The sequence below is a fragment of the Miscanthus floridulus genome, chromosome 5 (assembly GCF_019320115.1).
Source record: "Miscanthus floridulus cultivar M001 chromosome 5, ASM1932011v1, whole genome shotgun sequence".
NCBI lineage: Eukaryota > Viridiplantae > Streptophyta > Magnoliopsida > Poales > Poaceae > Miscanthus > Miscanthus floridulus.
In genome coordinates this window covers 55,178,064-55,250,152 of record NC_089584.1, presented here as the reverse complement: position 1 = coordinate 55,250,152, position 72,089 = coordinate 55,178,064, and the positions used below count along the sequence as shown (strand labels likewise).

The window sequence follows — 72,089 nt, the reverse complement described above, 5'->3', positions numbered from 1 at the left end:
AATCCATTAGTTTTCCCTATCCAGTTGTTGCTTCATCTTCATTCTCCCCACTCATTGCTTCATCTTCATTTTGACCCATCGCCTGTACTTACCCTACCTCAAACACCATGCATTGTCATCATGGACAACACCCCATGAAGTTAGATGGATTCGGTCACCCCCTATTTGCATTTGGTTCCAATTGGTTTTGGGTTCGGTATTAGTTTTGCTCATATTAGGAATTTCTTCATTGCAATAGATGTCTTACTTCAGAAGAAGTCATTTCAATGTGAGGAACCTTGCATTTTGGTGGCTAGGGGTGGCATCCAGGACCCTAGATGATGTTATTTGCTACTTGGGGATGGGGCATTCACCTGGACCGACTATTGATTGTTGAAGTCATTGTTCGTCACCTTCTCAGATCACAAAATTTGGCAAGAATCGTTCAAGACCCTATTTGTGGAGAGATTTTTGTGCTCTATAGGATTGGACAGGAAGTAGACATACTTTATAGATACAATGTGTCTATGGCTGAAGATGCTGTCATCTTCGCTATGGCTCAATACCTCTAGCTTTTGGGACCGTTTTAACCAATTGAGTACCTTAGCAACTACCTACCCATCCAACATTAAGTCTTAGAATTTGTGAAACTTTTATGTTAATGAAGTTTATATGTATTGATGAAACCTCTGGATTAGTATGTATGAGTAATGCATAATTCGTTGAACTGTTACTTTAGTTGAACTATTAATTCAATCAATTGGTCTTGATTGTGGCCCACTGTGTACACCTCTATGTAAGCACAGAGGATCCAAAACATGCCTTCTTCTATAGGCGGATAGTACCTTGAACTGCCGATCACACAACATTTCATCTTAGCGGGAATGTGAGGGTTTTCAAGGACATTTTGGTGCCTTGGTGGGAGGCAAAAGCATAGACAAAAGACCTAGGGCCGACCTCTTCACTCAGAGTCTACAAAACTTTGAACCCTTGACTGCTCCATGGCTGCATCTAGCTCCAACTCCTCCGTAGTGGTCGGTACCATCCTAGGGCGCCATCATAAGGAGAACACCAGTTTCTAGTGGAGGAGGCTACAATGGGAGGGGGCCATCCATCCCGTGCCATGTCAAGAACCACCCCTACGCATATCAACCACCACTTTTGTGTCACTAGTGACATGAAGATGCCTCGGTGGATTTCATAGAGTGATGGAAACCCAGGTCGTCGGTACCACATATGTTGTAGGGCAAATAATGCAACTCTATTTCTTTCTTGTTCATTCTATTTTCGCAATGCAAATGCTGAAATCCCACTATACTTATGGTAATCTAGTTTTTTCAGTTGTCAGTCTTAGATTGTGGGTTCTATGAGTGGTACTGATCTCCCATATGGAAGATATCTTAGGACTTTGATTTTGGATTTATGTAACAAGATTTGGGAGGTGAAGGCGGAGGCCAATGTTAGAACAAATGAATAACATCTGTAGGAGGAGAAACGGATTATGCCACAGATTGAAGAAATGGCCAGGGTTCCAACGAAGATGATGGAAGATTTCATACCTTTGAGAAAGAAATGTGCTTCCTTTTCTTCTTTCACCTATTTTGTACTTACCTTAGTTCTTGGCATGTTCATTGGTAAGTTGCTTAGTTCACCACAGTTGATTCAAGTATCAATTTATGTATCAGACTAAAATTTGTCTCTTTTGTACAACTATTGTTGAACTAAATGCAATGGTGATTAACCAGGTGTTCAATTTATTGAACTATAAATGATAGTAGATCCAAGTATCAATTGATGTGTTGGAGGCATCCTACTTCCCTAGGACACTGGGCCCGAGTATAGGGGCAACCAATTTATTGAACTATATATACACTCTCCTACAGTCCTACCACACCTTCCTCCCATCCATTCCCTACTCTACTCCCTTACTCTGCTTCACCCTGCTAGCTTCCGATGAAGGGTAGCCTCTCATAGTGCTCACTGCTCCTTCACCTCCAACCTTGCTACTGCACAAATCTTTAGCGCACCATCCCTGCTTCTCTACTCCATCTGGATCTAAGGTAACTGCACTAGGATCTGCTCCTTCACTGGATTATATATTCCTTTGTATTGCTCTTCGCGCTCTCTACTCCTTCACTGCCAACCTAGCTATAGTAATTTTCTTAGATCTACATATGAAAATGCATCTTCTTGTTTTGGAGTTTGTGGCCTTTTATCTCCGTGGAGTGTAGGCTTATGAGCCTTATTGTCCTCGGTATTGGTTCACTAAATTAGTGCTTTGTGAACAATGTCGATGAGCTAAATGAAAGTGTACCAATGGATGTGGATAGGGTTGTAGTGGTCAAGGCATAGGATGACATGGAGATTGACAATGATCCCATGGGGGTCGACAATGATTAACAAGATCTTATGGAGATTCACAATGATCCCATGGAGGTTGACTATGATCTGCATGGAGAATGACTTAATTATGCAACCAATAATGTGCATATGAAGGCCTTTTAACTTTTGCATAGTGTCGGCCTAATTAGTATCTGCATTTTAGCTTTTGGCATGCTTGTTAGCTTGGTAGTGTCGACCTACTTATTTGGTATGAATGTATGGAACTCAACTTGGATTCCTTTCAATTTGAGAGTACTGCCATTAGTGCTTTCCTTATGTTTTCTAAGTGCGCAGTTTGGCTTTCTTTCAATGTAAATCTATGTGTCTTATTATTCACCATCGAACTCAAGTTGGCTTCCTTTCAATCTAAGTACTAGAAGTGTGCTTTTCTTAGTTTTATAAGTGTGCAGTTTCGCTTTGTTTCAAACCCAAACATTAAAATTGTGTCTCACTATTCATCACCATATCATACGGAGGACTCTGGGTGGTACTAGGAACCAGCCGCCAGTGATGGTATTGTGCATTCACCATTGCTTAGTTGCAAAATTTTCAATCCCACGTTTGAACCCTCCCGCTCGGAACTGATGAAAGTTTGATTCTCGTGTGTCATAAAAGTTACACAGAGAACAAGTAAACCCTCGTTGCTGCTATTCATCATCGCCTGCTCATGCTCATCACCACTGCTTAGCTCTTGCTCCATGCCAGGTGCACATTGCTGGCTTGCCCGCATAGATCCATCGGTGACTGAGCTACTGCTATCACCGGTGTTGCCCCTCATGCTTACCGCCGCTAGATTCAAAGGCAAGTGTAATAAGGCCTTACTTGCATCGCTGTCCCTTCTCCTCAAAACTCAGTATCCTTATAAATGTTTATTGATGCAATTCTATGGCAGGGCAGCCTCATCTCTTTGGCTAGTGGTGTCCTTCTAGATGAAGGAGGACCCCCAACATGAGGAATGCAGTGGACAGCCTCTTAGATGATATGCTTGCCAACATCTTCTGCTACCTCTCCGCCTAGTTCTTGTGCTACTGCAAGTGTGTCTATCGCTCCTAGAAGCACGTCATCTCTGACTCCTATCACCGTAAGAAGCTTTGATAGACTGTCATCGGCTTCTTCTATGGGAGCTGGTGGACTGGGCCACCCCTAGGGGCGTAGTCCATGTGGTCTACCATGGGTATCCGGGGTCATACCCCCATAGCTAGTCCCTGAGCACCTTGTATCCGTTGTGCAACGCCGTCTTGAGCATGTCCGAGCAGGTGCGAACAAAGCTGAGCAGTCAAACTCATGGTCCGACCATCGTGATGAGTTACCGAGTAGTTGTGAATCAGTTGCCGAGTAGTGTGAACCATCGCCGAGCAGGGTGAACCATCGCCGAGCAGCGTGAACCGTCGCCGAGCAGGTGAACCATCGCCGAGCAGCATATCCCAAATAAGGCTTACCATAAGGATGTAAGGAGCTCAAGTTCAAAATAAAAAATTTCCTTGCAGTGGACCAAGTGTGCCCACTTAGAGTCCTGACCACGAGAAAGAGAGATAGTCCTCTTTAGCTTTAGGAGACACGGAAGTCGTCTAGATTAAAGCAAACACACTCATCACGAGGTGAAGTGTGCCCACTTAGTCCCTAAGTCTGACAGTTGGTGACATAGTCACGTGGTGCTAGGGTCCAAAGTAGAAGAATAGCACAAGACCGGCCGAGCATGTAGCCAGTCCCTGGGTGTAGCCCTAAAATGAGAAAAGCACATTCACTGCAAGGTGAAGTGTGCCCACTTAGTCCCCTAGCCTAACAGAAGGTGACATGGTCACGTGGTGCCCGGGTCAGAAACAGTCAACAGAGGAAAGTCCCCAGTGCGGTGAGGAACCAAGTCATATTGACGACGCAGTCCCCAAGCCACAAGTGGAAATCTTGGAGAAAACAAATCACGGAGAAAAAACTAGAGTAACAGTTGTACAGTAGTAATTAATGAGCCATAACAGATGGTGGAGAAGTCGGCGAATATTCGGTGAGCTATAACAAATTGCAGCGATAAGTGGGCGATACGGGCTGTAGTTGTGCAAAAGCCTAGGTAATGGCCCACCACACGACTGTAGAGAATTAGGAGAGGCGCCAATCATGGAGCGGTTTCCCAAAAACCCTCGAATGTGAAAGGTGGGGGAGTGCTTTATAACTGCACCACCACACCCCTATGCTCCCACCTTTGCCACTTTGCCATTTCCTCTTCCTCCTTAGCCCTCGCACTTCTAGATTCACATGCGCTTCCGCCACCAATCCCAAACCAGATATGAGAGATGGCACTGAAGAAGCGAGCTAGAAACCCGAAGAAGGCCAGCCACGACAATGAGTGGGTGCCGTCAAACATGGGGGAGGCGGAGATCAACAGGATGGTGGAGGCAGGGCATTCTCTCTGATCGTGTCACCACCGGATGGCGGCTAGCCAGCGGTGAGCCCTTCCTGATGTCGCATACTAATGAAGTAGTAGTTTTTGAAGATTATTTCTAGCGAGGGTTAGGATTTCCCGTTCATCCTTTCTTGAGGGACCTATTGGAGTTCTAGAGAGTGAGTCTGTGCAATCTCCACCCAAACACTATCTTGCACATCTCGATTTTTATCCACTTCTATGAGGCATTTCTCGGAGTTCTTCCCCACTTCAACCTCTTATGTCATCTATTCTGGCTGAAGAAGAAGGGTGGCGGTGGATCCAAGGTGGTCAGTGGAGTCTATCTTCAGCTCTATGACAAAATGGTGGGTGAGTACATCACTGTACTGCTAAACACCTCGCTGAAGGGGTGGAACGCCATATGGTTCTACATGAAGCAGAGCCATACCACCATCTGCTATGACGTCGACCATGTTCTGGAGAACCAGAGGGGCTAGTCAGAGAGGCCGAGCAGTGTTGACATGGAGTAGGTGAGGGACCTCCTTGGCCTAATAAAAGGCATGAGGATGAACAGCAGATTGGTGGCGGCGAGCTTCATAGTGCACCGCGTCTAGCCCTATAAGGAGAGGGGCCATGCAGGCTTTCACTTCAAGGGGGATACCAATGGCACCCAGGAGAGGATGGAAAGGCTGACAAAGGATGATGTGCTAGAGAGGGCCATAGGGCTATTCGCTCCAAATGCCTCGTTCAGTGTGTCAGGGCAGACGAGAGCCTTTAACTGCATGAATCCACCTCCTCAGGTAAACATCTTAATTGTTTGTTCCTGATGCTTTTCATCCTTTACATTTGTCGAGTAGTGAACTGATTCACTTATGGAAAGATCCATTCATAGGAACATGCGGTGTACTTCTCGGGCGTGCCTGAGGAGTGATTGGCCAAAGGCGATGGACGCCCCTAGCCAAGGACTCAGTCTTGAGGAGGGTGCTATCAGTGCACCTCGTTGGAGTCGAGAGGTGCAGACGCTAGGTTGGATAGAGTCTCCCCCCTGGTGTCGAGAAAGTCCAAGGGAAGAGGGTAGTGGTAGATGAGTCGGCCTAGAAGAAAAGAAAGACGATGGGTGCTGCTCCCTACAAGCCAGGCGGTATCTCAATTAGCGATGACAAGACCACTCGGACGCAAAGTGCAATGATGTTTGAGTGGTCAGGATGACGACTGGGGCTCTAGTGGCTCCTCCTCTAAGCACTGAAGCGCCTCCGCACAACACACGCATGGAGGTACAACCGAAGGGAGCGGAGGAAGTCCCCGAGCATCAGGCGAAGGGAGTCCCTGAGCAGCAACATGCGAAAGAGAGGCCGACGACGGAGTCCATGAGTAGTTATTACTTTTCGGTTATCTCTCAGATCTAACCAGCTTGTAACCCTACTTCCCGAACTATATAAGGTGGGTAGGGACCCCCTCCAAACTCATGAAATATCATACAATAGCTAATACAAACCAACATACCGCATGAGTAGGGTATTACATCATACTGAACGGCCTAAACCTATCTAACTCATGTGTCTCTTTTGCCTTCTTGTTCTTGATCTCATGCACTTCTACCGATCAATCTACCTTCGTCGAATACCCCTCGAAGGATTGCCGATGATATTCTATCGACAGTTGGTGCACTAGGTAGGGGCCTGTGTGTTGTTTCCTTGTCAAACAAGATGGCTTTTTCTATAGGCACTTCGTCCCTCCTACAGCCCTACTAGATCTTCATGGTCGGATCCATCTCCTGGATCATCAATGCTAATGGAGTCGGAGAGCTCCTCGAGCCGGTGTAGGTCAATTCTGTGTTGATCATCCCCGCACCTATGACTGTAGATCCGATCTCGGAACCACCCCCGAGGTCACCTTCATCAGCAACTCGTCGCCCGCTTCCTCACTACCAGGGGACATAGATCAATGACAACGATCTGATCGAGTCCATCGATCGGGTCGGTCTGAAGCACGGCGATTGCCTCTCCATTGCCAAATCAGCTCTGGACACTTTGGTTCAGTGCCGACCACCCTCCAATCCAAATCTATCGAAGGCTGCTTAGAAAACTCTAGGAGTTGCGGCTTTGCCCTTTGGGCTCACCATCATCGCCGCCACCTACCATGATGCCCTGGGGGGCAAATTCACCGACCAGGTGGGAGACATCCTTCCTCTCGCCGACCAAGTCACCGACTAGCCTCCGCTGGCTGTCAACATGCTCCACGTCAGCCGATGCTCTGGAGCGTCCCACCAGACCATCCCGAAGGGGAATCAAGACTCCTAGTCCCAAGGCTCTATGGAGACCCTCGCCAAAACCTGCATCGAGCAACTTCCTCTCTCTCCTTTCTAGGGTGGTACGATCTTCAACGTCAGCATTGATAGCCCATCTTGGAACCGAGGAGGAACACGTCGCTCATGAGAACCGGAACGACAACCACATGTAGCGCCGAGAAAACAAAGCAGCCATTGCGAGGGCCGAGGCTGCTCGAAATAATCGGCTCGACTCACAAGGAAGGACACTCCCGCTCCACCATGACCTCGACGAAGAGTTTCTCTACGTTGACGGCCATGATGCCTTCAAGACTCCAAGTGCCAATCTAGCAGTGGCCGCTAATGAGCTCGCCCGCCTCCCGTAGATGCCGAAGCTCACCAAGGTCACCACCATGCTTAAAGTGGCACACTGTCAGGTTAATGAGATTCGTGAGGATCAGAGACCTTCATGCTCTATGAGCATGATTCGCCGATTAGTTGTGCTGAGATCAAATTGCCACCCCAGTCAAAGTTGTTTCACCGACCAGTCGCTGTCTCTATAGGGGGAACCGAGGGCCACCGCGCCAAGCACCATCACCAACACGACCAAGAGGTCAAACAAGATGCTCGAGTACACCTCAGCAATCTCCGGGATGCATGATGGCATATCAAGTAACACTACTTTGGTCGCCATGAAGGCAAAATACACCATCGCCAAGAGTACGAGTAGGAGTACGGAGACCCGGACTTAGCTCTCAAGCCAATCGACACTGACAACGCTGCAGCTGACGCTGACCACAACCCTGAAGGACCCCAGCGTTCATGAGGGCGCTCTGAACACTTCAGTGGCCTTGTGGTTTCAAAATCACTAGGGTCAACCCCTACGAGGGAAGAATGAATCCAACATAGTGGCTACAGCTTATGCCACTACTGTCCATGCCGCTGGAGGAAAAACCAGCGTCATGGCAAACTATCTCCCCATCATGCTCACGCTAGCCACCATGAGCTGGTTTACCAGCCTTGCACTAGACTCCATCGGATCCTAGGAAGAGCTAAAAAAGTCTTCATTGACAATTATATGGCTACATGTACTCAGCCGGGTACCAAGCATGATCTCAACCGTATCAATTAGAAGCTGTCCGAGCTCCTCCACAGTTACATCCGATGCTTTTCCAAGATGAGGAATTCTATTCCCAACATCAGGGAAGCTAAAGTTATTACCGCCTTCATCCGAGGACTCCACCATCATGAGCTTTGCTCCAAGTTCAATCATAAGCCGCCCATAGGCATTGGCAAGATGATCACTACTGCCAACCAGTACATTTAGGAAGCCAAGGTGCGCTTCAACGAGGATGCGGGCACTCATCGCCCACCTCACCACTACGACAACCGCCCCAACGACCAACGCCACAATGACTGCCGCTTTGACAACCGTAGTTACCATCGTGACAGCGGTCGTGATCGAACAAAAGGACCCAAGTTTGGCCAAAATCGCCACCGCTGGCCAGACCACATCATCATCGTCATCAGTTCAACCTCGCGCCAAGCGCAACTATGATGAGTAGTACCAAAAGATCCTCGATAGCCCATGCCCTCTTCATAAGAATGCCAAGCATAAGATGAAGAACTTCCTCGGTTTGGCTAAGGAGTTCTAGGACAAAAAGCTGGATGACGATGCCAACGATGGGGCCGGAGGTCGCCGACCACCTGGGGGCAATGACAATGCCTTCAAGGACCATGACAAGGTGGTTGCCACCATCTTTGGGGGCCTCACCTCCACCGAGAGCAGAAGAGAGCGGAAGCTCGCCGCACGGTAGGTGCTCAACATCACTACGGAGGACGCTGTCACCAACCCCAGCTATCACCCATGGTCCAAAGTCCCCATCACCTTCAGCAGGGCTGACTAGTGGGTAGACATTCCCTACATAGGGTGTTTCCCCCTCATCCTCAACTCAACCATCTAGAAGGTGCTCTTCAGAAAAGTGCTCATCGATGGTGGGAGCGCTCTGAATCTCCTCTTCGCCGAAGCCCTAAAGGAGTTGGGCCTCGGAACTAGCGGAATCTCACACCCTCCAACTCCTCCTTTTGGGGTGTGGTACTTGGTAGGGCCTCCAAACCCCACTTGGAGAGATGACCCTACCAGTACAGTTCGGCATTGCAAGCAATTACCACGTCGAGCACATCAACTTCTATGTCGTCGATTTCAACACCACCTACCACGCCATACTTGGTCAGGCCAGCTCTGGCCTAGTTCATGGCTTGCACCGCACTACATGTATCTAGGTGCTGAAGATGCCTTCAGCTTGCAAGAGTTTTGGCCCTATGGGCCAACCTCTCCATAGTCTACGCCTATGAGATAGAGAGTCTCGCTCTCACCGAAGCCACCGACCTCTCCATCCTGATGCCTAGCGTGGTCACCAAAGCCAAGACGTTGCCTGCCAATGACATGGAGATCCTAGAGCTAGGAGCCTCCCTGTGCCTCTGCCAAGTCCAAGGAAATAAAGGAGGTCAGCCTCAGCCTCGACGACCCCTACAAGACCAGTGAAGATTGGGGCTCACCATGACCCCAAATAGGAAAGCTTGCTCATCTCCTTCCTATGTGCCAACGCCGACGTGTTTGCTTGGAAACCTGCAGACATGTCGGGGGTACCACGGGAGAAGATCAAGCACTCCTTGAATGTCTCGCCAACCACCAAACAGATCAAGCAGAAACTCCGCCGATTCACGCCAGACAAGAAGGAGGCTATTAGGGTAGAAATAAAATGGCTCTTAGCTGCCGGATTTATAAAAGAAGTGTATCATCCTAAGTGGTCAGCAAACCCTGTTCTCATTCAAAAAAAAGAATAAAGAATGGAGAATGTGCGTTGATTACACTGATCTTAACAAACACTGCTTTAAAGACCCCTTCGGTTTGCCTCGGATAGATGAGGTTGTAGACTCCACCGCCGGTTGTGAACTGCTCTCCTTCCTTGACTATTACTCTTGCTATCACCAGATCTCCCTCAAGAAAGAAGACTAGATCAAGACGTCGTTCATCACGCCCTTTGGTGCATACTGCTACACCACCATGTCCTTCAGACTCAAGAATGTCGGGGCGACCTATCAAAGGGCCATCCAGATGTGCCTCGATCAACAGATCAGCCGCAACATCGAAGCTTACATCGACAATGTGGTCGTCAAGTCTAGGACCACCTGATAATCTTATTGCCGACCTCGAAGAAATGTTCGCCAACCTAAAAAAGTACCGATGGAAGTTGAACCCTTCAAAGTGCATCTTTGGAGTTCCATCTGGTATACTGCTGGGCTACGTCATCAACGCTCGTGGCATCGAACCCAACCCTGACAAGGTCTCCACCATCACCAACATGAAACTAGCCAACATGTGTTAGGGATATACAAAAACTTATAGGTTGCATGGCTGCTTTAAGCCGCTTCATATCGCGCCTCGACGAAAAAGGGCTACCTTTCTTCAAACTCCTCAAGGCCTCCGAGCGCTTTTCCTGGTCGGAAGAGGCAAACACAAGCTTTTGAGCAGCTTAAGTTGTTCCTAACAAAGCCTCCGATCATGACAGTGCCATGGCCTAGACAAAACTCTGCTGATCTATATCACCGCTACTTCTCACGTCGTCAGCACAGCAATTGTGGTCGAACGTGAGGAGGCTGGACATGCCTATAAGGTGCAACATCTAGTATATTTCATCGGTGAGGTTCTTAATGAGCCCAAGACTCATTATCCTCAGGTCTAGAAGGTGCTATATGCCGTCCTGATCACGTCACGTATGCTCTGTCACTACTTTGAGTTTTACAAGATCGCCGTGGTCACCGAGTTCCCTCTTGATGTAAACTAGGCCTGATCTTCCAAAAGGTATGATCGTGTTGATTGGTGGAGACTCAACATTCACGATCTAGGCTTCGAACCAAGACTGAATTCGGACCCCCTGCAACTAGTTACACCACTACTCCATTGGTTATCAACCACGCGAACAGCGATTGACATCGCCTGAGAAGGCTTTCCTGCAAGCAAATCGAGAACACAAGCAAGAACGGGAAGAACGCAATCTGAAATTGCAAGTAAATATAACGATTATGATAACAAGATAGAGTTCAAGTCTCTATTCAAAAGGACTAATCGCCATAGGCGAACAAGATCAAGAACTAGGGGCCCGGTTCACAGCAAGCAGCCTTATCAGCACAGTTGCAGCAAAACAATGTCTGTTTCATGAGGAAATCAAGAAATAAACAAAACCCCAAACCCTAAGGAGAAGCAACGGCTACTATTTATAGAGTCTTGGGCATCACCACCCCTAGACGTGTCCCCTAATGGGCCCAAACACTGATACACGGTCCAACGGACCAAAAGACGGTGTCGTAGCACCCTGGCAGATTCTGGATGCTGACTTGTTTTGACGATTCCCATTGATTCCGAAGGTATTTTGACATGAGACTACTTGGACTGGCTTCCTTATCAAATTATCTTTCCAACCATATGTGGATCATCGAAAACGGTGTCTGGATGCGTCCTGGGTGACCAGTTTAAGGCAGACTGGTCCTGGAGGCTGAGGCAGACTCGAACTTGAGTTGCTTTGGGCCTCCACCTCAGGGATTCGAACCGAATTAGCCTTGGACCTTCTTCTTGACTTGGAAACCCTTGCTGGCCTCCTACCCCTCCATACCATGTGCCAAACATGGTCATATGCATGGGTGTCATGTCCTCATCATCCTCCCCTTCTTGACGAAAAGCCATCCTCGACGTCGATTGTGCTTGAAACTGATCCTGCACAACATAAAGGAGAACGGGGTTGCGAAGACAAAGGGAACTGAAATAATTGTGAGAAGGAACATGACCATGTTTCTAAGCTTCTAGCATGTCATCTCGCATAAAAATTTCAGCAAGCATGTAGACTCCATGATCCGAATGCACACAATGTATGTCAACACTATCCTGCAAAAGATTAGAACTAACCAAAGACAATGCAGGAATAGATGGTCTAGTAGACATAGGTAGCAACTAACAATGCTCTCCTTCTTGGAAGTAAACTTGTTTCTTTGAGGAACATGAGAAAATGTTTGTATTATTATGGCTGCCCTCTAAATGATCATAATCTTGTACAACAAAAGGAGAATTCATATTACTACGAATGTATACTCGATGTATCATATATTGTCCCTTATTGTTATATTTGCCAATAACATGATATGTGTGTTTAGAAAACCAAGGCAAATCAGCATATTTAAAAAGGCTCTCCTCCAAACAATCTAGGTTACACAAAACATCAAATTCAATGTAACCTAAAGTATGTAAAGAAGACAACAGTTTGAACTCATCAGTTTTAGTAGCAATATGAATAATATGTTTATTTTTAGCACAAGTGACTGGTTCCAAAACATGTAAAACTAAAGCATCATCAATCAATTCATCTTTATCACAAGGAACATCAAGCAAATTATTATGGGACAAAGGTAAATCAAGAGAGGTTTCCACTAACAATTGCTCTATGATAGCATGGTTTGTAGAAAAATTTAGTACATTAAAACAATTCTCACCTTCCGTGAGTGTAGCACCATGGGCATTACCTATGTTCTCAGCAGTAGTAATAGGTGCATTATGAAGTGATGGTTCTGAATTTGCATATGAGGTTGTGAACTCCTCATTTTCTTCCATGTCATCCTCTCGCTTATGTACATTATCCTACAGAAGGTTAGTCATAGCAAGAGGAATAACAACAGACTCTTCCTCTAAATGGTGCACCTCATCATATGAAGTCAAAACAGGAGGTGGATTAACAAAGGTTTCTCGCATAAGAAGTTTCATATCATTCCAAGTTTGAGGTTTATTAGAAGGATCTAATGACTCCCACCAAGATAAAGCAGAATGTCGCAAAACACTAGCTGCATTTTTACCTTCCTCCTTGGACACATAAAGCGAGTAGCAAATATGTTATCTATGGCAATTTCCCACTCCATGTACTCATCAGCACCTATACCATCATAAGTCGATGGATACAAACAACCTGTCATTGTTAGAAAATAGCAAAAGACAACACAAAAGTATTATCCCTACCAACTACTTAGGTTGTGGACAAGGAAAAACAAGGCACTCAACTCTCAAGCATCTCACCATGGTCTTACAAGTGTTCTTACCAAAGCAACAAGCGGTGCAATCGGTCCGTGACTATGATACCATTGTAGCTTGAGTGTAACAGTTGCAAGGTGAACCTATACTTGGTTAGAAGAAAGTGGAGCTTGGACAGGCACAATATAGTAGCAAGGAATAGCAAAAATCACAACTGAAAAGCAAAGCTGAATAAGTATTCCAAGTACTTGTCTTAGTTGCTAGCCTACTCATGTTTCAAGTACCAGATGTATTCAGTGATGTGAACAACAGGAATATGATTAGGTACAAGGCAGAAATTAGCACACGCAAACATAGCTCAAATGGCGCTCTCTATGTGCTCCTCTAGATATTGTTCCACTTTTGCTCCTCTCTTTTTTCTCTATTTTTGAGCTGTCGTTGTTTTTTTGGGATTCTTTGACTTTTTCTTTTTATTTTTTTGATATTTTTTCTTCACTTAGGAGCACAAAAGAAGTAACCATAGAAAATATGAGCTTAAACAAGTGAAAGGCATGGCCTGTGGAAATTTTAGAAGACGTGCTCAAAATCGACAAAAAGCTTGTGGCCACGAAAAGAGGATCTTGTGACAGTTTTTGACCAAAATAAAAATCTCCGACCCCAATAAGTCAAGGATGGACGGATCCAAAAAAATTTCTGATCGATTTTGATATATGGAATGTCAAAATCCGAGTTCATATGCGAAAACTAGACCAGTTTTACGAACTGACTCCGAATTAGAGGACAAAACGAAAACAATACGTGCAAAATTAGTTACGGCAGCAAGGATTTGATGAAAACAGTGAAGACAAGTATAACAAATTAGATGGTGTGGACTAGGGTTTGATGAATATAAAGGAAACACAGCAAGACTTGAAGGTGTTCATGGATTATGATGAAAAACAAACGGAAAACACAAACTGGACTAAAAAACGATCTAAAACCAACAACCAGAGCTTGACCTAGGGCACAAACTCAACCACGCGACACAAACAAAATTGCACGACACAACGAGGCTATAGGACAGGGAATATATGGCGGTGTATATTTTTTTTGGCTTTTTGTGGACTATAGGTAATGCAAAAATAGTAACAATCTAAAGGGAAAAACAAAGTTATACCTAACGAGCAACAAGGTCTCTGATACCACTTGATGTAAACTAGGCCTGATCTTCCAAAAGATATGATAGCATTATTTGGTGGAGACTCAACATTCATGATCTAGGCTTCGAACCAAGATTGATTCAGACCCCCGCAACCATTACACCACTGCTCCATTGGTTATCAACCACGCGAACACGATTGACCTCATCGAGAAGGCTTTCCTGCAAGCGAATCAAGAACACAAGCAAGAATGGGATGAACACAATCTAAAATTGCAAATAAATATGAGGCTTATGATAACAAGAAAGAGTTCAAGTCTTTATTCGAAAGGACTAATCGCCACAGGCGAACAAGATCAAGAACTGGGGCCCTAGTTTATAGCAGGCAGCCTTGGCGGCATAGTTGCAGCAAAACGATGTCTGTTTCACGAGGAAATCAAGAACTAAACAAAACCCCAAACCCTAAGGAGAGCAGTAGCTGCTATTTGTAGAGTCTTGGGCATCACCCCCCTAGACGCGTCCCCTAATGGGCCCAAACACGATACACGGTCCAACAGACCAAAAGATGGTGTCGTAGCACCCTGACAGATTCTAGACGCTGATTTGTTTTGACGATTTCTGTTGATTCCAAAGGTATTTTGATGTGAGACCACTTGGAATGGCTTCCTTATCAAATTATCTTTTAAACCATATGTGGATCATCGAAAACGGAGTCCGGATGCGTCCTGGGTGACTAGTTTAAGGTAGACTGGTCCTGGAGGCCGAGGTAGACTCAAACTTGAGTTGCTTTGGGCCTCCACCTCGGGGATTCGAACCGAATTAGCCTCGAACCACCTTCTTGACTTAGACACCCTTGCTGGCCTCCTACCTCTCCATACCATGCACCAAACATGGTCATATACATGGGTGTCATGTCCTCATCACCTCTAGGGGACATTCTCCGTAACAAAGAGGCCAACGGCCGTATCATCAAGTGGGTTGTCGAGCTCGGCACTTACTCCATTGAATTCAAAAGCAGACCTATGATCAAGTCTCAGACGCTTGCTAATTTCATCACTGAGTGGACCAAGATCCAAGAGCCCATCGCCGCCACCTGCCCCGAGCACTGGGTGATGTACTTCGACAGTGCCCTTAACATCAACGGTGCTGGTGTGGGCATTCTATTCATTACGCCGACCAAGGATAAGCTCCAATACATTCTCCGGATACACTTTCTGGCCTCCAACAATGCCACCGAATATGAAGCATGTCTCCACGGACTCTGTATAGCCATTGAGCTCGGTGTCAAAAGCCTCATGGTATATGGGGACTCCGCGCTGATCATCAACCAGCTTAACAAAGACTGGTCTTGCTCTAGCGAGAAGATGGATGCATATTGCGCCAAAATCAGGAAGCTTGAAGGAAAATTCTATGGCATCGAGTACCACTACATGGTACATGACCAGAATTAGCTCACCGACCATTTATCCAAGTTGGGCTCTTCTCACGCCGTGATCCCGTCGGGGGTCTTCTTTCAAGATCTCCTGGTGCCATCCAATAAAGAAGGTAAGGAAGTTCAGGAAGTTCCCCCCGCCGAGCAATTAGTACTGGCGGTACCTTCGCCAGCCATCGGTTGGAGGTGACAATTCATCAAGTACCTCACCAGCACCGAAGTACCCGCCAACAAGACTGAAATCAAACACCTAATTTGTCGAAGCAAGCATTACATGCTGGTAGACGCCAATTTGATGAGGAAAAGTGTCAAGGAAGGGATACTGTAGAAATGCATCACCCAAGAAGAGGGAGTGAAGCTACTTCTTAAAATTCACTCTGGTTCCTGCGGCAACCACGCGGCCTCGAGAACACTAGTCAGCAAGGCCTTCCGAGCTGGTTTTTACTAGCCCACGGCCATCTCTGATGTAGAAGACCTCATCCGATGTTGTGAAGGATGCCAAGCAAATACACATGCCGGCACAAGAGCTACAGACCATTCTAGCTTCCTAGCCCTTTGCATGCTGGGGATTGGACATGATTGGCCCTTTTAAGCCAGCGCTAGGTGGCTTCCGGTATGTATACGTCGCCATTGATAAGTTCTCCAAGTGAATTGAGTATAAACCACTCATCTCAGCTACTACAAAGAAAGCAGTCGAGCTCTTTGAAGACATCATCCATAGATTTGGTCTCCCGAACAGCATCATCACTGACCTCGAAACTACATTTACTGACCATCACTTTTGGGACTTCTATGAAGACCGTTACATCTCCATCAAATATGTCTCCGTTGCCCATCCTAGAGCTAATGGCTAGGTCGAACAGGGCGAATGGCATGATCCTTGATGCCCTCAAAAAGAGACTATATCAGAAAGAAGAAAAGTACCCAGGCAGATGGCTCAAGGAGCTACTAGCTATAGTCTAGGGACTATGCACTCAAGCTAGTCGCAGCACCGGTGTGTCTCCATACTTCTTGGTCTATGGCTCAGAAGCCATACTACCAGCAGATATTGCCTTCCGAGCACATAGGGTGGAAAATTATGATGAAGAGCAAGCCGCAGCTATTTGGACAAAGGACAGTCGATAGGGCCAAGGAAGAACGCATAATCACTTGCATCCGCACAACCAAGTATCTAGAAGGCTTGCGAAGGTACTACAACCGCAACATCAAAGGTCGTTCATTTGTTGTCAGTGACCTCGTTCTCCGTAGGAAACAAAAAACTAAAGGGATGCATAAGCTTTCCTCCCCCTAGGAAGGGCCTTACGTTGTCAAAGACGTTACCCGACTAGGGACTTATCGCCTACGTGACTTAGATGGAATCGATGTTCCCAACTCTTGGCACATCAACCACCTCATACGTTTCTATCCTTGAAACGTCCTAGATATCTACTCTCCACTTTATGAGGAATAAAGTTCTGATCTCTATAATTTGTCTCCATTTTTCTCCATTATGGTTTAAATCTCCACTTATGGTCACCGGGCTCTATGCCACTGCATGATGAACTCCAAAACAAAATCACCAATACCTGTGCTGACCACGTTTCTCCAAATCTCCAACATTTTCGCCGAACACGCTTTTCTCCGAAATCGCCGAACACGTTTTCTCCGAATCGCCGAACATGTTTTTCTCCCAATCGCCGAACACGCTTTTCTGCAAATCGCCGAACACGTTTTCTCCGAATCGCCTGAACATGTTTTCTCAGAATCGCCGAACATGTTTTTCTCCCAATCGCCGAACATGCTTTTCTCCAAATCGTCGAACACATTCTCTCCAAATCGCCGAAGATTTTTCTCCAAATCTCCAAGATCTTTCGCCGATCAGTCAAGCAGCATACGTTCTGTTTTGTTCTCTATGGAAAAGACCCAGTCTCCTATCCCTCCCTACACATGCCACGGGCTCTATGCTCTGCATTATGGGTGGTCGGCTATGGTTCCTTGGTCACACCTATTCCTCCTACACGCCCACAGGCCTCCGTGCTCGACATTATGGACTATGGGCTGGCCTAAGGCCGAGAGCGTAGCACAGAACTTATTGCTCAGACGCCACTTCTACTACTGTACATCTCTAAGTTATTTCGACAACCGCCGAGTAGCACACTGTTCCGCTCTGTTCTCTATGGAGAAGACCCAGTCTCCGATCCCTCCCTACATGTGCCACGGGCTCCGTGCTCTGCGTTATGGGTGGTCGGCTGTGGTTCCTTGGTCTTGTCCTGTTCCTCCTACACGTGCATGGGCTTCGCGCTTGACGTTATGGACTATGGGCTAGCCAAAGCCATGGGGGTCAGTAGCGAACCAACTGCTTGGACGCTACTTATCTTATGTATAATTGCATTATGGTTAAAACTACGAAGATTTTTTTGTCGAACTACAAGCAAACTGCATACACATGCACCTTATAACATTTATCACATACATAAGTGTTTTTGTGCTATCGCGCGTTCTAACTACACTATCCTAGAAATTATAGATGATAATCTCTGAGCATATCACTGAGCTTCACCATCGCCGCTCGTCTCACCAAATAGGTCAATGTCACCGGCTAGCTTTCTCGCCGCATCCTCCACCTCATCCTCCAGCTGCTGGGTCTCCGCCTCACTCAGCCCTTCAGTGAATCCGCCCCCTATTGCCTGAAGGTCAATGGATTGGTAGTGGGACCGGACCACCACAAGGGCATGAGTAATGCCAGTAACAACAGCATCACGATTGAAGTTCTTGAAGCTCTCCCATGCTGTCTTGCACCTTTCGATGACGATGTTCATGCGTGGTGGCCTACCATCAAGTTGAGGAGCCACCTCCAAGTCGATGCAGTCGAGCACTGGTTTGACTCTGGCAACTATGGCATCAAACTTGTCCCTCTATGTTCGGGCATCCTGCTCCAACACATCAAATTGCGCTTTGACCCTCCGGCGGTAGTCTGCAAGCATTACAAAGTTCCATCAAGAAAGGAAACTACTTCAGCATTAACTCTGACCAGGGAGTACTTACCATTCAACTCCTCGGCCAGTTTATCAGCTCGCCCTATCTCCTTCGCCTTCTCCTCTCAGAGTTGTTTGAGGGCTTGGCGCAGCTGGTCGAGCTCTGTGTTTTGTTCTACAAGCACAACAGTCATCGCCAAAAATATGGTTGTTCAGCAATACAAAGCACATTCGCCGATATACTATACCTGCTTTCTGCTTGGATACACTTCTGAGCTGCTCGAAAGTATGTTCTAGTTGCATGGAGGCACTCGCCAGCTCCTAAGACTTGCACCATAGCTGCTCGGACACTAGCCGCCAGCTACTCAGACAGGAACCCCCTTCTGGTGTTCTAGATCTCGCGCGTTGGACTCAGCAAGGTCTCGCTTGCGCTGGGCTCTCCGGATGTTTCTCTCCATCAGGTTCATCACCTCTCTGAGTTTTTTCGTTCTCTTCGGATGAGGGGTTCCATCCTCTTTATCAGCTGGTGCTGCTGCTCGGCAGTCCGAGTTATCCCCTACAAATACACAATTATAATGATGAACTTCGATCTCCAACATCAAAGATGACCACTCCTATATGCAGTAATGACCTCGATTTGTTTCATTACTCCGGCTGAGGGCAGTCTTCAATCTCCTCAACTTCCTGGTGGTGTCTTCCTCCTCGATAACCACCACTTCATCGCTGTGCTTGCGGAGGATTCGGACAGCTTGGGGTCGAGGTTCAGCGCGCTCAATCTCCTCCACCTCGTCCTCTTCCACCGTAGCTCGAGGCACCATCGAGGGGCTCCATGGCCAGATAGCGGCTCTGACCATGCCCTGCGACGCCTCAGGAAGCGTCATTTGTCCCTCTGGCACCACTGTCTTCACTGGCCCAGACTTCGGTGCATTGCCAGTAACTCTAGCCTCTGCTCCCGAAGACCCGGTGGTTCCTGCCATTGCCTCGGGCACTGCTGCCGATCCATCTGTCGCTAATGCCGCTCGTTCGTCATCGCCAAGATCGCCAGCAGCAGCGGTTGACTCCTTCTCTGGCTGTTGAGCTTTCGAGGACTCTGGGACGATAGCTGCCGACGTTGCTTCCACCATGGGATCAGCCCTCGGTTGTTCGGCAGTTTGGACTAGTGGGGTCAAACCCTCTGCATGTCTACATCAGATCAGTTCATCAAGCGCCAAAAAAGCTAAGAAATGACAACAAAGTAACTCCAAGGAAAGTATACTAACGGTTTGGTCTGCCGGAACAATTTCTTGAACTGATGACGCCTACCCGAGCACCCAGGCATGGCCATGGGGTTGACTCTCGTACTCTGGGGTAGAGGTCCAGTTTCCTCCACCGTTGGCCTTTGTTCCGCCTGCTGCTCTACAACTCCATCCGCCTGTAGTGCAGGGACTCCCATCATCTGCTACTTGGGGACTCCCATCGCCTGCTGCTCGGGAACTTCTTCACCTCTCCTCGCTTGTTCCTCCACGTGAGTGCTGCGCAGAGGTGCTTCAGTGCTCGGTGGAGGAGCCACTGAAGTTTTGTCATCTTCTGACCACTCGAGCACCACGGTCCTCTGATGTCGAGTGGTCTGGTCGCCACCAAGCGAGATGATGTTTGGTTTGAGGGGACCGGCGGCCGCCGTCTTCCTCTTCTTTCGGGCTGGCTCATCTGCCGCTGCTCTTTTTCCTTGGACTTTCTCCGATACTGGGGGCGAATTTGCTGTCTGACCATCCCCGGCCTCTGACGAAGCGCTGGCCGCATCTTCCTGAGGGCGAGCCAATGGCCGGGCTTCTACACCCCTCGGCCAATCACCCCTCGGCACGCCGAAGAAGTACACCGCTCTTTCCTACTGAATGGATCTTTGCATAAGTGCATCAGTTCACTGCTTGACAATGCTTCAGGACTAAAAGTGTTGGAAAAAAACAATCGAGATGGTTACCTAAGGAGGTGGATTTGTATAGTTGAAGGTGAAGGGACCGTGACACCTAAGAGGGGGGTGAATTAGGCAACTTAAAAATCTAACTCTAAACTATGGCCTCCTTTTCTAACCCTAGCAAAATCTATGCAATAGATAAACTATCTAAAAGTGCAACTACGGTTTTGCTAGTGTGTTGCTATCTCTACCACAAATGAAGTAATGTAAACAAGGTAAATGCGAAAGCTAAAGAGCAAGGTAGAGATATGCAAACTCCTGTCGACGACTCTGGTATTTTTACTGAGGTATCGAGAAGCACACAAGCTTCCCCCTAGTCCTCATTAGAGCCCCTCGCAAGGAATCCCTCACAAGGGCCAAGCTCCCTGTTGGGTAACTCCATGGATAGCCTCAGGCCTTCCCCATGCACAAGTGGGTCTCCGATGTGCCTTCCGATAAGCCTCTCCCGGATGCTTCCCGCCGTCTTCACTATCAAGCTTTCGGACAAAATACCATGGGCCTTGTTCCCTCTGGTACACAATGGCGGCCACACCAGAAACATGATTGGTGTGATCTCACAAGACTATAAGCCCCTCCGATGTACAACAATGGTGCTTGCAAGCACCGAGTGATAAGAGGTATGCAAACCTCACTAAACACTAGGCCTAAACCTAGAGCAAGCGCATAAGCAGGTGGTCTAATCAACCTAAGCACTTCGCAAAGCACCTATGCTAATCACCTAATAAAACACTAAGTACTATGCAAGTGGAGATCACTAAAATGGTGTATCAACACCCTTGGTATGTTTCCTTAGCTCCACGCTTCTCAAATGGTCGGTTGGGGGTCTATTTATAAGCACCATTGAGAAAGTAGCCATTGGGGACGAAATCTCGCTTTTCTGCTACTGATCGGACGCTGAACTCGTCCTGACTGGATGCGCCCGGTCGTCCCGACCGTTGGAGCCACGAACACTTGATCGGACGCTACCAGTGTCCGATCACCTACCACCAGACATGTCCAGTTATAGTTTCGCCGCTCTGGAACCTCTCTGTACTCGATCAGACGCTGCTGCCCTATGTCCAGTCGGTTGCCGCCAGCGTCTAGTCGCCTGTCTACCGAGCCACAATCGGAGCATCCGGTCCAGCGTCCGATCGCTACTACCAGTGTCTGGTCCAGCGTTCAGTCACTTCTGTGAGCTCGTTTCTTCATGATCCTGTGTATGGCTTGGTTCCTATCTTCATGCTTGGACTTTGCTTGATATCTTGGGTCTTCTCTTGTGCTCCTAAGGTCTTGCTTATGGTGTTGATCATCGGATCATCATGTTGCCTTTGTCCAAGTCACGTCTTGCACCCTATTGAACTACAAAACAACCACTTGCAAATTCATTAGTCCAATTTGGTTGTGTTGGTCATCAAACACCAAAATCCAAAGTAAATGGGCCTAGGGTCCATTTTCCTTACAATCTTCCCCTTTTTGGTGATTGATGACAACACGACCAAAGCAAGCAAATAATAAAATTTTTGAAATATAAAACTATCTACTTGCTAGGATGCAATGCAAGGGACAAAGATTATATGATGCTAAAAGATACTCTATGTAAGATACTACATGTAAACTTATCTTGCCCTTGCAAATGTCCCCATGTGGCATTATGGATTTAAGCCTTGCTTCCTATAAATTCTCCCCATTACTTAGACTAATCTATAATCCACTGTCCTCCCTTTCTCGGACCATTACCATTTGTAGACCAATAGGTCCTATAAATGATGCTTGCTTTTGGTCCTATAAATTCTCCCCCTTTGCAATCAAACACCGAAAAGGAAGACATTAGTAGCACAAGGGAGGGTCAAACTTTGTGATCCTTTGTATGTAGAGTGGAATAGATCACAAAATTTGACTCTCACATTATATAGACTAAGCTCCCCCTAAATATATGCATACATATGGTAGAAAGAAAAGCATATGCATAATTGGCAAATTATTTCTCAAGGGAATTTAATCTATATAATGCATGGAGAAAGCATATAGATATCAAAAATGAAATCAACATGATGATATTGGTTTAGAAATACCACATGTGAAAACCAATTTGATTTCTACCACTTGCAATAGGTGGTGGATACTTGAAGTATGATGCTTAACTCTGGGGACTCCATTTTCCTTACAATGAGACTACTACACACATGATAAACTTGAAAAGATGTTAGTCTCAAAGCATCCAACTTGTAGAATAACCTTCCCCTAAATTTGTGCACACAGGTGTCGAATTCTTGTAGGAATCATGCACATTGATTTTAGAATCAAAATACCACTTGAAAGATGACATCATATGAATGTGAGAATCATTTTGGAAGATGATATTTGAGAGAAATTATCTACAATTTGGACTTTGGCACATATTAGATGAACAATTGAGAGACAAGCTATGTGCCGTGCTCCTAAGCAATTTTAAACCATGTAGGTTTGCTCCAAGGGTTAAGAATGAAACCGAGCAAGCCTACCATAAGATATACCTAGTGTATGCATGACAAAAGATATAAGTATGCAAATGCAAATCTAGGCATTAAGAGTAACTAGATGCTTAAGGATACCAATTAAACAAAATATTACTAGAAGGAAGTACCAATTGAAAGTAATAACATCTAGTCACCTAACATGGGAAGGGGAATTTGGGTCCATAATATTCACTAACCCACTTGGCAATGACTTTGTCCATCATGATGCACCCCATGAAATGCACCCAAACTTTGCCAAGTCTCCAAATTCCCCAAAAGTCCATTGTACTTCTCACTTCCCTTTCGGGATCCAAACCTTCTTGGTGCTTTTCATGTTGGAGATGATTTCCTTTGGCACCCAAAAGCGTTTGACCCCATTGTTGGCTTGCTTGTTCACCTTGATGGCCACCACCTTGTCATTTTTCTTCTTCTTCAAAAGATAGGGTGTGGAGGCCTTTTTGTCCACCTTGTTGGTGTAGGTGTTGGAGAGCTTGCTTGTTTGCTTTTTCTCCTTCTTCTTTGCTCCTCCCCCATTCTTCACCTTGCACTCATAGGACTTGTGACCTTCCTTGTGGCACACGTAACAAACCACGGTTTGTCCTTCATCAAGCTTCTTCACTCCCTTGATGGTTTATCGTGATGAAGTTGGGTTTGCTTCGCCTTGCCATTCACTTGAGTCAAGTCCTTGGTGAGGCGAGCTACTTCTTGCTTGAGTTGCTCATTCTCCTTTGCAACCTCTTGTGTACATGTATCTACAACAACTTTCTCAACACAAACTTGGTTGCACAAAGGTGAGTCTAAACACAAATCATTACAAGTAGAGGCATCCTTCTTAGACATGTTAACCATAGAACTTTTCTTTTTAGATGCCTTGGTGGGGGTTGTACTAATGGCTTCAAGATTAGCAACTTTATTAGTTAGCTCATCACAATGTTTGCACATGGTTTCCATTTTTGCAAGCAAACTTTTATAAGCATCTTGTGAGCTAGCTAACTTTTCTTTTAATTTTTCATTTTTCTTTGCAAGTTGCTCATCATTGATTGTGCATTCATTTGTTGTTGCACTAGCCTTAAGTTGCTCAATTTTAGTAGATAGTTCAACATTGAGATTAGCAAAGTTCTCATATTGTTCAAGCAAAGTTTTGTATGCTTCTTGTGAACTATTTATCTTTTCTTTTAAACTTTTGAGCTTCTTTTGTTGACTAGTGCAAACTTTAGCATAATTAAGATTTTGTTGCACAATTTCATCATAAGAAGGCATATCATCATCACTATCACTCTCACTAGAGGATGAGCTTTCGTTACCTCATGCCATAAGGCACACACGAGAATAGCTCGATGATGAGTGCTTGTGGCCTCGCCTCTTGTGATGGTGTACTTCTTTACTTGAAGAATCATCCCATGATCTTATTGATGTGAGGGTTTGGTTCTTGCATGCCTTCTTCTTTGTCTTGGGTGTGGGTTTGTTTGGACAAACTTCCACAAAGTGCCCCAACTCACTGCATCCATAGCATCCTCTCTTTCTTTGCTCATTTCTTTGATTGGTGAAAATGAGATCTTGAATTTGGATGGGCACACCCTTGACATTGAGCCTTTGGATCATCTTCTCCACCTTGTTAATTAATTTGATTGATTCTTCATCAAGGTCGGAGGTGGAGGAGGAAGATTGATCATCATCGCTTGAATCTTCATCATCATCATCATCGTCCTCATCTTCTTCTTCATCTTCACTTGAGGAGCTTGAGCTTGTCTCAACTTGCTTGCCCTTCATCTTCTTTTTCTCGCTACATGCGAGAGCTTTGCCTTTGCTTGATGAAGAAGCTTCTTCTTGACCCATCTTGCGTTACATTTCAAATGCCACTATCTTGCCAATGACTATGCCCGGGGTCATGGTGCTCAAGTCCTCCATATTGTGAAGGATGGTGATGATGCTTGCATATTTCTTTTGTGGTAGCATGGAGATGATCTTCCTCACGATGTCCGCATCATCTAGCTTTATTAATTCTATTGAATGGAGCTCATTGATAATTAGATTCAACCGAGAATACATATCATGAACAAGCTCATCATCATTCATTGTAAAGGAGTCATAATTTTGTTTAGCTAAAGAATGTTTTTGCTCACAGACATTACTTGTGCCGTCATGGAGCTCTTGGAGTTTTAACCAAATTTCATGTGCCGTATTTAAAGTGAACACTTGGTTAAACACATCCATGCTAAATGATTCAAACAAATAATTTTTAGCTCTAGCATTGAAATGCATTTCTTTTTCATCACTCTTTGTGGGTTTTTCAGGATTCTTAATGGGTTTCATCCCATCACGAGTGACTCTCCATACACCCAAATCAACTGCCTCAAGGTGGCAAGCCATTCTATCCTTACAGTATGGGAAGTTAGTGCCGTCAAAATGCGGAGGCCTAGAGGTATCCATCCCAACCACTCTAAGTAGCGTTGACTCAACTACGGTTAAGCCAATGGTCCAAATTGAGCCAACTGGCTCTCATACCAATTGAAGAGACCATGACGCCTAAGAGGGGGGTGAATTAGGCAACTTAAAAATCTAACTCTAAACTATGGCCTCTTTTTCTAACCCTAGCAAAATCTATGCAATAGATAAACTATCTAAAAGTGCAACTATGGTTTTGCTAGTATGTTGCTATCTCTACCGCAAATGAAGCAATATAAACAAGGTAAATGCGGAAGCTAAAGAGCAAGGTAGAGATATGCAAACTCCCGTCGATGACTCTGGTATTTTTACCGAGGTATCGAGAAGCACGCAAGCTTCCCCCTAGTCCTCGTTGGAGCCCCTCGTAAGGGCCAAGCTCCCGGTCGGGTAACTCCATGGATAGCCTCGGGCCTTCCCCACGTGCAAGTGGGTCTCCGACGTGCCTTCCAGCAAGCCTCTCCTAGATGCTCCCCGCTATCTTCACTGTCAAGCTTTCGGCCAAAACACCGCGGGCCTTGTTCCCTTCGGTACACGGTGGCGGCCACACCACAAACACGGTTGGTGTGATCTCGCAAGACTACAAGCCCCTCTGATGTACAACAATGGTTCTTGCAAGCACTGAGTGATAAGAGGTATGCAAACCTCACTAAACACTAGGCCTAAACCTAGAGCAAGCACATAAGCGGTGGTCTAATCAACCTAAGCACTTCGCAAAGCACCTACGCTAATCACCTAATAAAACACTAAGTACTATGCAAGTGGAGATCACTAAAATGGTGTATCAACACCCTTGGTATGTTTCCTTAGCTCCACACTTCTCAAATGGCCAGTTGGGGGTCTATTTATAAGCCCCACTGAGAAAGTAGTCGTTGGGGACAAAATCTCGCTTTTCTGCTATTGACCGGACACTGAACTCGTCCTGACCGGACGTGTCCAGTCGTCCCGACCGTTGGAGCCACAAACACTTGATCGGACGCTGCCAGCGTCATGTCACCTACCACCAGATGCGTCCGGTCGTAGTTTTGCCGCTCTGGAACCTCTCTATACTTGATTAGACACTGCTGCCCTACATCCAATCGGTTGCCGCCAGTGTCCGGTCCAACGTTCGGTCGCCTATCTACCGAGCCACACTCGGAGTGTCTGGTCCAGCATCCGGTCGCTACTGCCAGCGTCTGGTCCAGCGTCCGGTCACTTCTATGAGCTCGTTTCTTCGCGGTCCTATGTATGGCTTGGTTCCTATCTTCATGCTTAGACTTTGCTTGATATCTTGGGTCTTCTCTTGTGCTCCTAAGGTCTTGCATATGGTGTTGATCATCGGATCATCATGTCGCCTTTGTCCAAGTCACGTCTTGCACCCTATTGAACTACAAAACAATCACTTGCAAATTCATTAGTCCAATTTGGTTGTGTTGGTCATCAAACACCAAAATCCAAAGTAAATGGGCCTAGGGTCCATTTTCCTTACAGAAGGCCCTTGTTTGCTTTGGCCAGCTGAATGAGGCGTTGGGAGCGAATAGCTCTGCGGCCCGCTCTAGGACAATTTGTTTCATCAGCCGTTCTGTCCTCTCCCAGGTCCTATCGTCATCACCTCTGTAGTCAAAGCCCGGGTGGGCCCTCTCCTTGCAGGGCTAGATTCAGCGCACTATGAAGCTCGCCACCACTAGTTCGCCGCTAATCTCTACACCTTCAAGCAGGTCGAGGAGCTCCCTTACTTGTTCCATGTCAGCGCTATTCGGTTTCTCTGACTAGCTTTTCTGGTTCTCTGGGATATGGTGGACGTTGCAGCGGATTGCAGGGTGACTCTGTTTCATGTAGAACCACTTGGAGTTCCACCTTTTTAGAGAAGTGTTCAGTGGTACATTAATGTACTCGCTAGCCATTCCATCCCGAAGCTGTAGATATACGCCGCCGACCACCTTGGATCCACCGCCGCCCTTCTTCTTCAACCAGAACAGGTGTCTAAAGAGGTTGAAGTGTGGCAGAACCCCCAGAAACGTCTCATAGAAATGAATAAAGATCGAGATGTGTAATATGGCATTGGGGTGGAGATTGCACAGACTAATCACCCAGAACTCTAGCAGATCCCGCAAGAAAGGATGAACAGGGAACCCCAACCCATGCCAGAAATAATCCTCGAAGACTACAGCTTCATCCGTGTTAGGCATCGGGAAGGGCTCACCATTGGCTGGCCGCCATCCGACGGTGACGCAATCAGGAAGCACGCTCGCCTCCACTAATCTCTCGAGCTCCGCTTCCCCCATGCACGACGGCACCCACTCTTCATCGCGACTGACTCCTGCTCCTGCCTTCTTTGGGCTCGCCTTCTTCGGGTTCACAGCTCTCCTCTTCGGCGCCATCTCTCAGATCTAGATGGGGACTGGCGTCGGGAGCATGCGTGGATGCGAATCTGGAAATGTGAGGGCTAAGGATGGAGACGGAATGGCAAAGTGGCAAAGGTATGAACAAGGGGTGCGGCGACGCAGTTATAAAGCACTTTCCCCACCCTTTCGCATTTGAGGGTTTTTAGGAAACCGTTCCCGCAATTTGCGCCCCTCTGAATTCTCCGATGGTTATCACTCGCAACCACCTCCCACGTCGCTAAGTTATGACTGTTGATGGTTATCACTCGCCGAATAATCGCTGACTTCTCCGCCATTTATTGGGGCTCAGTAACAGTTACTGTACAGCCATCGCTCTGGTTTTTTTCACCACGGTTGGGTTTTTTCAGATATCTCCGTAAACAGCTCAGGGACTAGCTGCTAGCTCAGCTGGTCTTTTTACTATTTTCTATTTCTGACCCTAGCACCACATGACTGTGTCACCTACTCTCAGGCTCGGGGACTAAGTGGGCACACTTCACCTTGCGGTGAATATGCGTTGTCTGATTTCAAGGCTACGATCGAGGGCTGGGTGCTTGCTCGGCTGGTCTTTTATTATCCTTCTACTTTGGACCCTGACACCACATGACTACGTCATCTACTGTCAGGCTCGGGGGCTAAGTGGGCACACTTCACCTCGTAGTGAATGTGCTTCCTTTGTTCTCAAAGACTCTGGGCCTCTTGAAGCTGAAGAAGATTATCTCCCTTTCTCGTGGTCGAACTCTTAGTGGGCACACTTGGTCCACTGCGGAGAAATTTTTGTTTCTAAACTTGAGCTCCTTACACCCTTATGGCAAGCCGTGCTTGGGTTATGCTGCTCCTCTACGATTCGTGCTTCTCGATGATAGTACACGCTGCTCGGCAACTCATCACGGTGGTCGGACCGTGAGCTTGACTGCTCGGCTTCGTTCGCACCTGCTTGGACAAGCTCAAGACGGCGTTGCACAATGGGTACAAGGTGCTCGGGGACTAGATGTGGGGGGTATGACCTCGGATACCCACGGCAGACCATATGGGCTGCGCCCTCAGGGGCGATCCAGCCCACAAGACGAAGCCTTGCGGGGTACGACTCTGCTCAACGCCTTCCGCAAGACATCTGGAGGATATTCTGAAGATACTACGAGATCTATTAGGATATGTATGATCCTAAGATTACTGTAATCAGTTATTACTTTTTGGTTATCTCTCAGATCTAACCAACTTGTAACTCTGCTTCCCGGACTATATAAGGCGGGCAGGGACCCCCTCCAAACTCACGCAATATCATGCGATAGCTAATACAAACCAACAGACCACAGGAGTAGGGTATTACGTCATACTGATGGCCTGAACCTGTCTAACTCGTGTGTCTCTTTTGCCTTCTTGTTCTTGATCTCACACACCTCTGCCGATCAATCTACCTTCGTGGGATACCCCTCGGAGGACTGCCGACGATATTCTGTCGACAGTCGCCAGGAGGAGAACGAGGAGATCCAGAGAGGAGATCAAGGTCCCCGCAACCCAGCATATGATGAGGCAGAGCACTCAAGTAATTTAGAGAATGACAGAGCAAGCCATTGATGGCGAGCACCTGACAACAAGTAGTGTTTGCAGAAGACCAGGGGCAAGAGGGTAGCCATACCAACAATAAGATGGGGAGGAGAGCAATCGAGGAGAGCACAAGGCCACGTGGGGACGCGCACGGAAGCAGGTGTGCTTGTATGGATGCCTTCAAGAAGAGTGACGTCCACGGACGCCACCATCGATGAATAGAGCACTAGGCCCATAAGGACTTTCGCCATGATACGTGCCTAGCAGATGCAACAAGCTCGGGTTGGCTTAATGAAATCTTGTCGAGGTCGGCATACACGATCTGCTTAGTGTTTGTTTGCTATGCAACATTGTTGAAATTGAAACCTTAATGCTAGACCTGTAGGTGCCTTCTGTTCATTTCTTCTGATTGTGAGTTTCAGGACAATTTACATGTGAAGAAATTGAGCAGAATTCAAGCAGGAACCATGTCGAGATCACCACGCACGATATGGTTAGTTCTTGTTTGCTAAGCGCAACTATGAACACTTAAACCTTATTTACTATATAAATAGTGATTGTTTTGGGTGCCATGTATTAATTTATTTTCATCTTCTGCATTTTAGTGTCAGGAAAATAAACATGATGACAAATTTGATCACATTGAAGGAGTTGATCAGAATTCAAACAGGAACCTTTTTTAGATCATCACGCAGGATATGGTCACTATTTGTTTGGTAGTGCTTGCATACTTGCACGGTCATTTTCTGGAGCCTCATTGCTGACCGCGCAGGGTTCATCCACCGGACGTCACCGCCAGAGTATGACTTTCACGTGAATCACCAGTCTCCGCTGTCTTCTCCACGCTGTCTTCTCCACGTGTCTATAAAAGAAATATATGAATATGGATAAGTAATGCTTAGCAACTGTATTCCTATATCATATAAAATATTCCTAATTTCTATTGGCAAGGTTCATAATAATGTATAGATGATAATAGACATGCATGTGCAGCGCACACTTGTTTATCAAAAACTAACTGACAAAGGTTGATTAGTTATTGAATCTGGTCGAGCACTTTTGTCACACGCCTAATTTGGGTCATGACAACCCCTTGATTTAGAGGTACAATTGGAGGATTAGAGGGGAGGAACGGCAGCTCTAGGGCTGGCCGCGCCTAGAGAGAGGGAGGAAATGGCGGCAGCGGCAAGCTGCAGCCGGCCAGGTTTATGGTGGCCAACGCGGTCACGGTAGTAGGAGGCGGTGATGGACGTCGACGGCACGGGTGGCACGGCTGGAACGGTAGGCGGCTAGGGCGGGCGCGTGGGGGAGGAGAGGAGAGGTGGTGGCGGCAGGAGAAGAGAGGAAGAGGGTTTTACCAAAAACTATTCTTGCTTAATTGAAAGGATACATCTCCTTTTATATTTATAGGGTGGACTCGACTCGACTTGACTTCACTTATAAGCAAACCTAGCTTCTGGACTCTTCCTAACCAAAACCTAGATGGGACTTGAAACGTGCTACAGTAGCCTTAAAGGGCTCGATTGGCCCGACTCCCATACTTCTGTAGCCCGTCGTGGCTATATTGGCCTATGACAACTTTTAATTACTTCTCATATGCATTGTCCTTTAAGGCTGTTTGATTTATTTTGGCTTATTTGAAGTGGAGGTCTGTTGTTCGGATTACAACTGAGAGCCAAACACTTGATGAGCTGCTTGGCGGAAATATATTTGAAATCTGTTGTGTGATCAGTGATGCCATCATATTAGTCTAATAGATGGACATTTTAAAATTTTGAAGGAGGCATTGCAACACTTTGCATCACACAGGCATTCGGGGAGTTCCGGTATGTTGATGTTCTTGTTCCTGTTGTCTCTTTTTCTGTGTAAAATGGTATGATATGGGGTCACACTTGTAATAAATGTATTTAGGCCTAGCTCAGTAATGTATTAATGTATTTAGGTCAATGATACAACCTTTCCAACCCTCTTGTACGACCTTTTTCTGTTGTCTCATCTTCTAGAGTTTTTTTTTTAACACCGTGGGGAAAAGATCCCCCGGCGGCACTATATTTAAAAAAAAGGAGAGCGATCAACCAAATGGCTGAACAAGGCTTCAAAGTTACAAGGAAGAGAGAGGCAGCAACCAGAGGTTCAACAAAGGGGCAATTATGTATTTGGCATTGTAACAAATCAGTCTTCTTTATTTAGCACTAAAATTTTTGAACTTTCTTATTTGACATCGAGTTAAAAATTTCTTCTGTAAATGGCACTACCATCCATTTAGTACATCCATCCGTCAGTTGACTGCGTTGACCCTCTCATGTTTTTTTCAGAAGTACCAAAATACCCCTCTGTACTCGTGGGACGAGTCCTTCCCCATCTACTACGCGCACGACGCCAGCAACATCATCTTCACCGTCAAGGCCGATGACGCCATCGACGCCACGCTCATCGGCTGCGCATACCTTCAACCAGCCCAACTTCCCCAGCGCGTCCATCAGCAAGGGCGGGCCGAGGGAGCCGTGGCACGACATCCACTGCCGCGTCGAGGGGCCCGCGGCGTGGACGTGCTGGAGAACTTCGAGCAGAGGTGGAAGAAGTAGGGCAAGGGCGACAACATGTTGGTGGCGCTGTACAAGGCGTGGGCGGAGCGCGAGGCGGCCCCGCACGGCGACGCCGAGTCGTGGAACGTGCAGGTGTTCTGGTCGATCGACGACGGCGCGGCGGCGGGGTTCCCGGACGCCCCGCGGGAGGCCGCGGCCCTGGGGCTGGTGAGCGGCAAGGACCACGTGATCGAGCGCAGCATCCAGGACGCGTACATCCACGCCATCTGGTGGGCGCGGGACTTCATCTACATCGAGAACCAGTACTTCCTGGGGAGCTCCTACGCGGGGCTGCAGAACGACGGCGTGACGGTGGAGGACATCAACGCGCTGCACCTTATCCCCAAGGAGCTCTCACTCAAGATCGTCAGCAAGATCCAGGCCGGCGAGCGGTTCGCCGTGTACGTGGTGGTGCCCCTGTGGCCCGAGGGCGTGCCGGAGAGCGGCTCCATGCAGGCCATCCTGGACTGGCAGCACCGCACCATGGAGATGATGTACACGGACGTCACGCTGGCCATTCGCGCCAAGGGGCTCCAGGCCGACCCCAGGGACTACCTCACCTTCTTCTGCCTCGGCAACGGCGAGGCGCCAAGCCCCGGCGAGTACGTGCCGCCGGAGCACCCGGACCACAACACCGATTACGAGAGGGCGCAGCAGGCCAGACGCTTCATGATCTATGTCCACGCCAAGACCATGATAGGTACAGTGACTTATTCTACACCTACAGATTCATCTAGTCTAGAATTACAAAACAAACCAATATGATCATGATGGTTTCTGTCTGACCGGTGGTCGATTGCATGCAGTGGATGACGAGTACATCATCGTGGGCTCGGCGAACATCAACCAGCGCTCCATGGACGGCGGCCGCGACACCGAGATCGCGATGGGCGCGTACCAGCCGGGCTACCAAGCGACCAGGAACCAGCAGGCAAAGCAGCAGCAGCACGTCGGGCGAGCTCCGCGACGGCCGTCGATGGCGAGCAGCAGCAGCAGCATGACATCGGGAGAGCAGCAGCACGTCGGGCGAGCTCCGCGAAGACCGTGTGCTCCGCGCACCGCACCCAGGCCGCGAGCTCCCCGGCTGCGTGCTCCGCGCGTCGCCAAGGCTGCGAGCTCCTCGCGTTGCCCTGGCCACGTGCTCCGCCGGCCGAGCCATGCACGGTGTGCTCCGCTCTTGAGCCATGATGTTATGATGACGGCGTATACTCTGCTTTTCTTTTAGAAAACTAAAAGATAAATACCTTGAAAATATAAGTTACGTATTTCAGCCAGCAGCCATCCTGAGCCATGCATCCTTGATCTGTACCTGCTATTACCAATTTAAAATTTATTAATTATTTATTTGCGGTCTTCAATTATCAAAAATCCACATTTTAGTTCAAAGTATATTTATGATATTTATAATTTTCTTATTTGACAACCTATCTATTTATTTTTTTTCCTATTTAGCACCATGGACTTTTGCTACAATCAAGGGCATTTATGTCATTTTACTAGCCACTTGACACCGTTAGCGGTCTAAATAGACGGCAGTGCCATTTACAAAAGAAAATTTCAACTCCATGCTAGATAAGGAAGTTTAAATTTTCTAGTGCCAAATATGAAAGAACGATTTGTTTTAGTGCCAAATACATAATTCTCTCTTCAACAAACCACTCACAAAACCAAAACAGAGAAATACAGGAGACAAAATAATCTACAAAGAAGCTACAGACTATCAAGCCACTGTCTGATAGAACTATGAAGGCTTTGCTTGATTCTGTAAAGATGTTGAAGAACAGAAAACTTGAAAGACATCTTCCAAGTGACGAGGCTCGGAGCTTGGCCTTCAAAAATCTTGGCATTTCTTTCATTCCAGAGGCACCAAGCTGCTATCATAAATATCTCCATAAAGAATGGGGAAGGAGAATTCCTCTTGGCCTGGATTAGCTTCTGATGGGTTGGAATATTTTCTTCCCAGACAAATTCGATTGCAGACCAGCGCTCCACAGCTGAAGTGCAATAAAAAAATAGATGCTCCAATGTTTCTTCAACATTTTCATGACACAGTACACAGTTGTATCCTTCTTGCAAAAACTTCTTTCTTCTCCTTAACATGTCTCTGGTATTGAGTCGATCATTTAGCAGCAAACATGCAAAAAAGTTTATCTTTGGCATACACTTAGACCTCCAAATCCAAAGAATAGGTGGAGGTGGTCGTACTGCAATAAAATGATGCTGATAATATCTTTGTGCAGAGTAGTGCTGACTTCCCCAAATGAAACACCAGACATCATTCTGCTCAGTGTTTCCAGAGGTCATTTCTACAAGATCCGAGCTCAATTGTAGCATTTCATTATGTGCTTGTCTTGTCATAGGGATACGAAATAAGTTAACCAAATCTTCTTCTTCTCTTGCTCTCTGAACTGAGATGTGCCGATCAAGAGCAAACAAATAGAGGTTGGGATATTTCTGAGAGAAAACACTTCCATCATTGATATCTTCCCAAAGACTAACAGTGTCTCCTCTGTTTGGATTGCAAATTGCAATTCCCCTCAAATTAGTATGCAACCTGAGTATGTCTTTCCACCAAAAAGATCCTTTCTCCCGCCTAAGATGTGGAACTCCCTCAGGATAGTACTTGTTCCAAGTCAGTTTGACCCATTGCACATCTTTCTTTTTGTAAAACTTGTCAAGTTGCTTCAAGAGGAGAGCTTCATTCTGCAAAGTGAAGTTGATTACACCCAGTCCTCCTCTATCTTTTGGCTTCATTACCAGGTTACAAGCAGCTAAGTTGTAACCTTTTTTCTGAAATCGCTGCCCTTCCAAAGGCAGTTTTTCCTGTATTTGTCTATAGCTTCAATAACTGTTGCTGGAAGTTTGAGGGTGCACATATAGTATGTTGGCAGACTGGCAGTGAGGACAGAACAGAATTCACTAGTTGTAGCCGGCCTACATATGAGAGGAACTGTGCACTAGCTGAAAGCCTCATTTCGATTCTGCATATGAGGGGAGCATAATCCTTGACTTGGGGTTTGGTGAGTCCCATGGGCAGCCCAAGATAGGTAAAAGGAAAAGAGCCCACCACACACCCAAAAGAATTAGCTAAGGAGGTGGCTGCATCACTGCTAATATTAATTGGAACCAAACAGAATTTTTGGAAATTCACTTTCAACCCAGTGGAAGTAGTGAAAGCATGCAACATTTCTTTTAGACTAGCCAACTGCCCTTCACATCCTTTCATGACTAGAATGGTGTCATCCGCATACTGGATGATGGGGAAAGGTGTACCCTCATTTTGTGGGAAAGGAGGACTGAGGACTCCCTCTTCATAGGCCTTATTGATAATACTCTGTAAAAGATCAGCAGCAATGGCGAAGAGAAGTGGAGATAGAGGGTCGCCTTGTCTAACTCCTCTTTTGCACTTGAACTCCTTTCCAGCAACTCCATTCAAGAGAACTGAAGATGTAGCAGATGAAAAAATATCCTTAATCCAGTTAATCCATTTTTCGGGGAAGCCTTTTGCAGCCAACATCTGAACAATGACAGAATGCTCTACTAGATCAAAAGCTTTCTCAAAATCGAGTTTGAGAATGATAATCGCTCTTTTGGATTGATGGCATTGATGCAAATACTCAAAAGCCCATCCTAGGCAATCCTGGATATTCTTCCCCTTGATGAAACCGTACTGATTCTCATGAACAATTTGTGGGATTACACTTTGTAGACGGTTTGCAAGGAGCTTGGTAATTAATTTAATACATGAGTTTAAAAGTGAGATGGGCCTGAAATCATTGACATACTCGGGATTCTCTTTCTTGGGGACCAGAGTGATGTAAGAATAATTCAGACATTTGAGATTTGCCTTATGATGGAAATAATCAGTACAGAGATCATACAATTCTTGCCTGATAATGTGCCAGCTTTTCTTCACAAAGAAACTTTTGAAACCGTCCGGTCCAGGTGCTTTATCATTGGGCAAATCAAGGACAATAGCATCAATCTCCTCTTTACTGAAGGTGGCACACAGGACAGCTAAGTTTGGATGTGGCTCTATTAGAGTATTAAGATCATACTGCATGTCTGTGTCTACTGAGATACCAAGTCTATTTCTGAATTCTTGCCAAAACAGGTTGCTCTTCTCATGATGATCAGAAATCATTCTTCCATCAGGCCTAATGATTTGACTGATAACATTTCTCCTAAACCTTTCAGTGGCCATAGCATGAAAAAAATTTGTGTTTTCGTCCCCCAACTGAACAAATCTCTATGTGAAGCGCTGCTTCCAATAGATTCTCTGCATTCTCAGGAGGTTCTGAATATGAGTCTTGATCACATTTCTGAAGGTTGCCTCATGAAGGTATAGAGGCCTAATTTCTTCAACCTTATCAAGAAAAGCAATGGTCAAATTGATGTGAGAAATGAGCTTGGAGAGATTTGAAATACCCTTAGCCCAGTGCTTGATAATTCTTCTCAAAAGTTTGAATTTGGCACTTATAACTTGGGCACTATTAGAGCAGCGAACAGGAGCAGTCCAGGAGCTTGTGACAGCTTCTAAGCAAGAGGGGTGGCTGAACCAGTAATTCTCGAACCTAAAAATGTTGGACTTTGGGATGGAGGTGCCAATTTGCACTTTGCAAGGCAGATGATCCAATATAATACGGGCAAGAGGGAGCACCAAGGTGGAGGGGTATCTGCTGGTCCAAGCAACCGATGTGAAGAACCAATCAACCTGCTCTAATAAAGGAATCTCTTGCATATTGCTCCAAGTAAAACTTCTGCTTTTGATGGGGATTTCAATAAGCCCCAAATGACTAATGATGCTGTTGAAAACCATAATATCATTATGGTTGCCTCCTGGCCTATTTATGTTTTCTGTGGATCTATAAAAGTTGAAATCCCCAATAATTAACCTGAGAGCCTCGTCCTCAATCTCCAAGTTAAAAAGCCAATTAACAAACTCATCTCTTAAGGGCTACCGACATGGAACATAAACTACCACCAGGTTCCATTGCTCAAGGTTATGTGCAGAGGTAAGTAGGAGGTTGTTGGCAAAAGGTTGCTTTTCAATGGTTTCAACAGAAAAATAAGAGCTGACCCAGCAGACTAAAATTCCTCCCAAGGCCCCCACAGAAGGACAATAATCATACTTGTCAAAACGTTTTGGGGCCAAATTCCGAATATACTGAATACCAAACATTTCCCTTTTTGTTTCTTGCAAACAGAAAATATTGGCCCCACTTTCTTCAATCTTGTTTTTGACAGAGTTCCATTTTTCCCTATCATTGATTCCCCTAATGTTCCGATACAGGACATTCCATGATCTAGAGATATTATCCATTAATCAATAATAGAGTAGCAGATAGCACCTCATAGTGGAACAACCACCATGGATAACACAAGGACTGCAAGTCAACTGTGACCAAGAACGAAACAAAATACCGCCAGCCAAAGAAACAAGAAAGGAAAAGATAATAAAAGTAGACACGCCACAATAGAAATCTGTTCCTATGCCAGCCTAGTTTCTTCATTCGTGCTTCACACGTCTTCATTTCTGTCTTCTTCAGGCACCACATCAAGCATGAGCTCCTCAGGAGGCACGCCACAGAAACTCTCCCCAATCTGCGGTACGAGGTGAACTGGGATAGGATGTCACGCCCGGTTTTCCAAAGAGAACCAAGCACTCGTCGTATATGTGCCTAGAAAGTCCACACATACAACAACAGAGTAGAAATATCATAAAACAATGTTATATAGTGAAAAACATACTTATATTAACACTTAAAACTATCAGAGTATCGCGGAACGGTTGTTAAACTTCTCCTCGGGCTTCATTCTTCTCAGGGACGGCTGACTGGGGACCCGTACGCCAAGCACCTTTAACTGACTTCTGAAAAACACCTCTGCATCTGTGTCCTTCTGAGCAGCACTTTACTACACACTGGGGGTGTGGGGGGATAGCAAGGGTGAGTCCATGTCCAACTCAACAAGTACAGACGAAAAGTAAATCACATGCAAGGCTTTAAACAAAGGTAGGCTAACTCAGGCTTACTGCATATTAGCATTTTAGTTGGCAAACTTTTATTAAGGCAACCTGTTTACTAAGGTGAGTGAAAGATCCTAACCATTAATTAATAGAGTGAGATTAACATATTATTAACCATTATTAAACCAAGGTAGCAACCTCAACATTAACTCGGGGAGCAACCCCAAAGAGTAACCCGGGGTAGCAACTCCAATCATAACCGAGGTAGCAACCTCGAACCGCATAACCATCTCCACATGTGAGTCAAATTCTAATCATGTGAGAGTCTGGGCCGCTCGTGTCCGTGAGCACGGCTGATATATCAGTTTTAACTCTGCAGAGGTGTACACTTTCACTTCAAGTCGTGATTCCCATTTGCCCAGGGTCATGACTCCCCAAAACACTATCTAAGGTGAGCAGGCAGGGTTTCACTATGAGACTTTTCACAGGTTTTAGCTAATAGAATGCAACTCGTAAGGTTTGGCCTATGAGTCGACAGCCGTCCCCACAGCCATGGAACCCAAACAACCGCAACTTAATATTCATTACCTAGGTTACAGTCTTATGCCTACCCGGTAAGTCACACACTATTAGTAGAGGTCCTAATACTACGTCAAGCCAGAGCCATATAGCTTCAAGTTGGATGGCTGCTCCACGAACCGGTTCTTAAGGAGGGCAGACAGAGTACCCCCAGAAACTGGGCCAAGCTCCAGGACTCATTCCCCCTTCATCACCTTAAACCATGGTTCTATAAAAAGCATCTTTTATTTAATAATTATAGTAAGCCATTAATCATCATTACTTTCATCAACATGTAATAGTTGAGGGTGGATCAACTAAACATAACTACGCTACCCAAATATTGAACCCCAGCTAATGCAAGCAAGGTAAAAAGAGGGCTAGTCATGTTCTTAGAGTTTGCAATATTAGACACATGCAATGAAAGTAAAGTGTACTTTTAATGAATAGAAGCAATATGACCAAACGGTGCCTGCACTTGTCTTTTTTCCAGAGTCTAGCTGCTCAGAAGTTTTTAGCTTCTGGTCTCCAACCTCTGCTGCACTTTTGAGTCCTCAGCTTCTTATCTTCAGTGCTAACAAACTGCTCTTCTTTTACTCGCAACAAACAAGTAGAACAAACAAACAACAAGCAAACACGACTAAGAACATCACTCAAAAGGGAAAAGCTTGAAAAGAGCGCACTAACGGTATGGCTCGATGCTATGGTCGCTAGAGCGCAAGAACGACCGAAGACAGAGCTATTGTTAAAAAGAACGGCTATCGGAAGATTTAACTTATCAAAGACAGGGTATATGCTTGATTCATTTTAGTTAGTGAAATAAGGTGATGGAAATTTCAGAGAAATATCCTAAATTTGAATTAACCAAATTATATTGAATTATAAAAGCCGGAGTTAAACCGTAGTCATATTTTATTTATAAATATTTTATAGTATTTAAGTCATTTAAACATTTTAGTTTTAGAAAACCTAGAACATGCGAGAGACACTAATCGAACCATTATATGCTTTGAATTTAAACTAAGAAATTTATAATTAAGAAACATTTAAGTTAGTATTAATCAAGTTAAGATTTGATTATAAAAAAAATGAAGTATAAACCTAAATTGCTTTTAATTAAAAAGACATTAGATCATCATTAATCAAATTAACAAGATTAAATTCATAAACATATAACATGGTAAAGAGCATTGCTAGCGCGTAGCTTACGTCGATCGCAACACAACAAGAACGGAATTATAACCCTATATTGCTTTTAATTAGAAAGCTATTAAATAAATATTAATCAAATTATATTTAAATTAATAAATTCATACTTGAGTGACATGATAAAGGCTATCGCTACTGCATAGAGCGCGACGTGACACACAACTCGAACGAACCGAATTGGAGTTAGGATGACTAAACGGCGAAGGACTAACGATCTGTGGCAAACTTGTAATTACCATCATCTTCAACCTTGATCCATCTTCTACGTCTGGACGTGGCCATGGAGATGGCCTGCTGCTGCTCACACGCGGAGGGAAGGAAGGGGCTTGGCCGGCGGCGCCAGGCCGGAAGGCGCGAGGCCGGGGCAGGGCCAGCAGCAGGGCGCCGGCTTGCACCGAGCGGCGGCGGCGGTGCTCCAGCAGGAGCCACGCAGGACGCGCGAAGGGGCACGGGACGGGCGCGGGGCGAGGGTCCCCGTGGCAGCGCGAGCCGGGGAGACAACTGCGGCGGTCTGGGCCCGAGAAGACGCCGACCACAGCTGCTGCAAAACAGAGAAGGAGCTCCATGGTGAGCTCGCCGGAGATGAGAAGGAAGAGATGCGGAAACGGTCAAACGGCGATGGACTCGCACAAGGAAGGGCTTGACGGCGTAGAGGACGACGAGACAAACCTCGCAGCGGTGACCGTTTCCTCAGGGGACGCTGGATATGTCTGGAAAACCTCGCCGAAGGTTCGCCGGAAAAGTTCGCCGAGCAAACTTCCGCAATAGATGTGGGGAGCTCAGAGTGGCGTCTCGTGATGGCGTTTTCAGATCTGGAATGAGCGCGTCGAGGAAAACACCGGCATATATATAGTCTTAGGGTTTGAGAAGGGAAAAAATCGAGTTATTTTTATTATTTCGGAAATTCTAGAAATTTTTTCAGTTCAAAAACAATTCTAGAAAAAGCTGAAATCATTTTAAATACCTGAAAATATTTTTAAAATTCAAAAAAATGAAGAAAAACTTTTAGAGATAGATTGAGAGATGATGATTCCAAATAAAGTATTTGGAGCCCAAGACCCAAGCATTCAGAGGTTGGCTAGCACACGTCAATGGAAGTTGAACCATCACTTTCTGTCAAGAATCAAGATAAGTGTAGCTTTGCTGCCGTTTGCTTTTTTTTTCCATCCAGAAAGCAAGCTTTCAGCTTTCTTGCAGGATGGTTCGTTGCTTCAATTTTGCAAGTGATCAAAATCAGTAGTCTTTCATGGATAGGTTGCTGGATTCATGGTTCCCAAAATCTCGAGCGCACACCAGATCATAAGGAAGGAAATGAACGGCCTTTTCCTCACAAACAATTTTATCGCGTGATGAAACTCAAATTTCAAAAAATAGAAAACCCTTCAATACGATGTCGGATGAAGATAATATTTATATGTAAATTGTAGACCTCGATGAGATCTACGACTTTATAGTTTTGAGGTTTTTCATTTGAGGAAAGTAAGATGCTCGAAAAAATAATATAAAATTTCAGCACCATATTTTGTCTCGTGATGAGACTCAAATTTCAAAAAATAGAAAACCCTTCAATACGATGTCGGATGAAGATAATTTTTATATGTAAATTGTAGACCTCAATGAGACCTACAACTTTGTAGTTTTGAGTTTTTTCATTTGAGAACGTTAAGATGCTCAAAAAATAATTTAAAATTTCGGCGTCTCCCGAAAATAGAAAACCGCTTTTGAAACCGGCCGAGGACCAAATTTGTCCGGTTTTAATAGTTGGAGGGTGTTTCTTGACCGGTTTCATAGTTGAAGGTTGAAAATCGAACTTCGGCGTGAATTGAGGGTTGTAAAGTGTACTTTACCCTTTTTTCCATCCAGAAAGCAAGCTTTCAGCTTTCTTGCAGGATGGTTCGTTGCTTCAATTTTGCAAGTGATCAAAATCAGTAGTCTTTCATGGATAGGTTGCTGGATTCATGGTTCCCAAAATCTTGGGAGCGCACACCAGATCATAAGGAAGGAAATGAACGGCCTTTTCCTCACAACCGAGTATCCATCTGTCAGGGCCAAAACAAATAGAAGAACAGGTATCCATTGTATTTGTCTAAACAACGCATTATTATAATTTTACTATATCAGTCTAGGTGATTACTGATCCCTGGAGTTCCTGTATTCATCTCTACATCTACAAGATATTGAAAAGAGTATTGTTCTCAGCACAAAAGCTGGGATTAGTGTGCTTCAAGCTCTTGGTGCTGCTGTCAGTCTAACATCAACATAGGCATACATCCAATCTGGGCAGGAGAGGATCTGCACAAGTTGAACTATGAAAAAAAAACATTGGTTGTTTTCATATGCGTCTTCAAAATAAATCCGTTGTGTTAGCACGGGTATTATACTATCACCTATAATATGTTTCATCTTTCTTATTATCACAAAATAGTTATTTGATTTATGTACAATAAATCAAACAAATGCTCATCTCTAGGAAATTAGGAGGCTTCCTTGTATACAATTTCATGAAGTCATGGGATTGTGTAAGATTGCCACCAATCAACACTGTAAGCATATATTCTCTAACTATATTCCGTACACTACATACAAAATTAATAACTTAACTTATTATATCTACCGTGCACAGCTATCAAATTCACTGAGGATGGAATTTTTGGGGGACATTCTTAAGAGCCATGCAAACGAATGTTTTGACAACTTTTCTGAAGATCTCCAAGTCATGATTAAGGACTTAGACAGAATGTAACTTAAATGGTTATATGAGAAAAAAACTTTACTACGACTTCTTAGTGTTCCGGATTGTATACGTGCTCAAAGATATTGTGTAAAAGTTGAACTATGAAAAAAAAATATTGGTTGTTTTCATGTGCGTCTCCAAAATAAACCCGTTGCGTTAGCACGGGCATTATACTAGTATATATAGTCTTAGGGTTTGAGAAGGGAAAATCGAGTTATTTTTATAATTTTGGAAATTCTAGAAATTTTTTCAGTTCAAAAACAATTCTAGAAAAAGCTGAAATCATTTTAAATACCTGAAAATATTTTTAAAATTCAAAAAAATGAAGAAAAACTTTTAGAGATAGATTGAGAGATGATGATTCCAAATAAAGTATTTGGAGCCCATGAAAAAAGATTTTTAGAGCGTCTAAACATTGGATTTTGCTCTAGGAAAATGGGAAAACGTTCTGAAAAAGTCTAGAAAATTCCCATGAAGGATCGAACTGCGCATAAACGTGTTTTGAAAACTTATCACACACAAAAGCACCAAAACAAGCAACAAGCAAGCACCATGTGAACGAAAGCCCGTCAAATTAATTAAGAAATATTTGGAAAAACATCATTTTCTTTAATAAAAATAAATGCAAATTTGTCAACATTAGTTTAAATTTGCATTTATTTTCCTCTCACAACAAACCAGCACCAGCCAGCCCAAATCAGCCCAGAAACTAACCAGCGAACAGGCTGAGTGTTTTCTATTCACAACCCAAAATAGAATTTTTGGGGTGTGATATAGGATCAACATCGTCTACTTCCATATCTAAGCTGAGTGAGCCACAAACTATACTGCTGCGTAGGTCTTCAATGACAGAAAATCTATCTTCTTCTTCTCCCCCCTTCTTCTGGGTTCACTATCAAGTTGCACAAGTTCAGCTACTGCATTTTTCTGAAGCCGAGCACTCCTGACTTCATCATCAACCACTGGAGTTTTAGCCTTTGCCCTTCTTTTCTTTCTACCTGGAGTAGAAGAAGCTATGTACAAAGAAACTTCTATGGTGGGACTGGCAGTGAAAGGATCCATATCTGCTTGGGGCACCAAGACATTCTCGGAAGAGGACGAGTGCAGATTCTCTAGAATCTGCTGAATGGCAAAAGCCTGATCATAAAGCACAATCTCACTCCCAGAATAAGCCTGATCAACAATAGGCACATTTTCAACGCTGTCATCATCAATATTCGGAGCAAATATGGGCACTATTGCTGGGTTCCCTTCATCATCATTCAGCATTGGAAGAAGTCTTCTAGGAGGAGCATTGGAAGAAGATGCTTCTGCATTGTTTCCCTAAACGAGGTTATCTAGTGTCAAATGCCAGGTATCAACCTGAAATTCCAACTTGGCTGCATGACAGGCCCTTTCATTGGGAGAAACTTGTGAGCCTCATTGACCAAAGAGGCAGTTTCTTGTAGCAGCATTTCAATTGAAGGAGCTGGGCCAAACCCATTGTGTAGCCCAATTGCTGAGGCTAACTCTCTAACTTGACTGTCACTCTCAAAGGTCTGCACCGTGTTCCCAGCGATGACCAGAGCGCGCTCCGTCCCATAGTCATCATGTCTGCGGTGAGGGTTTCCACTGATGATGATCCTTGCTCTAGCCGGACGAGCCCAATCTTCCACCTATAGTTCGTCAGGAACGAAAGGAGCCGGGTTGAAGACGAAGTTCGCCATGGGTGGATCTTCTTCTTCCTTTGGATCACTCACATCGATTGGATTGGTGGTCGTCTCCAGAGGGCGAGAGAAAGCAGGCTCGGGGTATGCTCCCTTAGTCGCCATGGAAGGGGACGGCGCAGTGTTTAAATGCGCATCATCATTTTCCACCCTTCCAACTTCAGGGCCAGGATTTCTGGAGTTGTATTTGGGCCGCCAAGCAATCATGGGCCTTTGCCTCATGAAGCACCATCTGAACTTGTGCCCGTAGTTAAAATTTAGCACATCGAACCACCGACTTGCAATTAATCACTCTGTGATTACCACTAAAGCAACGGGTGCAGCAACCCATGCGCCTTGCCTCATCAATAGCACGGAGCACCAAGAGACTTTTGGGAGCAAAATTTGAATTTGAAAATGGATCTGACTTTGAATTCAAGGGGGTGGAGACAGAACTTACAAAGGAAGACTGAACTTTCTGAATTTTTCAATGCTCTTGACTAGACTGCCGTTGCTGAGAATTAACAAGAACATGATTTGCTTTATGAAAATATTTGCCTTTCATGACATCGGACTCATCAAATGCAAAAACAATGTTGGACGAAGTCTTGATCGAGGGCTTGAATTCGCCAGAAACAACTGAATCAACATGCAGGGCCAGATTGATTTTAAAAGATCCAATTGTGATTTCTCGTTGCTTAGACAGACAGCGAGACTTGAACAATGGTGAGGGTTGAACAAGTTTCTCTGCAAAACGTACCCTCTTGGAGGCCAAGGAATTTTCTGCTTTTTTAGCCTGCCTTTTCAGACTTTTTGATAGAATCTTGGTCCATTTCTTGGCTGCTGCTTCTTCAAACAGCCGTTCTTCGCGCTCCCAGCGTGGGACACCATAGTTCCAGAGATGGAAATAGATGTCAAATGAACGACCCATGAACCTTCTGAGCTCATAGATGGCGAAACCCATAGCTTTGCAAGAGACCGAGAAACGAAAGTGATTATGACTGAGGTAAGTAACGTCAAAACCATCTTCAAAGCCCCCAAGACAGGACTGAAGAGCAAGTGCCACTGAATCTTCAGTGAGCCGGAATATATATCGCCTAAAAGTAGCAAGGAGGAAAAAAGATCCTCCAGACCTTGAATCCGGAAGATGATGAACTCTCTTTCCCAGAGTGCGGATCAACTTAGCCTCAAAATCCAAACCAACATCGAAATCTAGAAGACCAGCAAGAGTCGAAGACGAGCCCATCTAGGCAGAGCAGAGGGAGAGGAAAGACCAACCTGGAAGCAGGACCTCGAGGAGAGAAGAAGAGGGACCTTGAGAAGAGCAGAAGTAGTCTTCCAAGATAATTTGATATTGACCTCTTCTAGAGGTATTGCTAGCACTAGCAGTGCATCTTATAGTTTCTAATCATGCTTTTGCTTTGCTAACTTAACCACATGAATACAATTTTTCGGTATTTTCTTGATGTGAAGTTATTCGTTAATGACAATGAAATTGAGGTGGGATCTCTGTTTTCTCTAAATTGAACAGTATATGAAACAATTCTTTGTATACTATTGCTGGGACCGGGAACAATTTGCCATTGTATACAACACAATTGCGCACAAACCTCTTACCTGGAAGAAATGTCTCAAGTATTTACTGAGAATAGTCTATTAGACATAGTGAATGTTGACATGATGTGCTTTTGTAACTATATATATTTCTGAGTCCAGTTCTAGCTTTTTAGTTTGAAATATATGTCATCTAGTTGTCTTGCAGGTCAGAAGATCCCGTTGGCTGGGGGAAACAAGTGAGGATGATGGAGAAATTGCACTCTCTCGATATATATAGGTTAATACGAACTATCCCCAAAGCTAATATATTGGGCAATGTAATTGTATCATCATGCATTGTAGAAATATTCTTGAAAATTTATTGTTATTCCTTCAAGAATCTTAATAATTAGCATTTGACTTTTCTTTTTTATCCACGTGCATGCCACACGTGCATGTCCACTAATGATGAATTGTATATATGTTCATGTTATGTGATGAGGTACACTGCTGCTTAACACATGTGCTGTTTAAGTTTGGAGCTGTGTGAGTTTGGAGCTACAAATGTGATCTGTGTTGATGAACAAATAAAGTACTAATGATCTGTGTTTGTGTGATGAACATTGTAGTATGAAAGATGTGTATATATATCATTTGTGAAGTGATCTAATGTCATTTGTGTTAAATTTGTGAGATCTGTAGGTAGTAAGAAAATACTACAGACGTGTGTAGACTAGAGACGTCTTTAGTGTGCTTCTTACTACATACGCGTGTTATGGACACTAGTATGTAGTGTGCTTCATACTACAGATGCATAGTATGATTCTGCGGCATGGTTTTTACTATAGACGCATTTATAAATACCACCTATAGTATGATTCTTACTACAGACGTATGATAAGAACACGCGTCTATAGCAGAAAAGTTTTTACAGACACGTGTTAACCTTATCACAGACCCGTTTTTGTAACACGCGTCTTTGGTAAGGTGTTAGTGCTGACGCATGTTTACTCCCACCGGTATTTGTATATCGCAGTCGCGTGTTAGCAATACGCGTCTGTATTATGTGCTTATTATAGACGCGTTTTTGCACGTCTGTAATAAGCTAAAGCCCTTATTAGAGACATGTTATTATAGATGTGATGTGTCTGAACTCGCGTCTGTGACGTGCTTTTTTCATGTTGTTCACTTATTCAACGGACACTAATGTTCTGGACACCGTGGCGATATGCAAGAAGATAAACGAAAAAAACACAACTACATAACGTAGACCCTGCACGCGCACACAGACCCAGCAGTATTGCTTCATGCGGTCAGGGCGTCAGGCTAATGTCAGCTTCATAAGCTCTACGACCTTCTTCACGCTCGGCCTGTCCATTACCTCAGCGACCCAAGCCTTGACACGCGGATATGCATCAAGCACTGACACGTGGGACCCGCCAAGCAGGTAGTAAGCCGCCGGGGAATGACAGATATCTGCCAGGCTGACAAAGTCTCCGGCTAAGTACTTGAACCTGGACAGATGTGCCTCGTAAACCCCTAGGGCCGTCTTGAGCTTCTCCAGATTCTCCTGGAAGATTTTCGTGTCGATTTCGCCACCTGGAAGATGATGGGCGACATGGTGCTGGTGAAGTGCCCTGACTCCACTTCCAGCCAAACGTCTACCATTGCTGACTCGGCGAGGTTGCTTTCTCGAAGGAGATTCGACCTGCCTTTGCGAAGGATGTACATTGAAATTGCATGGGACTCTGTTAAGATATACGTACATACTAATAAATTGTCATATGTGTACAATTGTTATGTATAGATACGTAAAGGGAAGAATGTAACGAGCTTGTTTAACCACAGCAGTCTTTCTTGACTTCCTCACCACATCGTTCTTTGAACATAACTACCTTGCTCCATTACTTTACTTACGTTATGCATATGTAGTAGAGGCAACCAAAACGGTTGTCGTAGTTTTCCTTAAAAAACTTTATATTTTTTGCCAGAGAAAAACTTTATATAATGCAAAGCAATGACACACAGGTGAAACAAAATCTATCATTATTTTTCCTTTGGAAAAAAAGAGAGAATCTATTTCAATAATATTGGATCAAACCAAGCAAGAAACGAGCATTGTTTGTTGCAATCTCACCGTAAAGAATCAGATCGCCATCCTGCAAAGCTGGGACCTGACCGAACGGCTGCAAAATCAAGTAAAGAAAAGAATAACGATATATGAGAAACCGCCACCAGATATACATTAATCGGGAGGATGAGGGAGATAATGGAGAAGAGTTGGACGGATGAGTTCGTTGCGGGCAAAATGCGCCGGGCTCTTGTGCTCGCCGGTGGTCATGTCGACGGGGACCACCTCGTACTCTGCGCCGACCTCCTCCAGGCAGACAAGAACGCGTGCCACGTTCGTCGACATTGCTGGCCCATGCACCTTCATTGCCATTATTTCCTCCTGCGAGTGAGATGAATGTATGGCTGGGCGCCCCCATCATCCACGCTATATAAAGAGGTGGAGCTGGTGGCTCTAATTACGAGGTTGATCTCAGCCGACCTCTCCACCGACAAACCCTAAATCTGATCTAAGCGAGGGGCGCAGCTAGTGACGGGAAGTACCTCCGCCACACCACTGCGCCGTCGTCATCTTCACCGCCGGCACTGCATCTCCGACACATCTTCCCCAACCGTCGCTGCTCGTGAGCAGACTGCATCAACGAACCCGATGGCGCCTCCGAACCCTCCCCCTCTGCCGTGTCAGGTTCGGTACCTTTCCCCTTCCCTCTCTGTCTCTCTATTGCTGCACTAGAAGGTATCCTAAGTCTTTGATTCATCAAGCACCCCGGCTAGATCTACTCCTAGACAATCCGAATAGTCTAACAATGGTACCGTGGATCGATGGCACCTGTTGGACCTTGTTTGGATTACAGCGGCTAAATTTAGTCATTTCTAAATGGTTTAGTCCTGTTTACTTACTCTAAAATTGCTAAAGAGGACTAAAGCTCTTTTAGTACCATTTAGTCATAGTGTTTAGGTAAAAAATAATTAAATGGGACTAGATTTAGGAGCTTCTAGCTCAAACAAACACCCCCTTACTGGAGACGAAGACTTGCTTTATACTAGAGATTTGAGCTATGCATGGGTCAACTCCCGGGGGGTTTGCGTTAACTAAAGAAACTCTTGTGGAGACTATCTTTAGATCATCATATGGAAAACTTCGGACAATGTACCTATTCTCATTGAAATTGAAGTCAACGTCAACATACTAAATTACTAATAGAGAATGAAGAGAGAGAGTTTTTAGCATTATGTGTCACTGGTGGTGGTGGTTCATGGTGACTCATCAACAGTTTCTAATAAGATGAAGAAGCAAAAGGGCTGCCCATTACTGATTATGTATACCAGTCCATCAGCCCATGTCCCTGCATGAGCTACGAAGTGTTGGAAGTTTGTTTTAAGTATGCGTTTGTATTCTTTGAGCCAGTACAGCGTGGGCCAGCGTCTCAGATACGACCTAGGCCGGGACGAGACAGAAACCAATCAAGCCGTATGTTTCTGCTCCACAAGGTATGTCACTCCTACAACAACGGTGAAACCAATCTAGCTTGATGACCTCACCGTGAGGTCATGCTCAAACCTTATACGGCCGTTTTCCTTTAGGAAAATAATTTAAAATACTTCAAAAAATACACTTATACTAACAATGAACCTCCACCGTTCATCTCTAGAGCGGTGGCCAAGATTAAAATACCCCATACACTTGTACCATCAATGAATTTTGCACATCATCTAGACTTGAGGGCATTTAGACTTTTTTTCACCACAATTTGACACCGTTAGAGGTAAAAATAGACAGAGTAGCGTGGAGGGCAAAATGGTTCGAATCAATGGCACCTGTGTCCGCTCAACTTTTTAATGACACGTATATAATTTAAAACTTTTATAATAGCACACAGGAAAAAGACTCTGGTTTCTCGGGATGGGGTGACGGAGAAAGACTAGGTTGAGCCGGGATTAGAATCCACGTAGGGCCGAATCAGGTGGAAAGACTTCATGTTGTATAAAAAATGGTGTGATCAATGTTATTTTTAATTTAAAAGATTGAATACTTTAAAAACTTTTCAGAAAAAGAAAATTTATTCTAGACATAAGTTGTGCACACAACCATCCATTATTAAAAACACAAACTAAAAACAGCTTGCTCTCGAAGAGCGACAAAAAAAAAAAAAACAATAGCCACCACCTAAACACCAAGTCTATTAGAATACACGCACCCGTTCATGCCTTTCTAGTGAAAATTTCCATATGTCCATCTTAAAGTCGGTATCACACTTTTCTGAAGAATGATCCAGAAACGCAACCAGTGGACTTGGAAACAAAAGCAACAGTTGTTTTTATTTCAAATTTGTTTGGATATCAAATACATCAATTACATATTTACATTAGAAATATATGATTTCATCTATTAACGTTCAAATAGGTATACAATCTTTGTAATATGAATATTACAAAAGAATCTTTGTAATACTACATCTAGCCCTGAATATAGGTTCACTAGAATTATCTTAAGTACAAAAAATAAATTTTGCCCATCAATATTTAAAAACCATAAATATTAATTAGATTAGATAGATGTTACATGATTTATCATTAAAGTATACGTTTATAGTTTAATATTTTTATAGTGAAACCAAAGTATGTCATATTATATAGATCACAGCGTGTCCTCTTTCACAAAGTGTCCTAGGCAAGAGAGGAAGCTCAACTGTGGGGGCTGGCTGGTGCCCAAGAGTAAGGATGGCAACGGGGATATACCCATCGGGTATCGCCGGAACGTTCTCTTTCCCGCTACGGAGAATTCATCCCGTCCCTATCCCCGTTAACTGTCTTGGGTATAGATTCTTGCCCATCCCCGTACCTGTCGGGTATCGGTCGGGTAACAGATACCCGATGTGTATTGCATACCCGATAAACAAGGACACTTGGGGTTGCAGCTTTGTAATCAGAGACGTTTCTTCTTTACCTGGGTATAAGTGTCGGAGTCTCGGAGATGCCGAGGAGAAGGAGCGAGGTTGCGAGGAGGACGAGCAAAGGTGGTAGAGAGACCGAACTGAGGAAGCGAGGGGCACGAGCGCTCGTGAGGCAGGCATGCTTGTGCTGCTGACGGAGATGGTGAGGAAAAATTGAACTAGGATTCCTAAAACACACAAACTATATATATGATTGTTTAGATTTAGACCAAAATACTTATGTTGAGCTTCTTTGGGCCTAATACTCGCATGACAGCTCAAATAGTCGGATTCCCCAACGGGTAACGGGGACGGGTAAACAGGGAACGTTCCCGTACCGCTATACCCGTCAGGGATGGATTCTTGCCCATTTAGATGCCCGCGGGTAAAGATATGATCCCATCCCCGTCCGCTAATGGATCAAATACCCGTCGGGTATCGGGTATGGGCCCCGTTGCCATCTTTACCCAAGAGTCTAGCGCGCCTGGACTTGTCTGGAAATGGAATAGAGGCTGTACATGTTTTGGTGGATTGTTACTTTCTAAACTTCATGTGGCGCGCATGTATATGTTTAGCAATGGGGGTGTGTTGTGGACAATACACAGCTCTCCTTCATATTCCAAAACTCGAAAAGGCTTTGCCATCAAAGTAACCTCCATCTTGCCCAGGGGGTCAGAGACGGACAGGGCTGTTGCGGGTTGAGGGCAGACAGGGCTGTTGTTGGTTGAGGCCTGAGGGCAAGCACGGCATGGTTTGTTGCAGTTGGATAGATGATTATGGTGGTAGAGATAGGAGCACTCATATCGAGAGGACGAGCTGCGTTGCGAAGACAGACGATGTCAGTGGAAGGAAAGAGGAGGCAAGATGTTGGACAGTTAATCTAATGGACAAAAAAAATGGATGTGGAAATGGGTGGGTTTGGGTACAATATAGCAAAGCCAAAAAATATCATCTTTTTAATATCATGTCCCTACTTGTGGCCAATTCGCCCACTAGGAAACAGGAGTTAAAACTCCAGAAAAGTGCACAGTACAAACTCATTTGATGGTAACACAAGCGGAAGGTAGAGCCACGAAACATTCTTTTTTGCAGTTTCGGACTTCTCAAGTCCATTTGAACCCTTGTCATGCAGCTCACTGCTCAGTGCTCACTGGAGTAAGAAAAAACTCAAGAAAGTTCAATCTTTGTAGAATCGAATCGACTCATAAACATCAATTTGATAAGTACAACAATAAACAAGTCAAATAGCTAACAGCAATATTATATTGAACAGAGGATTCAAAGGCCAAATAAATCGAAACCTCCAGTGTGAAACAACTGGTCCTGGTAGGTCCTCAGTGTCTTATTCAGAGCACCACCCTGAGTATTCCAGATGGTGGAAATCTGCAACTCAGATCAGAAGTAATTGCTTGTGTAGAATTTCTTCAGGAAGTTGGAGTTCCCTTGATCCTTTGACCCAAGCTCATGCACAAGGCCCTCTTGGCCGATCACATACTGCCCAATCACATGGTGGCGCTGCTTTGCATGTTCAACTATGTTGTTCAGCTCCTCCATCCCGTTGAACAGAAGCATATCAATAACCTGCGAGCAAACAAAATTAGTTAAATAAGGAATCCTGGAGTGCCATCCTATGTAAAAATTGAAGCCACTCAGACAATTATCTTTGAAAACCCACATTAAAACCAGTGGACAATGACATGTGTCACATTGGCACCAAAAATTGTTGACTTATGATAATGACAATATAATACAAGAATCATATACAGTAACAAACTAGCACAAGCAAAACATACTGACAAAATATTTTAGGTAGTGAATTCTATTTGGCATTTGGTTAAAAGAAGCAGCATGCACCCGAACATTAAGAAGTGATGGAAGGCTACAAAGGGAAAGGCACGGCACCACTCAACTATAGATCCAAGGGCGCATTGATTGTGACTTGGTAAATAATAATTTAAAACAACAACAACAACAACAACATAGCCTTTCAGTCCCAACCAAATTGGGGTAGGCTAGAGTTGAAACCCACCAAGAGCCCCAAGTCATGGTTCAGACACTTCAACTATAGATCCAAGGGTGCATTGATTGTGACTTGGTAAATAATAATTCAAAAGGTTGCTCAAATCCGTGTTGGATTTGAGGTTGCAGACCACAAAGTAGATGCGCTTCAGGGTAGCACTGTGACCATGTAAAACCCACTGAATGACAACACTAAACTGACCAGAGAATACTACGATCTTGCTTTCGGTAATCGTCATTGAATACATTAGTTACAGCTTCGCTGCCCTTCATGTTCACTCCCTTGAGATGACAATGACCTAAATCTAAATGGTTTTCAAGTTTTCATCAAGCTGAAGTCAGCTTTTAAATTATATAAAATGGTGCATATCTGGTGACAGGGGTTAGGCTAAGAGTTTTTGTCTGGAAGTAATACTGACACAAGTAGAGACAAAACATAGCATAACAAAATGTATATGGCAGTTGAAAGGATTGTATATGTAATTACTATAAAGCGCAAATAATTATACTCATGAGTATGTTTTACCCGATATGGTCAAGGTGAACAAAACCAAAGCACCCCTACATTACAGCTACATAAAGGAAACTACTGGTGAAAACATATCACAAAAACCGAGGAACCCTCAAGCATTGTACATTGCCCTGCACAAAGTTATAAAGCTTTTAGCCTGAGCTAAAATCACTTGCTTAGTATATTTCCATTTTTCAAGATGTCTTTCAGTAAATTCAGTAATAGATTCACTTACAGGTTATAGCACACAATTATCTGACTCAGAATCAAATATATGTAGATGTCATGTAAGTGTTTGATTTTTGAAAGTCTACCCTGGAGTAAATAAAATATGCATGTTTCATGAGTAAAATGAACAGCCGGCCCAGCTACCCTTCAACTTATGCGGGGTGTCACCTAGGTCCATCAACTTCGAAAGTGCATTTCTAGGCCAATAAAGTTTTTATGTCGTTTATCGTAGGTCCATACCGTTCCATGTGTGCACTTACTACTGACATGGCATGCTGACTATCGTCTTCCATCCCATCTCTTCCCTACAGTGTCAGACATGGCATTTCATTGAGTATGTAATGGGCAAGGTCGAGAGCTCTCACACCTCTTACCTGTCTAGTCCCTGTGACGGCAGGTGCATGCCGTTGTGCTGTGAGACTTAATACGACAGTCCACCACATTGGTGATGCCATCTATGGCCTTCATAGCAAGTGGGCCGCATGATATTGCCATCGCCACCATGGTCCACAGGTGCAGGCTTGGTTAGCCTCTGTCACAGCATTGCTTCACCTTCGCCAACTGCATGCGAGTTGACACGGTATCATCATCCCGCTACAGAGTCTGCATTGGCCACCACAAGCACGGAGATGCACCGAGGCTGCCGTGTAGCCAAGCCGGGTTGGCAAACTCATGGTTGCTCTGCACTCTTGAAGGCCACCACAAGCCACACTCACCGCTGCTCATTGGCAGGTGTGCCGCCATGCATCTGTGCCCTGGCACAGTTGCACCGATTGACAGGCTGCACCAATGGCGGATTCCAGTTTGTGTCCCCTTCCTGTGACGGCTCCCACAAGGAGTTAGTTCTCGGCCAGCTTCCTTTACGTCTGTACTGCAGGCCATGTGTCCAAATTGTAGGAGAATGTGCTTTCCATTTCCACTTCCTCAGAGGTGAAGAGCATCGTGTCTGCAGCCTGGAAAGGGGCGACCTCATCCTTGATGGAATCTTTTCTACTTAGCTGTTCTCCTCCCTCATGCTACAAACGCGTTTGCTGCCTTCCTGATTTCTAGAGCCACCAAGCATGGTAGCCGATTTGTGCCAGCGAGTGTCGACAAAAGATGCTCGGCAGTCCTCCGAGGGGTATCCCACGAAGGTAGATTGATCGGTGGAGGTGCACGTAATCAGGAACCGGATGGTGACACAAGGCGCAGAGACAACGATTTAGATAGGTTCGGGCCGTCTCACCGACGTAATACCCTACGTCCTGTATCTTTGGTGTATTGTATTGAATATGAGATCTATGAAATGTCGACTAGGGGACCCCTGCCTCTCCTTATATACTATGGAGGGATAGGGTTACAAGGAAAGTATCCTATTTGAATCTATACAATATCTTGCGGTGCACATCAACCAGTGCCGTGCACGCCTTGATCTTACGGGCTGAGCCACCTCTGAGGGTGCGGCCCATGTCTTGTCTTGTAGATACCGGGTGCCATACCCCTACAGCTAGTCCCCGAGCCTAATAGTAGGTGACGTGGTCACATGGTGCCAGGGTCAGAAAGTAGAAGAAAGGTAGAAGACCGGCCGAGCAGGCAACCAGTCGACGGGTGGAGCCCTGAATTGAAAAGCGCACATTCACCAAAAGGTGAAGTGTGCCCACTTAGTCCCCGAGCCTGCTGGAAGATGAAGAATGAATCTTGTAGCAGAGTCAAAGAAAAAGAAGTCTGAAAGCTTGCCGACGTCGTCTGACATGCGCGTATCAAGACCCCAGACGTGCTGCCCAAGATCAGCACCCTGATCCAAACAGCATGTAGCAGCTTGATAGCACACTGATAAGGCGTAGCAAGGTCCGACAATCAAGGGAGTCCCCGACGTAGCTGGCGATGTTCGAGCACCGAGGAGTCCCCAGCGTAGCTAGTGACGTCCGAGCACCGAGGAGTCCCCGGCGTAGCTGGCGATGTCCGAGCATCGAGGAGTCCCCGGCGTAGCTGGCGATGTCCGAGCATCGAGGAGTCCCCGGCGTAGCTGACGATGTCTGAGCACCGAGGAGTCCCCGGCGTAGATAGCGATGTCCGAGCATCGAGGAGTCCCTAGCGTAGCTGGCGATGTCCGCAAGGTGAAGTGGGGCGAAGTGTGCCCACTTAGTCCCCGAGGATGAAAAATCCGAGCATTGAGGAGTAACCGACGTAGCTGGCGATGTCCGAACACCGAAGAGTCCCCGACGTATCTGGCGATGTCCGAGCACCGAGGAGTCCCCGGCGTAGCTGACGATGAAGCACGAGCGACGAACAGTCTGGTCAACTGGTCGGCGGCGAAGTGAGCATTGAGTAGAAACGACTGACGAACAGTCCGATCAACTGGCCGGCGACGAAGTCCATGAACCTGGCGGTCCAACCAGTTGATCGATGGAGAAGTCCGAGCACCAGGTGGTCCGATCACCTGGACGATGATCCTGCAATACAAATATGTAGAACTGGTAGTACATGATGTAAAAATATATGAACTCTGGAGAAAAATCAGCAGTGGTGATGAAATAGCATATGTAGTTCGGTGATCAGTTGGTGTGAACACTTAGTGTTATTTTGAAGATGTATTTATATTTAATATGAACCGCCCGACAAGTTAGTGTGTAGCTGAGTCTCCAGCCCTAGCTAGCCCGTTAACCATAACGCGAAGCACGGAGCCCGTGCGAGTGTAGGAAGAACAAAGCGTCGCTAAGGAGCCACTGCCGACCACCCATAACGCAGAGGGCAGACGCTCGTGCACGTGTAGGGAGGAGCCGGAGACAGGACCGTCTCTAGGGACATCCGATCGTCAACATGACTGTTCGGGGATTCGAAAAATCGTTTGGAGAGCAAACATGGAGAAAATAGCTCGGAAAAACATTATGGCGATATACGAAGATTGGAGAATATTTAGAAAAATATTAAAGCGTGACTTAGCTTTAGATAGGACGTCTGGTCGGCGGCGTATAGCGTTATCTGGTCGGCATTAACGAAATTGCCCAGTCCTCAAGCTTTCCGAACTGTCGTTATGGCGGTGGTGGCGGTTGTCATAGTGCTGTTCTTCGCGGCGCTGATTATTGCGACGCGACAGGTGGTCGGATTGAGTTCTTGGGGCGACGTCGTCCTTATACCGTTGATCAGCCTTAGGCAGATCAGATTCGGGAAGATCGTTGACTGGTCGGAGAAACGATGCTGCATGACGGAGTAGTCGGCGTGAATGATGTCAAGTAGACGGCTCACTTGACGGGTCGTTCGGCGGCTTGACACAGTCGGACATCTTGCTTTTGGTCTTTTCGCATCTCAGACGTGCAGAAGCTGAAGTCCGTAGTCGTGCAGAGTCGTTCCATCCACCGCATGGTCCCGCGCGCCCGCAGTGATCCCGAGTCAGGCAGCCATGCGGTACGGCTTGGACACGGTCTCCTCGCCATAGGTCTGCATGTGCTCGCGCACCACCGCCGTCGTGATGGCGTGAGAAGCGTAGCCGAATCCCTGTCGATAATATTTATATAGACATATGGAGATACATGTAGATTTACGTTTATCATGGAATTAAAGAATTGACTTAGCTTGCTTGATGTGCGATTCGCCGTGTCAACTTGCCAAGTCGCCGTGTGAAAAATATCTGACGCATCCATGCATGCACGTGCATGCGAGATCAATCTTGATTTTGACTCTGTAGACCAGCAAAGCTTCCCTGGGCTGCTAGTTCATCTCTGTTGTGCTCAGGCGGCGCGGAAATTCGTCAGTCAAACACACGTAGATGGATTGTCTGGCACCTTCTTGTTGCGAAGTTAATTTGGAGATCGGATCTTAAGGCGTCGGGTCGAGTCGTGGATGCCGATCAGAGGATGTCACCGTAGGAATCTGGCTTTAGATGTCGCGCCGCCGGCTGCCACGCATGGCATACTAGATGCGATCTTGAGGTCCGCCGAGCCAGCCTAACACGATGAAGTATCGGGCGCAGCCCAGGTGCGCCGATCAGCTTGACCAGCCGGTCGTAATGATTCTCTTCTCCGATTTCTTCTGAGTTTGTACGTTTGGTTGAAGAAGTCGTCACGAGCGTATGTTGCTGCCGTGAATCCACGGCCAGTTGCGCCGTGTGCCCGTGTCGCCACGGATGACGTTGATCTTGAGACACGCCATTTGGTTCACCATGGATCAGCACGCACATCCCCTACCTGACGCGCCAACTGTCGACAAAAGATGCTCGGCAGTCCCCCGAGGGGTATCCCACGAAGGTAGATTGATCGGTGGAGGTGCGCGTAATCAGAAACCGGATGGTGACACAAGGCGCAGAGACAGCGATTTAGACAGGTTCGGACCGTCTAACCGACGTAATACCCTACGTCATGTGTCTTTGATGTATTGTATTGAATATGAGATCTATGGAGATGTCGACTAGGGGACCCCTGCCTCTCCTTAGATGCTCTGGAGGGGTAGGGTTACAAGAAAAGTATCATATTTGGTTCTATACAATATCTTGTGGTGCACGTCAACCAGTGCCGCGCACGCCTTGATGTTGCGGGTTGGGCCACCTCTGAGGGTGCGGCCCATGTCTTGTCTTGTGGATACCAGGGGCCATACCCCCACAGCGAGTGAATCAAGCATCGTCGCCGATGCGTGCCGGCTAGTGACTCAACAGTTACAAGCCGGTAATAGGGCAACGGCATGGCAGCTGCAATGAGCCCCTTGCAGGCCTTGGAGCCATGACCTTGCGTCCTTGCCGGAGCAGCGTGTCTAGCACGCAGCTACAAGCATGATGCTATGGAGTCAGTGTTCGTGGAGATTAGTTGCCTCCTCTGCTTTAGACCACTGGCTAGTCGGCCATTTGATATTCTTGACCACTGCCATGAGCTCCGCGAGCAGGGCAGAGTTGTTGCTAATACTACAGAGCCACAACCACAATGCTGCTCAGTAGAGCTGAGACAGACAGGTGAGATCCAGAAGCAGCAGGTGCAATCCGCCATGCTGGGCTGTTGAATCGAGAGAGAGATATGATGATGGAGAGGTATGGGAATGCCCCAACAACTTAAAAAGTTTATGACATAGAAATGCACTTTTGGAGTTGATGGACCCAGGTGGCACCGTTTTACAAGTTAAAGGGCTGCCAATGCATTTTACTCATGTTTCATTTCCCCGCATAAACATAGCATCAGCCATATATATCACATTTACAACATACTACCTCCATCCCAGAAATGATGCAACTCTAGCATAGTGTTAAGTCAAACACTTTAAAATTGACAAAAAATGTTTATCATTACTAACTATGTATCATTAGATTTGTCATGTAATATATTTCATAGTGTACCTATTTGGAATCGTAAATGTTGATAATATTTTCCATAAGCTTAGTCAAAGCTAAGATAGTTTGACTCGGACTAAATATAGAATTGCATCCTTTCTGGGACAGAAGTAGTACACATTATAACCTGCAAGTCAATCTTGACTCTTGATCCCAGAAACACAAATTGATAAGATAATGGAAAATTTCATATTTTGTGAAAATATCAAATTGGGTTGGGAGTGAAACACTTGAATTTTGCCAAGGTGGAAGGTAATTGCATCTCTAATGGTCTGAATTATGAAAGAGATCAATCGTAGTACCATTCCAAAAGGCCAAAAAACAGCAGACCCCAACTCTTAGCACCTCTAGATGGACAACATGGCCCATGGTGGGGCACTATAAACTAGCAAACCTAAGATAAACAGATCAAATGATACAATATTAAACTAAACTTCATTAGAAGATGCAAATAATGTCTTACCATCATTTTTAGGAATAACTACTTCATAAAATATCTCCAATGTCTCAACAATCAGCAAGCTGCCTAGAACTATAAACAGTTTATCATTAACCCTGCCTAACAGAACAATAAAAAAAATAATTTTTTTGTTTATGCAAAATTTAGAGGTATAGCAAGCACATAATTGCAGTAAGGCAGTAATGAGTACCCAAAGTATCAAATTCATGCTTCCTTTAGCAGGATTCATGTTGATAGATGTCTTCACAGTTTACTATGGTGGACAGTGACAGTGATCCACAACGCAATGCAAAGAAAATACCCACCAAACATTTCTGTCCATTAGACAGCATTATAACATTGGGTAGCAACCTAGCAGGTTACAATACTGTAACTGTCTTCAAATGAAACACCGCAAGTAAGTCCACACAGCAATCAAGAACGACTCCAATCACCCATTAACCGAACATATGTCGGATTCCACTGCCCCTCGGATCGGGCTGAACCAGATCGGAGAAGCAATCAAAATAAAGGTTTCGCCTCGGACCTAGGGATCGAATCGAGAGGGGGAACGAGAAAGAGAACGGGATGGGAGGGGAACCTTGGGGTTGGTAACGTTCTGGTTCTTGCGGATCTCCTTAGCGATGGTGGAGCGGAGCTGCGAGGGCGTGACAACGTCGTCGAGGTTGTAGATCTCCATGATGGTGGGGATGGAGCGGCATGCCAGCTTGAAGAAATCGAAGACGCGGTGCCGCGCCTCCTCCAGCGAGGCCGAGTTCGGAGGCACCTTCACCGCTCGCATCGTGAACGCCATCGCTTCGAATCGCCGGCCGCGCCGCCTCCCGTCTCCGGTGGGTATTCCAGTGGTCGTGCTGCACTGCTTGTGGGGGTGGCTTCGGTTGGAGCTCCGGGAAGGGCAGGCCGTCGGCAGGGGATGGGGATTTCTCTGTTGGAGGAGTGGTTCGTGGTTGGGCCGGAAAGAGGGGGGAAGCAGTTTAGGCAGGCCTGGGCCCAATTACATACAATTAATTAAAACACAAAATGAATAGGAATATGGAGTTTTGTTTTTTTAGATCGTGGTGAATATGAATTTGAACTAGAAAATTTAGCGCGCTTTGCGCGCCCTACCAGGCAATAATAAAGCAGTATTTCATTTGCAATAATTAATGGATGAGAAGATTTTTTTTTGGTATAATGAGATGAGAAGATAAATGGTCGTTCACATTATCTTGGTATAATGGTAACACAAATATTGAAACTGACATTTGAAAATAAGCACTAACCGATGTACAAGAAATCATATACAAAGTAAACATTCCGTTTCAGATTATGAATCACAAGCAAGGATGTACTATCAAGACGAAAAGAAAGTACGACCTCTTTCCAAATTATAATTCGTTTTACTTTTTTTGTCCCAAATTTGACTTCTTATTTAAAAATTTAAACAAAATATCACTTCTTTTATTATGGCTTACTTTATTAATAAAAGTTCTTCAAGCATGACTTAATTTAACTATGTTTGCATTTTTTTTAAATAAGATGAGTGGTCAAACTTGAAGCAAAAAAGTCAAACGAATTATAATTCAGTACGGAGGGAGTATAAGCTACCATGGATAAACATTTTCTTTTAGCAAGAACAAATTAACCAGTTAACTGAGATGGTAATATTGCCAATAAATTAGCAAAGTTTGGCACCTGAAATATTTATTTGTTGATGGATCAATACTCTCTTTTGAAAGATAAATTAATCAATTAGCTGACATGGTGATATTGACAGTAAATTAGCAAGCTCACATACAGCCACATGCTATTTTCTAATCTCTTTAATACGATTCATGCACCAAACCAGGTCATTTCATTGGGCCACGTCGCCTACTTCTCACTCAACCCTCAGATCTCAAACAAACATCATCAAAGTTTCAACGTAGCTTGTACAGAAGTCAGGTTCTAAAACATTCGTGATGTCTCTAGGAAGTCCTGGCCAGAAGAGAAAGGTTTCGTCGCCAAACCGTGCGGGCGCCCCGTGGTCGCGCGGGCACGAGCCGCCTCCGCTCGAGCTGAGGCGCGGCGCGCGTCCCCGGGGCAGGCTCTAACGCCACCGCGTCGCCGCCAGGCGCTCTTCCCCTGGCCGCAATCGGCAGTGCCGAGCGCGTGCTCTGCTCTGCTCTCAATCCTCTCATGGGAACGAAGGAGGAAACCTCGTAGGAGCGCCGGGCTGCGGCGCGACGAAGCATGGTTCGCGCGCATGGCCGGCGGCGCAGGTCAGCACAGACATCCAGCCAGGCAATGATCCACAGACCATGCAGTCATGGTATCTTTACGAAATGGTCACCATTGCTAATCTGCTGCTACCTTGATTGACCATAGGAGATGGAGATGGAGATGGAAATGGAGATGAGTAGATGACCTGCTGCTGCTGTAGAGCTGCTGAGCATTGGTGAGGGAAGAAGGCAGCAGAAAGATGACGAAAGGAGTTTCCTGCTGCTACTATCCTTGCGCTAGAGATTAGAGAGACGACCTGTTGTTGCTGATGCTTGCCGGATGGATAAGAGATAGAGGAACTACTGCTCGGCACTGCAGTTCTCTCAACGCAACATGACGCTTCATCTTCATTAGATGCTCTCACTTGGGATAATTTGATCCAACAAATTTCATTACTGAGAATTTTACTTATAAAAGTATGAAATAAACATGAGAATTTTACTTATCCTACTACACTCGGTAAAACAACACCTAAAATAAGGTCCATCAGCGCTGCAAGCAGCCCACACTGGCCATTGGCGGCAAGACCGCGAGCATTTCTAGTAGTATTGATTGTAGTCCACATGATACATTATATATGAACAATACAAATTGCATAAGCGACCATGCTAAATACTATCGTATGCATGCTCTCAGAAAGTACTCATTATTATATTCCAGTCCCATATAATTGTTGCAAGTGCTCCTGTAGACGCACCTGCATAAAACAAAAAACATGATTCTTGTCAGCAACAGTGGATGGAAAATCCCAAAGTAGATAAATTTGTCCTGACAATGTTAACGTAAATTAGAAGCGAAACTTAAAGCTCATCGATGAACTCCAAATTTCTAAAATTTTTGTCTGATTGGCATGTTTTCTCCTCAAGTCTTATAGCATGTATCCCCGTACCATATGCAAGTAGATGGAAAAGAAAGTTTTTCATCCTTCCAGTTAGGTCAGGCCAAGGCCACCGCACACCTCAGTGGTGGTGATGGCGGCAACAACCCTGCTTTAGCCCCACGCCACCGCGACAAGAGGGCCAGAGACAAGAAGCATCATGGGAGAGGAGATGGTGGCACGCAGACTGGCACGGTGGAGGCTGGGGCGACTCCCGACCCACCCATGGTCGGGAAGGCGACAAGGCCGGTAGTGCGGACGAGGGGTACCAAGGCGATGGGTCAGTCTTAGGCTCACCTCCCTCTCCCCTCTCGGCCTACAGGTCAAAAGGCCTTCCTGCTGCGCCGGGGCCCTCGGCCGACCACATCCCCGTTGACGTGGTGAACCGGCGAGTCCCTAGACCGCTGACTCTTCCACTGATAAAACGGAAGGACCTCAGCCGATCCATGTTGTCGGGATTCTTCCATCACTATTAGAAATATCCACTTCTACGATGAAAATCTTAATGAAGATTCCAAAACTATCATAGAAGATCACTTTTTATGGCGAATATTTCCAGTTCATCATAGATTAGTGGTGACAATCCTCAAACCCTCCCTATCTATGACAAAATCATATATCATCACAAGAAACATCATAGAAGAGAACATGGTTTCATCACAGATCACTCACGCGACTCATATGTGACGATTTTCTTGAATACTGTCACGACAAGGGCTTCGTCATTGAACTAATTACACATCTGTGATGAAGTTTTTGATCTGTAACAAATGGCACATCATCATAAATCTCCACACAGTCCTTTCTCCATTCGATGTGTACCTATGGTACCTGCAATTACTCATCCATGACGCTTGCAATTTGTCATAAAAGTCTCCGCTCGGTCCTGTCTCCATCCGATGTGTACCTATGGGACCATTCTCCATCCGACATGTACCTGTGGGATAGCCCTGTTACTCATATGTGATGCTTGCAATTCATCATAGAAGTCTCCACTCGGTCCTTTGTCCATCTAACGTGTACCTGCAGGACCCTTCTGCATCTGACCTATGGGACCAGACGTCCGACGTGTACCTGTGGGACCTACAGTTACTCATCCGTGATGCTTGTAATTTGTCATAAAAGTCTCCGCTCGGTCCTTTCTCCATCGGACGTGTACATGCGGGACCCTTCTGCATCCGACCTATGGGACCCTACGGGACCCTTCTGCATCCGACCTATGGGACCCAACCCGGCGGGACCCTTCTGCATCCGACCTATGGGACCCGACGACTTACGTGTCATGTCTACCTATGGTACCTTTCTCCATCTCTATCCGACCTGTGGAACCCGATGGCTTGTGTGCCACTCGTGTTTAATAAAATCTAATTAAAAAACTATGAGACCTAGGAGTCAAACCTAGGACCCAGAGCAAGGAATGGATCATCTTTCACCATTATGCTAGATGCCTGGTTGTGTTGACATGTCTTTGGAGTCCTTATAGTAGTATATTCTCTATGTGGATTCCCTATAGGTTGACCTATATATTGGATATCTCCTGCAAGTGAAAACAAATATGTGCCCGTTGAACTTGTGGCAGCGGCGACAACGGAGGATCCTGATGTGCTGTGGTGGCTCAGGCGTCCTTTTGGAGGCTAGACGGCGGGGCTTCCCGGTGGACCACGACGGCATTGGTGTCCGTGTCCGTCGTGTGTCACGGCAGAGGCGACAAATCCGATCCGTACGTCTCCTTTCTCGCCTTTTTCTATTCGCTGCACTGTTTTGGTCGATTCTTGAACATGAGCTATACAAGAAACTTTCTAGCGTTTAAGATCTGGTTTGGCCAATGATGATGAAAAGAATTAGGAGGTGGCACTGCTTGGTTTCCTACTGATGTCTTGGTTTTCTGTATATGTTCAGTGTTCTTATAACTGTAAATGCATGTGTACAACTAGGCCTTTTAATTGTCAAGTGCTAGCTTGATTATACCTATCTGTATAGGCAAAGAAACAAACCATTTACTTGTCTTAAACTAGTTTTTCTGTCCAATGCTGGCTTGATTCTACATTTCTATTCTGTATGCTCCAGTGCCACTAGTGAGTCCTTATGGTATTTTGAACTTGTGAAAACTAAGGCAGCCTGTTTAGGTCATGCAGATTTGAGATGTGTCCTGTAACACCCCTAGTATTACGATCTTATTTAACACCGAGATTTAAGCCTAATAAAAATTTCTGAAAATGTGTTCCTCGAATTTTAATTTAAAACAAACTTGAAGTGATAAGTGAATCATGTGTGACTCATTTTTGTGGACTCAAATAAACATTCAAATTAAATTATTCAGTGCGTAAAAATATTTAGAAATATCTGACAATAATTCTAGCAAATAAGTAGTGGATGGTTTGTTCTATGGGATTAAGCGTGAAAAACAATTTTTATAAACCAAATAAAATATTGCTTGTAATTCGTACTTAGATAAAAGTTTGAAGTGCAAGTTTAGTAGATAAAACTGCAACTTTTGTTTTGGGCAAGTAAAGTTGCCCAATAGTATATTTGATAACTCAGAAATCGAATCCAAGATTTAAACTAGACCTTTCGTGAATCGGCAGGAAGTTGAAATTATAGTTAGGATGCTATTTTTGGCGATTTATATTAAGAAAAATAGTTAAAGGGTGCGTAAGTGTTTTACCCCTACGGGTTAGTATGAGGAATGAACTAATGCATGAGATGCTCATTGGCTAAAAGTAATGACGTTAGACATCTTAAAATTGTAGCAACGAGTGTTCCCGAAGGTTGAGTCCCAAGTGAACCCTTTTCGTTCTAAGTCAGAAAAGAGTGTTAGACAATGCTATTTTGGTGTTTGAATTGTAACAAAATTTCCTAAATCTTAGTTTCATGTTTTGGTACGATTTGTTGCATTAAAGTGTGTACTTGAGCAATGTGTTGGTGGTAGTTGTGTTGGATGTCCCGTGGTCCTCTTAAAAATTGTTCAAAGTACGTTGAAACGCGTTGTAGCTATGCCATTGGAGCTCTGTTCGTGAACTGTCGTTCAACGTGACAAACCTCTCTTGACGTCGCTCTAACTTCATCTTCGATTATCCTCTGGTCATAAGAATTTCTTCGCTAGCTAGCTGTTAGTGCCGACTTGAGTTCGCAAAACCAGTTGAGCCTTCGTCGCATTAGTAAGTTTTTTTTGGTTCACTTTTAAAAGCGTGCGTGATGTCATTCCAGACACCCCGCCGTTGGCTGCCCGCTCGGCCAGCCCTAGCCACTGCCGCTGCCTCGCTCTGCACTGTGCTCCTGCTATCTCGCATCGTGTCCTGGCCCCTGCACCGTTGCGACGCTGTCGGCCGCCCAATGCCATTGCTACGCGCACATGGGGATGCCCCTCCCCGCACAGCGCTATCGCCGCCTTAATGGCACTACGCGGGCACGATCTCCCTGGCCACGAGTTCCACAGCACCAGCACGTGTGCCACCACTGTCACACAGCCGTGGTCTGCCCCGTTGTCCCGTCATGCTATTGTCCTTGTCGCAGCGCCATTGTCTGCCCTCGCATCGTTTGCTGCCTCGGTCCCATGCAATAGTTTGATGCGCAAATGTTGTTCCGCTGTCGCGGCTGCGCCTGTCTGTTAGGTCCTAATGGCTAGAGGGAGGTGAATATCCTAATAAAAATTTCTACAACAACACTTACTAAACCTGTTAGACAATTATGAGGCGAAGCAAGTGTTGTGCTAGCCTACTTAAAATGCAAGCCCTACCATAACTTTAGTTTCTATTGTCTCTAACCACACAATAGCTATGGCACTACACTAAGTTAGTGTGCTCTCAAAGACTAACTAAAGAGCCACACTAACCAAACTAACAAGCTCTCACAACTAGCTACATTAAAAGAGCTTGATAACTAGTTTGCGGTAATGTAAAGAGAGAGAGCAAGATAATTATATCGTTGTGTCAAGGAGTGAACCAATCAATCACAAGAATCAATATCAATGAAGACCAATCACCTCAGAATCAAATGATGAACACAATGATTTTTACCGAGGTTCACTTGCTTGCCGGCAAGCTACTCATCGTTGTGGTGATTCACTCACTTGGAGGTTCACGCGCTAATTGGCATCACACGCCAAACCCTCAATAGGGTGCCGCACAACCAACACAAGATAAGGATCACACAAGCCATGAGCAATTCACTAGAGTACCTTTTGGCTCTCCACCGGGAAAAGGTCAAGAACCCCTCACAATCACCACGATCAAAGTCAGAGACAATCACCAACCTCCGCTCAACGATCCTCGTAGCTCTAAGCCGTCTAGGTGGCGGCAACCACCAAGAGTAACAAGCAAATCCCGTAGTGAAAGACGAACACCAAGTGCCTCTAGATGCAAACACTCAAGCAATGCACTTGGATTCTCTCCCAATCTCACAAAGATGATGAATCAATGATGGAGATGAGTGCAAGGGCTTTGGCTAAGCTCACAAGGTTGCTATGTCAATGCAAATGGCCAAGAGGGTGAGCTTGAGCTGGCCATGAGGCTTAAATAGAGAACCCCCACAAATAGAGCCGTTGGGCTCCTCACTGCACTGAACACGGGGTGACCGGACACTCCGGTCATATCGACCGGACGCAGGACCCCAGCATCCGGTCGTGCGATGCACACCACGTGTCCCCTCTCTTCAAATACTGAGCGCCCGATCCCAACGGTCAAGTGATGACCGGACGTGCTGCTACGAAGTGACAGGACGCTGGACCTCAGTGTCCGGTCGTTTCTAGTAAGCATCCAGAAACAAGAAATCACGACCGGACATATCCGGTCATGCTTGACCTGACTCACCCAGCGTCCAGTCACTTGGTGTCTCCCCTATGCACTGCCACGTCAATAGGACCGGACGCAACCCTCCGACATTCGGTCACTAAGTGACCCAGTGTCCTGTCAGAGACCGACGCCAGCATCTTTGCAGCTTCTACTGACCGAACGAGCCGGTCCAACCGAGGCCAGCGTCTGGTCACTTCTAGCGACCTCCGTCTTTTCTGTATAGAGCATTGGTGGCACCGTCGGACTGTCCGCACTCTGCGGGCGAACACTCCACCGGTGAAGTTTCTAACCCTTGCTTAAATGTGCCAACCACCAAGTGTATCACCTTATGCACATGTGTTAGCATATTTTCACAAACATTTCAAGGATGTTAGCACTCCACTAGATCCTAAATGCATATGCAATGAGTTAGAGCATCTAGTGTCACTTTGATAACCGCATTTTGATACGAGTTTCACCCCTCTTAATAGTATGGCTATCGATCCTAAATGTGATCACACTCACTAAGTGTCTCGATCACCAAAACAAAATAGCTCCTACTATTTATACCTTTGCCTTGAGCGTTTTGTTTTTCTCTTTCTTCTTTTCAAGTCCAAGCACTTGATCATCACCATGGCATCACCATCATCATGTCATGATCTTCATTTGCTTCACCACTTGGAATGTGCTACCTATCTCATGATCACTTTGATAAACTAGGTTAGCACTTAGGGTTTCATGAATTCACCAAAACCAAATTAGAGCTTTCAATCTCCCCCTTTTTGGTAATTGATAACAACCCTTACACAAAGATATGAATTGAAATTCAATTGAATCCATGTTGCTTGTCCAAGCATATTTACTATGTGTAAAAGGATATGGACAAGTTTCATGAACCCCAAACGGTAGCAATTGCTCCCCCTACATATGTGCTAAAAGTTTGGATTAAAGGTTGCACATATGTTTAGATAGGAAATATAGGAGACAATGTCTATCAAATGATATTAAGGTATAAAAGATGGACCTTTGAAGCATGATACCAATTGGAGTGTACCATTATACCATCCTTAGCACCATGGTTAGTTCGATACCACTTGGAAACACTTGGAAATGAAATCACTAGATAAACTTATGCATACTAGATTTTCGTTTCATCATTCAAACCTACAACTAGCATACACCACACAAGCATGGATATTAAAATTTAAAATTTGTGCCATGCAAGCAAACATATGAAATGCACTTTCAAATGCACCATACAAGTTCATGAGCTTGCTCCCCCTTCTTGTGTGCTCGTTAATTGATCCCCTTCCTTTATCATATCTCTCCCCCTATGTCAAATTCTTCCTCTTTGTTGTCTTTTTACTATCTTTGTACACTATTTCTCCCCCTTTGTCATCAATGACCATAGAGGCTTAAATTATAGATAGGTTGAGATTATCAATGTCAATCAATGGGGTGAGGATCATTTTCCCAAATTGGGTCCAATCTAGATCATTTGCCAAAGATATTTAACTCGGTTTGATCCAAGGACAAGCTTCTTCACACCTCCAAATAAATGTTATCTTGTACCATGTTGAGTAAAACACTTAGAGCTCATTTTCTAGATCAAACACTAGGTTTACAAGCCCACAAACATGTCATATGCTACCACTAGATCAAAATAAGTATAGAAGCAATAGTGGTACCATAGAATCATAAAATTCATTTGATTTTCATGAATGTACCTATTAAATGTGAAGGATGTATAGATGCACTAAACATGTCCTTAGCAAGGATGTATGCCATGCCAATCAACTTTTACCTTAGATTGCTCGAAGGAGAGGCATGTCATATAAGTGGGGGGCGCATCAACACATATTTGAGAAATCCAATATATTCAACTCATTCCTTAGCTTGCAAAACCTTTTCTCATCCAATGGCTTGGTGAATATATCGGCAAGTTGATCTTCGGTGCCTACACTCTCAATGCAAATGTCCCCTTTTTGTTGGTGATCTCTTATGAAATGGTGGCAAACATCAATATGCTTTGTTCTTGCATGTTGAACCAGATTGTTGGTTAACTTGATTGCACTCTCATTGTCACATAGCAATGGCACTTTCTTGAACTTGATTCCAAAATCACTCAAAGTGGCCTTCATCCAAAGTATTTGTGCACAACAACTACCGGCGGATATGTATTTGGCTTCGGTGATTGATAATGCAACGCTATTTTGCTTCTTTGATGACCATGAAACATGTGATCTTCCCAACAATTAACATGTGCCCGAGGTGCTCTTTCTTTCAACCTTGCATCCCGCATAATCCAAGTCAGAGTAACCAACTAGCTCAAACTTTGGTCCTTTGGATACCACAAACCAACATTTGGTGTATGCTTCAAGTACCTCAATATTCTCTTTGTAGCCTTCAAATGACTTTCTCTTGGTGAGGATTGAAATCTTGCACACATGCATGCACTAAACATGACATCCGGCCTTGATGCGGTCACATAGAGTAGGCTTCCAATCATAGACCGATACAACTTTTGATCCACCATGTTGCCACTTGCATCACTATCCAAGTTACCACTTGTTCCCATTGGTGTGCTAATGACTTTGCTATCACTCATTCCAAACTTCTTGATCATGTCCTTGATATACTTGCCTTGACTCATAAAAGTACCATTCTTCAATTGCTTGATTTGAAGACCAAGGAAGTAACTTAACTCTCCAATCATGGACATCTCAAACTCATTAGCCATCATCTTTCTAAACTCATCACAAAAGTCTTGATTGGTTGATCCAAATATGATGTCATCAACATAGATTTGCAATACAAACAAGTCTTTGCCAATCTTGTTGATGAAAAGAGTGGTGTCAACCTTGGCCATTATGAACCCTTTAGAGAGTAGGAAGTCCCTCAATCTCTCATACCATGCTCTAGGTGCTTGCTTCAAGCCATACAATGTGTTCTTCAACTTGTACACATGGTCGGGCTTCTTGTCATCTTCAAAACCGAGAGGTTGCTCAACATATACTTCTTCATTGATGTAACCATTGAGAAATGCACTCTTAACATCCATTTGATAGAGCTTGATGTTGTGGGCATAAGCATAGGCTAGCAAGATCCTAATTGCTTCTAATCTAGCAACCGGGGCATATGTTTCTCCAAAGTCAAGACCTTCAACTTATGTATAGCCTTGTGCTACTAATCTTGCTTTATTCCTTACTACTATCCCATCTTGATCTTGCTTGTTTCTAAAGACCCATTTGGTTCCAATGACATTGTGTCCCTTTGGTCTTTCTACCAATTCCCATAGTTGATTTCTTGTGAAGTTATTCAATTCTTCATGCATAGCATTCACCCAATCAACATCCTTCAATGCTTCATCTATCTTCTTTGGTTCAATGGATGACACAAATGAGAAATGCTTATAAAATGAAGCCAATCTTCATCTTGTTTGTACACCTCTAGAAATATCTCTAATTATAGTGTCCAATGGATGATCTCTTGCAATATTTGTTAGTTGGAGCATTGGAACTTGATTGCTTGCACTTGCTTGATCATTAGGTTGAGATGATGTACTAGCCACTTGATTTTGTTCATTGTCATGAGAGTCACTTGTACTAGCTTGATTTGTATCATCTTGCATATTTGAGTTAGAGAGCACTTGCACTTGATCATCTTCATCATCATTCACTTGCTTAGGCCTCAATTCACCAACGTCCATGTTCTTCATGGCATTTGAAAGATGAATGCCTCTAACATCTTTCAAGTTCTCATTCTCTTCTGTTGAACTCTTGGTTTCATCAAATTCAACATCTTGAACTTCCTCAAGAGTACCACTATCCAAATTCCAAACTCTATATGCTTTGCTTGTGGTGAAATAACCAAGTAGGAATCCTTCATCACATTTCTTGTCAAACTTGCCCAATCGAGTGCCTTTCTTCAAGATATAACATTTGCAACTAAAGACCAGAAAATATGCAATATTGGGCTTTCTACCATTCAAGAGCTCATATGGTGTCTTCTCTTTCAATGGATGATAATAAAGACGGTTGCTACAATAGCAAGCCGTGTTGATAGCTTCGACCCAAAAAGATTGACCCACATTGTACTCACTAAGCATAGACCTTGCCATATCAATGAGTGTTCTATTCTGCCTCTCAACAAGGCCATTTAATTATGGAGTGTACTTGGCCTAGAATTGATGTCTAATTCCAAATTCATCACACAACTCATCAATTCTAGTGTTCTTGAACTCACTACCATTGTCACTTCTAACTCTCTTGATGGTTGTTTCAAACTCATTGTGAATGCCCTTGACAAATGATTTGAATGTTGCAAACACATCACTTTTGTCCACTAGAAAGAATACCCATGTGTATCTAGTGTAATCATCCACTATCACAAAGCCATATTTGTTACCACCGATGCTAGTGTATTGTGTTGGCCCAAACAAGTCCATGTGCAATAACTCAAATGCTTTACTAGTGCTCATCATGCTTTTCTTAGGATGGGTGTTTCCAACTTGTTTGCTGGCTTGACAGTAGCTACAAAGTTTATTCTTCTCAAACACAACATCTTTCAAGCCTCTAACCAAGTCATGCTTAACCAATCTATTCAATTGTTTCATTCCAACATGACCAAGCCTTCTATGCCATAACCAACCCATGCTAGACTTAGTGAACAATCATGTAGATAATTTAGCTTCACTAGCATTGAAATCAAACAAGTATAGATTCTCATATCTAAAGCCTTTGAAGATCAAATTAGAGCCATCTACACTTATGATCTCTACATCATCTACCCCAAATATGCATTTGAATCCAAGATTACACAATTGAGCCACGGATAGCAAATTGAAGTTCAAGCTCTCTACTAGCAATACATTGGATATGCTCATGTCATTGGATATTGCAATCTTACCAAGCCCTTTGACCTTGCCTTTGCCATTGTCACTAAATGTGATACTATCATAACCATCATTGCCATTGGTGTTGATTGAGTTGAACATTCTTGCATCACTGGTCATGTGTTGAGTACACCCACTATCAAGAA

The 72,089-nt window shown here is 44.9% G+C and overlaps 1 protein-coding gene, 1 long non-coding RNA gene and 2 pseudogenes across 3 annotated transcripts; 1 reads left to right on the top strand and 3 right to left on the bottom strand.

Annotated features, from left to right (window-relative positions):
- The first annotated feature begins 31,785 nt into the window (after positions 1-31,785).
- Positions 31,786-33,186, top strand: LOC136454657 (phospholipase D alpha 1-like; annotated as a pseudogene).
- Positions 33,187-37,263: 4,077 nt separating this feature from the next.
- LOC136452204 (uncharacterized) lies at positions 37,264-40,504 on the bottom strand. Of its 2 annotated transcripts, XR_010758771.1 has the most exons (3): positions 40,366-40,504; positions 39,933-40,237; positions 37,264-39,077 (listed from the first exon to the last, which is right to left on the bottom strand). It is a non-coding gene; the product is annotated as an uncharacterized lncRNA (long non-coding RNA). The 2 variants fall into 2 exon arrangements; XR_010758770.1 differs by having other exon boundaries at positions 37,264-40,237.
- Positions 40,505-46,972: 6,468 nt separating this feature from the next.
- LOC136452203 (glutathione S-transferase 1-like) lies at positions 46,973-48,094 on the bottom strand (annotated as a pseudogene).
- A 3,727-nt stretch (positions 48,095-51,821) lies between these two features.
- On the bottom strand, positions 51,822-60,086 carry LOC136449985 (NADH dehydrogenase [ubiquinone] 1 alpha subcomplex subunit 6-like). Its single transcript, XM_066450233.1, has 2 exons — positions 59,743-60,086; positions 51,822-52,235 (listed from the first exon to the last, which is right to left on the bottom strand). Exons 1-2 carry the CDS (start codon positions 59,953-59,955, stop codon positions 52,050-52,052), a joined length of 399 nt encoding a protein of 132 aa, XP_066306330.1. The 5' UTR covers positions 59,956-60,086; the 3' UTR covers positions 51,822-52,049.
- Between the last annotated feature and the right edge of the window lie 12,003 nt (positions 60,087-72,089).

Excerpts from the sequence above, each read along its gene's own strand:
- LOC136449985 (XM_066450233.1), bottom strand. The coding sequence starts at position 59,955 with ATGGCGTTCACGATGCGAGCGGTGAAGGTGCCTCCGAACTCGGCCTCG. Across the intron at positions 52,236-59,742 it reads AGAACGTTACCAACCCCAAG|GTTATTGATATGCTTCTGTT; the intron begins GTTCCCCTCCCA and ends GTTTGCTCGCAG.